General features: G+C 34.3%; 2 long non-coding RNA genes across 3 annotated transcripts; both read right to left on the reverse strand.

The window, feature by feature from the left end:
* Positions 1-9,222: 9,222 nt before the first annotated feature.
* On the reverse strand, positions 9,223-30,469 carry LOC116668112. The gene is made up of 3 exons (XR_004325183.1): positions 30,440-30,469; positions 25,835-25,840; positions 9,223-9,286 (listed from the first exon to the last, which is right to left on the reverse strand). It is a non-coding gene; the product is annotated as an uncharacterized LOC116668112 (long non-coding RNA).
* Positions 30,470-46,911: 16,442 nt separating this feature from the next.
* On the reverse strand, positions 46,912-58,587 carry LOC116668113. 2 transcript variants are annotated; one of them, XR_004325185.1, is made up of 3 exons: positions 58,453-58,587; positions 56,465-56,575; positions 46,912-46,968 (listed from the first exon to the last, which is right to left on the reverse strand). It is a non-coding gene; the product is annotated as an uncharacterized LOC116668113 (long non-coding RNA). The 2 variants fall into 2 exon arrangements; XR_004325184.1 differs by lacking the exon at positions 46,912-46,968 and adding an exon at positions 54,646-55,275.
* Between the last annotated feature and the right edge of the window lie 13,502 nt (positions 58,588-72,089).

Raw genomic sequence — 72,089 nt, forward strand, 5'->3', positions numbered from 1 at the left:
TATACTGTAGTCTGTATTATATCATGTCACATATTAAAAATTTCAGCTCTGAATCCCCTAGTTATTTCACCATTTTAAAGAAGACAAGGCATTTTATCTTGAATTTTGTATGTTTCCAGACTTTTGAAGTTAGCTCTCTTTCCATTCATTGTACAGTTGGTCAGCCTCTATTAAACAGCCATGTTGAGAGTATATGGTTCCTTGAGGATTAGTCACTGTATACTGCTACAGAACATTCATTCACAGTTTTCAGCAGAGACAGAGTAGGTGTATCGTAAATGCTCATTGATAATGACCAGTTTTCTGTTGAAACATTTCCCAGAACTACACCATCAGCATATTGACACAGAAGCAGAGACGTTTTGAGTACCTAAAACTCTTGAAATCTGTTGACAGTATGCAGACCTAAGTCTGTCTTCTATCAATATTGGTAGTGAGTGTTTCTGAGGATGTTCAACATTATATTAAGATTTTTGTTGTTTTGTTTGTTTGTTTCATATTTCGATATGGGAATCTGGTCCATCTGGCCTCCTCTGTGGAGAATTGGGGAAATGGCTGTGTTTCAGTAATAAGGAGAGGGTCTTGGGAGAGTTTAAAAGGTCAGAGCATCTTGATCCCTGACAAAGACTGATTAGTGAAAGTGAATTTTCAAACTCCACCACCTTGGGAACATTTAGGGCAAATAAATCCAGGGACTGAGGGAAAAAGATAACATGAAAATTAATACAGTATTTATCTTTCTAGCCCCCTATTTTCTTTCCTTTGTTTCTAATTTATAGTTTGGCATCATGCAGTTTCAGATATAGGTCTTTATTCTGGATCAGTGTAATCTCAAGTTTATAAGATATCCATAATCATACTTTCAGAAAATCCATTTTCCAGAATATTTGATCAATAAGACAATGTGTAAATATTCTTGGTGGAGAATTAGTGTGATTATTTAGACCATCTAAAGGGGGAAGAGGATGGAAAACTGTGGCAGGACTGTGGACTTAGAGGCCTCATTGTCCAATGTGGCTGTTTTGTTGTTCAAATTTTCCAGTTAAAGTCTAAAAATGACATTCTACTTTGAGTATGCAGGTACTACCAAACCACCACTTCAGTTTTGGGTTTTTTTTTTGTGAATGGAAAATAGTTTACTGAATTTCATTGCTACTTGTAGAAGTGTAAGACCAATGTTACTAAGAAATTGTCTACAATAAAATATTGAGGTCAAATTTACAGTTTCTAAACAGTTGACAATATTAAGAGGAATATTGATGAAAATGTCAAAAAGTACTGTAAATTCCTAAGCCAAATAATTTTATTGCAAATGATCTTCCAGTTTTGCCCATACAAATGTATATTTGACATTATTATAGTCATACAATATGTTATGTTTTATTCTTCACATTTTTAATTGTCTTAAAATGTGTTTCCATGATTTTTATTGTCTTATGGTGATTTTTAATGGTTTAAAACTTTCTAACCTACACATTTAAAAATGAGATGCTGAACATAAAGAACTAAAAACTGAAGCTGATTTTTTTGTAGTATGTTCATACATGAATACACCATCAAGTCTCTTACTTTATATATTTATAAACAATTATCAAATATTTGCTGATATTCATAATGATATCAAACTTTGGGAGCCAGTGAATGTGTGTGTGCATGTAGACATATTCTTGCATATCTCTGTTGCAGAGGGGTACAGAAAAAATATTTGTACAGCAATATAATTGAATTTCAAATTGAAAGCTATTAGTTCACATTAAACACATATACATATTCTATTTTGTTAGTGGACTAGGCTCAAGTGTCAATACTGAATTATACATTAGGTTATCTCTCTAAGCCTCACTTTTATAATCTGTAAAATGGGAATGAAAATACTAAACTCAATTTTTTAAAAAATACCAAACTCACATGATAATTCAAAATAACAATAGAATATAATATGCTCTGTATATATCAGTTGAAACTAAATGTTGATGGTTACTGATTGACAAAGTAGGTACTATATTACCTGCCTAATTGTTGCATAAAAAAATAAACTATAGTGTTGATTTACTTATTTAAAATATTTGTGAGCCTCTAGAAGAATTGATATAAAATTCCAAATCTCAGATTAAACTCAAGAATAAATGAAGAAACTGCAAATAATAGGGAGAATTTTGATATTTAAATTACATATTTATTCTAAAGAAAGCAAAATGGCAAAAGAAGCTGTTGAAGCTTGGGCGTTTATATCAGCTCAGATTCCCTCAATGGCAGGTAATAGGACATCAACTCAAATTGATTTAAGCTGTAAGGAATATTTATTATTTCACATAATGAGAAAAAAGAAGGTAAGAACATTCTTTGAGTGGTTATCTTAGTTGGTCAGAGACATTATCAGGGATCCAGATTCGTCCCACGTCTGCGATCTGATATCCTCAGCATGGACGCACAGTCCTCAGGATTGCTGTCTGTGATAAAAGGTGACTGTAGCACTTCTAATTATCATGTCCAAATACAACAACATCCAGTAAAGTCCAAGTCCATGTCTTCCTGTGTGTCTCAATTCATGAGAATATTTATATATATAGTATGTGTGTGTATATATACATAATGTGTGTGTGTGTATATATATATGTATATATATTTATATGGATCTAATTTGATCCTGGACTAATTTGTCACACTTTTGTCTTGTGCCTATTCCTTAATCAATATTAACAAAGGAAGTGAGATGACCATGACTGGCTTAGTAAAATTGAAGATCTGTTTAAAAGAAGTAGGAGGGTTATTTAGGTGTTGTATATGTAACCTAGACTGCTTTGTCCAACCTGGAACAATATTTTAAATTGATTTAATCATGTGTATAGCCAATTCCAAAGAGCAATAGAAAACAGAGTTGAATGGCTAAAACACTATGCCAAACCTAACTGTGCAAAAAATTAAAAAACAAACAAACAAACAAACACACCACTTTCATGTATTTTAAATGATGAAAGTATCATAATTAAATTGATTAATTAGAAGACCTGATTTATAGTATTTGCTGATTCCCTAGGTGTATATATTCCCACCAGGGTCCATTTCAAGCGATCAACATGTAGTCAGCTTCCCAGTGAGCTGGCTCCAGGACCCCACTACCTCCATTAATAGGTTGCCCAACCTCCACCATTGCCTGTCTGTCACTCACCTTCAAGACAGCTGCCAGAGAATTCCTTTTAAAGTTCATCAGATCATTTCAATCCTGAGTTCAACCTGTTCTGCTGGCTCTGTGCATCATCAGAGACTAGAATTCTTGGCAATGGCCTACAGAGTTCCATCTGATCCGTGTTATCTCTCTGAATCTCTCTCCCATTATTCTCCCCTTTGTTCTCTCCTTTCTAGCTATGTGACCTTGACCTCCTTGCTATTCCTTGAGTACTCCTGGTTGGCTCCTCACTTAAGGTTTCTATGTGATCTTAGCCTACATTATTGCCTTCTTAAGTCTTTGTTCAAATGATAACTTCACCACAAGGGTGGCTTAATTTGAGGTCCTATTTATAATTTATTTAAAATTATAACTTCCCCCCCTGTAACTTCATCTTTATCCTGCTCACTTCTCTCTTCTTATCCCCCCTGCAACTTATCACTCTACATACTACAAGATTTACTTATCATTTATGTTCTTTTTTTTTTTTTGTCTCCTTCTGCTATAATTTAAGCGTTAAGAGAACAAGGTGTATGTTTTTTTTGCTTCTCTGATATATCTCAAGGTCACAGAACACCATTTGGCACATGGTAGATATTTAATAAATACCTTTGCATTGAATAAACAATAATTAATTATTAAGAATGCAAATAATGTTTAAAGAATATTTGCCTTTGACTCTCTTGAAAGCTGCTGCTCTTCCCTGTGGTCTTTTCTGTGTAAGTGCAATGTATGTTATCCGTTGTGTATTCTAGGAACCATTCGGTTCTGATTCACATTTTCAAATGTTCCAACATACCAGTTTTTGATCTGAAATTAGACAAGTCAACAGTGTTATGATTGTCTCCTTAGAAACCTATGAAATAGTTGCTTTGATGCAAATAAGTGAACTTTTTATCCTTCTTCTATATAGCCAAACTCAATCTTCAGAATTTTCTGAGGGGATGTGGGGTTATCTTGGAGTGAAAATCAAAAATAAATTATGAAAGCTTCCTTCTCTCAACATATATTAAAAAATCATGGGAAATAAACACAATTTCATTCTTGAAGAAATTATTTTAACGTCAATTATTTTTCCTTTAGAATATATATTTTTACGACTTGGATAGCATCTTCAAAAAATAATCAGCAAAGTCTGTTGGTATCTTTGTTATTTAATTTTTTTGACACACAAGCTTATTGACTCTTGTATATTACATCTATGGTATCAATGACAGTTAGAAGAAAAGATTTTCTAGATTTAAAATTAATTTTCAAAGATGTTTTTCCTCTTGAATTCAGTTTTTAGAAATGAAAATCTAAGAATAACCAGTATCTCATATATCTGTATGTTGATGTTGTAATCTAGGAGGGCTGGAGAATTTGATGATATATTCACAGAGAAAGAATTGGTTATGAACAAAGGCATTGCTATAATTTGATGATATTTGTCCTAATTCTTAAGATTTCTTGTTAAATCCTTCAACTATTTATCCCTGTCTGAATATGTTGACTGACTTGAGAGACAAGTCAATTAATTATTTGGTTGAGGAGAAAGAAAATTGCATTATCCTCTAAATATGTTTCATGGTGGATCAGATACAGCTGTTTCTCTTTGAATCAGGCACAAAGTAGCTCAGAAAAATGTATTTCCCACTAACTTATCTACAAAACACTTCTAGACCTTTTTCTTTCTTTTTTCACCCCAAAAGAGTTAACACTTCAGATTTCTAGTTTTCAGCTCCACACATTAGGAGCTTGGAAGTTGCCAATCTATCCTTACAGTAAAAAGCTGAACACACAAAAAAAATCAACAACTCCTCTTGGACGCATAATATAGATGAGGACATAGGACAGACCACTGTGTTCAGGACGGAAGAGACAAACAGGCACATCCAGGAAGTCCCTGCTTCCCTGAGCGGGGAGTCACTGGAACAACCCCTGGAACCAATGCCAGATGTAGTGGGAAAGCCCAAACTGTACTGGACGATTGCTGGAAGCTCAGTGTGGGTAAATCTGAGAGGTAAAGACTGCAAGGAAACCTAGTCATAAAGGGGTCCCACAGTATTGTGAGATTTACCTCTAGGAGCCTAACCAAGTTCTCACAGTAAATATCCGAGATAAGTTCCCTGTATTTCCAGCAGGAAAGGGGAAAGGAACCATTTTGAAATATCCCAAAGTGCTCTGTTCTCAACAAAGACTGCCCCCAGGGGAAACTAGTTACCCAGAGCCTAACCTGCTAGGGTATTATCAGAGCCTAACTGATCTGGGGGAAGAGAAATAACCACTCCAGTCCAGCCTAGCCAAGCTGTCCCACCTAAATGGAGAGGAAATAACTAAGAAACAATTGTGAAATTCACATCCAGAGGCAAAGGCTCAATAAAAGACAGAGATCTAATCACACGGCTATGGAACGTTCCTCCATTCACCCCTTATTACCCCATTACTAAAGGCCTATTTACAGCAGTTTTTTTTTTTTTAACACAGCACATCATGTCCAGCTATCAAAAAAAAAATTACAATATATACCAAAAGGCAAAAAACACAATTTGAAGAGACAGAGCAAGCATCAGAACTGGACAGGGCAGGGATATTACAATTATCAGACAGGGCATTTAAAACAACTATAATTAATATACTAATGGCACTAATTGATAATTCTGAATTATTGCCAGAGGTCTTCCCAGTGGGGTTGGTTTAGGGTTATATATGTAATAAATTATGTGTGTGTATGTGCATGTGTGTGTGTATGATATAATATTATATATAGATATCTTTCAAATATCAGTGAAGTATTGCATTATGACATATATTTTTAGTTTATAGAATTTTATGCAATTGCCTCAGAACAATAAGTAATTGTTACAATTATTCATAGTAACCTTACTTTTATGAATAAATTAGTTTTGTTTAGTCTAAGAGTAATAGTAAATCAGTTCCTATACTAGGAGGAGAATAAACTATTATGCTGTCTAATATTTTTAGTGAATGATTGCATTCATCAACTTAATTTCCTTCAGCTTCTTAACTTATTGTTAAAATTGGTCTTCTACTAGAAAATGTTTATTTTTCAATTTATCAATCCTTCATTTTTTTCTCAATCTTCAGAGGTAATAGTTTGCTAAATATAAGGAAGATGTTTTAATAGGTAAAAAAAAAAAAAAAGATTGCTTTAATGCCATAGATTGACTTCTAATAGAAATTTTAAACAATACCAATCTTCAAACTCAATTGCTATTCGAATTTCACTCATTTCACAATGATAGTCTACACTGATGCTCTCAGAACAAAATATTCTATAGTGTGACGTTTCTAATTTTTATCCTGTTATAGCCACATTTAAGTTGACAGTCTTCTGACATTTAACCAATTGCTTTTTATTCAAATGGGAAGTTTTCAAATCAACAGTGCTGCTACCCTAAAGAGTCACATTGTAATGCACCTCTCATATCTGAGCTACCTTTGGGACCATTTGATCTGCCATTAGTGGATGAATTGCAATTAAGAAAGAAAATGTGGTGTGATTGGAAAGCTTGATTTTAGATTTTAATTCTGTCACTTTTTAGCTAGGTATATTGGTTATTCTGTTTGTTTATCATTACATTACTTACTTCTTGCTGCAGTTGTAAGTAAGAATGCCATAACCACAAAAGCAAAAAGATACAATGAAATTACTTAATAAAAAAATGTGATTCTCCAAAGTGGTTTAAAGAAAGAAGAAAACTGCAAAAATTTTATCCATAGTTACTAATCTTCTTTCATTAAAAAAAAAAAAAGCTCAGCTGATACTACCCCAAAGTAGTACTAAACATTTGAAAATAAAACATTTCCCATTTTTTCATGAAACTATTCGTGAATATATCAGAAAGGAAAAACTTTCCAGCTCATTTAATAAGGTGAGCATAATTTTTAAAAGCAAAACCTGAGAGTAAAAAATAAGGCTTATTCATCCAAAAACACACTTGTAGAATTCCATAAACAAACTGAGACCAGTCAAGTATGAAAGAACACTGTATTATATCAAAGTTGGGTTTATGCCAGGATTACAAGAATTTACATTTCTAGATATATATAAGAATGGAAAATAATACTCATGGCAGATCAGTAATCCTGCACAAAGCAACTCTCATGCCAGATGAAATACAGAAACTATGTGATTGAAAGCAGTGGAGAGGGGCTACAGCAAGAAGAACTAGAGGGGATAAACCTCTTGAAAGGGAAGAACTTTAAGAAGTGAGCTGACTCTTGTAGTTGCTATTACCTGGGGTCATTTAGTGATTCTGGTCATAGTCAGGAAGCTAATAATCTGAAGTTTACATCCTTAGAGGGTCATTGCTGAGGGAAGAAGAAAAAGTAAATATTTTTGAAAGAGACTTGGGAAGCTTTAAGCCATGGCCAATTTTAACCTAAGGACACTTGCAAAATTCTGGAGATGCATGAGGTAGGAGAATTAAAACCTAAGCAGAAAGCCTCAAAAATGTAGAGAAGATTTTTGTTCAGTCTAATGTGAAAAACACTACAATTTGGGGCCCACCAAGGGAAAGGACTCCAAAGAACACATTAAGATATCAGTTGAAAACTACTAAGACTAAGAACTAATCAGAGGTAGGCTGAACATTACTGAGACCGCAAGCAAACTTAACATAGGGCAGTCCTTAAAGATATTAGGTAATGAGTTATTAATTTTCCTTCCTAGAAGAGGTAGTGCAAACCATTTCTGGGTAACTTTTGTTTAATTTTTTTAACTTTTTAAAAAAATTGAGATATAGTTGATGAACAGTAAGTTGTAAGTGTTCAACATGGTGATTTATAATTTTTAAAGGTTGTACTCTATAGTAATTATAAAATATTGGCTATATTCCCTGTGTTGTACAATGTATTCTTGTAGCTTATTTATTTTATACATAGTAGTTTGTATCTCCTGATCCCATACCCCTATCTTGCCCCTACCCCCTTTCTTCTCCCCACTGGTAACCACTACTTTGTTCTCTGTATCTGTGAATCTGTTTCTTTTTTTATTATATTCACTATTTTATTTTATTTTTTAGATTCCACGTATAAGTGATACCACATTTGTCTTTCTCTGTCTGATTTATATCACTTAGCATAATACCTTCCAAGTCCATCCATGTTACAAATGACAAATTTTCATTCTTGTTTATTGCTGAGTAGTATTCCATTGCATATATATATATATATATATATATATATATATATATATCTTTTTTATCCATTCATCTACTGATTGACACTTAGGTTGCTTACATATCTTAGCAATTGTAAATAATGCTATTAATATTGGGGTTCATGTATCTTTTCAAAAGAGTGAGGTTTTGTTTTGTTTCCAGATACATACCTAGGAGTAGAATTGCTGGGTCATATGATAGTTCTATTTTTTTTTAGTTTTTTAAGGAACTATCATACTGTGTTCTACACTGACTACACCAATTTACATTCCCACCAAAAGTTCATGAGGGTTCCCTTTCTCCATATCCTTGCCAACGTATGTTATTTATGTTCTTTTTGATGATGTCCATTCTGACAGGTGTGAGGTGGTTTTTTTCATTTCCCTGATGATTAATCATGTTAAGGATCTTTACATGTGCTTGTTGGACATCTGTATTTCCTCTTTGGAAAAGTGTCTATTCAAGTTTTCTGCCCATTTAAAAAATCTGGTTTTTCTTTTGATGTTGAGTTGTATGAACTGTTTATGTATTTTGGATATTTACCCTTATCTGTTATATCATTTTAAAATATTTTCTCCCATTTAGTAGATTGCATTTTCATTTTGTCAGTGAATTCTTTGGCTGTGCAAAAGCTTTTAAGTTTAGTTAGGTCCTGCTTATTTATTTTTGCTTTTATTTCCTTTGCTTTAGGAGACAGACTAAAAAATATTGCAATTTATGTCAAAGAGTATTCTGCCTGTTTCCTCTAGGAGTTTTATAATTTCAGGTCTTACATTTAGATCTTTAATACCTTTTGAGTTTATTTTTATATATGATGTTAGAGAATGTTCCAATTTTATTCTTTTATGTGTCGTTGTCCAATTTCACAGCACCATTTATTGACGAGATTTTCTCTATTGTATATTCTGGCCTCCTTTGTCATAGATTATTTGACTATAAGTCTGTGGGTTTCTTTCTGCACTCTTTATTCTGTTCTGTTGGTCAGTGTCTGTTTTTGTGCTAGTACTATACTGTTTTTGATTACTGTAGCTTTGTAGTATAGTCTCAAGTCAGGAAGCATGACTCTTTTAACTCTGTTTTTCTTTCTCAAATTGTTTTGGCTTTTCAGGGTATTTTGTGTTTCCATACAAATTTAACAATTTTTTGTTCCAGTTCTGTGAAAAAAATGCCCTTGGTAACTTAATAGGGATTGCATTATTGCATTGAATATTTACATCATCTTACATAGTATGGCCATTTTACCAATATTAATTCTTCCATTCTAAGAACATGGTATATCTTTCTGTTTGTGTCATCTTCAGTTTCTTTCATCACTCTTGTAGTTTTCCAAGTGCAGGTCTTTTATCTCCATAGGTAGGTTTATTCTTAGGTATTTTATTATTTTTGATGCAATGGTAAATGGGATTGTTTTCTTAATTGCTCTTTCTGATAGTTTGTTGTTAGTGTATAGAAATGACAACAATTTCTGTATATTAATTTTGTACCCTACAACATTACCAAACTTATTGATGTGCTCTAGTAGTTTTCTGGTGGCATCTTTAGGATTTTCTATGTGTAGTATTTTGTCATCTGAAATGGTGGCAGTTTTACTTCTTCATTTCCACTTTAAATTTATTTTATTTATTTTTCTTGTCTGATTGCTGTGGTTAGGACTTCCAATACTGTGCTGAATTAAAGTAGTGAGAATAAGTAGTTAAGTAATACACAAAACAATAAGAATTAAAATATAATCTCAAAACAATAATCGGGAGAGAGGAGTAAAAATGAGGGTTGTTAAAATGCATTTGAATCTTAAGAGATCATCAACGTAAAATAATCATAGATAGATTGCTTTATATATACCTCTTGGTAACCAGAAACCAAAAGTCTGTAAGAAATCCACACCCCAAAAGAGGAGCATACCACTAAGGGTAGTCATCAGATCACAAGGGAAGAGAACAAAAGAAGAAACAAAAAGTAACTACAAAACAACCCCCAAACAATTTTTTAAATGGCAATAAGAACATAAATATCAATAATTACTTTAAATGTAAATAAAATGAATGCTCCAAGCAAAAGACATAGAGTGGCTGAGTGGATAAAATTAAGACCTATATATTTGCTACCTAAAAAAAAAGTCTCACGAGATCTAAAGACACAAATGGATAAAAGTATTCCATACAAATGGAAATCAGAAAAAGCTGGGTAGCAATACTTGTATCAGACAAAATAGACTTTAAAACAAAAACTGTAAGAAGAGACGAAGTAGAACATTACATTACAATCAAGGAATCAATCCAAAAAGGTATAACAATTGTAAATATATATGTACCCAACATAGTAGCACCTTACAAATATATAAAGCAAATTATTAACAGACATAAGGGAAGAAATTGACAGTAACATGATAAAAGTAAGGGATGTTAAACTTCCACTTACATAAGTGAACAGATCATACAGACAGAAAATAAGGAAACACAGGCCTTAAATGGCACCTTAGATCAGGTGAACTTAATAGGTGAGTGTGTGTTGTGTGTGTACGTGTACGTGTACACACACCATTCTATCTCCAAGCAGCAGAATACATACTCTCTTAAAGTTTACATGGAATGTTCTCCAGTACAGATGACGTGCTAGGCCACAAAGCAAATCTCAGTGAATTTAAGAAAATTGAAATCATATCAAGCAGTTCTTCTGACCACAGCACTATAAAACTAGAAATCAACTACAAGAAAAAAACTGAAAAAACCACACACGTGTGGAGGCTAGACAGCATGCTACTAAGCAATCGATGGCTCACTGAAGAAATCAAAACATGTGTGTCCCAGCAGCATCCTCCCTTTTGCATGCTCTAGGGGTGCCCCTTATGTGGGCTGTGTAGGTCTTTGTTGTGGCGGGATGACTAATGTATGCAGTCTGGTGGTGTGGCTGGCCCCTGACCCAGTTGATTGCCAGGCCTTGCCTTATGAGGAGGCTGCCGGCCACAGGTGAATGGGGCCAGTCTAGAGCAGCTGGCTCCAGAACCCAGGAGGTTCTGGGCTTTGTGCTGGTCAACTGATGGGTGAAACTGTTTTGTGGCTAGTGCCTGCCCTGTAGCAGGTGGAGCCAGGTCCTGTGGTCTCTGACAGCAGGGCCCAGGGGTCCCAGAGCTTAGGTAACCCATTGGTGGGAGGAGCTTGTACTTGACACAGTTAGATGCAGGTTTTTTGGTGTCCTGAAGCTTCTGTTGGCCTGCTCATTGGTGTTTCTGGATCCCTAGGAGCTAGCTGAGGGGCTAAAATTATCTCAGGGCTGGTTTGCCCTGCTAGTGAGTGGGATCAGAGCCTAGGGATTCATGCAGCTGGTGCCAGCCTGCTGGTAGATGCACTGGGTCCTGCCGTGGCAGGCTGTGGAGCTGCAGTAACCCGGAGACTCATGTCCACCCACTGGTGGTGGGGTCAAGGTGCAAGAGATAGCAGGGCTGGTTCCCACCAACTGGTAGGTAAAGCCAGATCCTGTAGCTAGTGTCAGCCCAGTGATAGGCAGAGCCATGTCCTGGGGTCTTGATTTCAGGATCCTGATGTTCCAGAGCAGGGATGGTTCCTGACACAGCTGGCTGTGTGGTCCAGCAAGTCCTAAAGCTTCTGTCTGACTACTGATGGGTGGTACTGGATTGTGAGTCAGCTGGCTGAGGGCCCAAGGTGTCTCAGAGCTGGTGTTGATCTGCTGGTGGTCTGGTGCTTGCCCCCTGGTAGACAGAACTCAGTCTTGGAATCTCTGGAAAGCCATGGGATCTCAGGACTAGAGCCTGTGTATCGGTGTGTGTGGTCAATCCTGGGCCCTCTGGTCGTCAGGAAGCTGTGGGCTCAGAAGGTATTAAGGCAGCCTGCCTGCTGGTGGATGGGACTGTATCTCTGCCCAGCTGGTTGCTTGGCTTGAAGTGTCTTGAGACCCGATGTTAATAAGGTAGAGGGAGGATTCCAGAATGGCACTTGCCAGCATCGGTGTCCATGTGATGAAATTAGCTCCAAAAGACTGCCAGTGTTGTCTGTGTTCCCAGGGTGAGCTCCAGGTGCCTACTGCCTCTCTGGGAGAATCTACAAGATTCTGGGTCTGACCCAGGATCTTTAAATTACTGCTTCTGCCTTCGGTCCTGGAGCAATTGCGATTTTGTGTGTTCTAGCTAAGACTGGAGTCTCTATTTCCCACAGCCTTCTGGGTCTTCCAAAAGTAAGCCCCGCTGGCCTTCAAAGTCTAACATTTTGTGGACGTATATCCCGTGTCCAGGACCCTCTGGGGTTAGGGAGCCTGATATGGTGCTCAGATACCTCACTCTTTGGGGAGAACCTCTGCAGTTGTAAATTATTCTCCCGTTTGTGATTTGCCCATACCTGGGACAAATAAAAAAAAAAACACAATGATCCAAAAATCTATGGGACAAAGCAAAAGCAATTTTAAGAGACATTTATAGCAATACAAGCCTACCTTAGGAAACAAGAAAAATCTCAAATTAACTATCTAATCTTACACCTAAAGGAACTAGAAAAAGAAGAACAAACAAAACCCCAAATTAGTAGAAGGAAAGAAATCATAAAGATCAGAGCAGAAATAAATGAAATTTATACTAAAAATACACTGCAAAAGATCAAGGAAACTAAGAGCTGGTTCAGTAAAAATATTTAAAAAGTTGATAAAGCTTTAGCAAGACTCATTACAAAAAAAGGAGAGGAGGTCCAAAAAAAAGCAATCAGTAATTAAAAAGGTAGATGGTGCAACTGACACCACAGAAATGCAAAGGATTTTAATAGATTACTACAAACAACTGTACTGCAATAAGATGGACAACCTAAAAGAAATGGACAAATTCCTAGAATTGTAGTCTCCTAGGACTGAATTAAGAAAAAAAGAAAATATGAACAGATCAGTTATTAATAATGAAAATGAATCAGTGGTTTTAAAAACTCCCAACAAATAGAAGTCCAGGACCAGATGTCTTCACTGATGAATTCTATCAAACATTTAGGGATGAGTTAACCCCAGTGTTCCCAAACTATTCCAAAAAACTGCAGAGAAAGGAATGCCTCCAAATTCATTGTATGAGGCTAGGCGTCACCCTGATACCAAAACCAGACAGAAGAATCACAAAAGGAATATTACAGGATAATATCACTAATTTACATAGTTGCAAATTCCTTAACAAAATATTAGTAAATTGAATTCCCAATACATTGATAGGCTCATACACCACGATTAAGTGAGATTTATGCAAGGAATGCAGCAATGGATCAATATCTGCAAATCAATCAATTTGATACCCCATATTAACAAATTAGAGAATAAAAATCATATGATCATCTCAACAGAGGCAGGACAAATTTTTGACAAAATTCTACATACATTTAGGATAAAAACTATCCACAAAGTAAGTATAGAGGAAACATACCTCAATATAATAAAAGCCATAGATGATAAGCCCACAGCTAACATTATACTCAGTGGTCAAATTCTGAAATCATTTTCTCTAAGGTCAAGAACAAGACAAGGGTGACCACTTTTTCTACTTTGATTTAACATAGTATTGGAAATCCTAGGCACTATTAAAGTTCATCAATAAATTTGGTAAAGTTGCAGGATACAAAATTAATATACAGAAATTATTGTATTTCTACACATGTTAAAAATGAATGAACTAGAATACTTGAACTAATAGTGAAATCTCACAAATATTTTGAGTGGAAAAGTGAATTGCATTAGACAGCTGAGTACAATGAGCTATATTCTGTTCAAATATAAAATTTTAAAGATCTGGTGTAGGGGACATTGTTAAGACAGTGGAATACAGTTATTACAATTAAATATCAATTGTGTATTAGATAATTAAGTGATACATAGCTAAACTGTTTGTTGTTACACAGAAGAATTCACTTTTTCTTTAGAGACAACAGTGTTGAGGTATGAAATTGTCAAGTTCATATTGTCCAAACTAAAGCTTCTTAAAGAGATAAGTAAATTTTATTAAAATGATTATCATAACAGAGCATTTGAACATGACTGTATCAAAAATAGATAATTACATAAGAGACTATATATTCTATAAGCAGAGAATACAGATGTATCAATCCATCCTTGGAATAGTTTATCAAAACTGGTCATTCATTTGGTCCAAAATCAAAGCACAATTTATTCCAAAAATATATCTTATAAGTGGAATTCTCTAAATATAATCCAATGAAGAATAACATCAGTAACAACAAAAACAAATAATTATTTAAAAATCAACTAACTAAATCAAATTTAAAGAGAGTCTTCTAATGAAACATTTTAAGTAAAGGAGCAAATGAATATAACTATTATTTCATAAATATATACATGTTTCTAAAGGAATATACACAACCCAAGAGGTAGAAGAATGGGGGTAAATAGTAACTATTTAAAAAGCGTGAAACGTATCTGTAAATCTTGTGAAAATGTGGAAGCCTACCTAGCCATTTGGGGAAAATAAATAAGGCTTTATGAAAATCTTACAACAAGGCAAAAAATATGAATGATGAAGAATTTCACATTTTTTATTTTACTTTCTTTTTGCTAGTCACATTCTTAAAAATTAAAATGTAGGATTTTGCATTTTAAAACTAGTATCACTAAACTGCCTGGCAAGGTAGAATTGACTGGAAGTTTAGAAAAATATTACCCAATTGTATTATAGTTTACAAATATAGAAAAATGATCTCTAGGTGTTACATACACCCTATAGTTTAATAAATTATTTTTCAATTTGAAAGATTAACTATGTAACAATTGATCAAAAATGTATCAAACTTGTAGAATGCTATTAAACTGATGTCATAATTTATTCATGAGTCCAAGAAACTGACATAGGTATAAATAGTCAGAAAAAAATACATAGAAATCTCTCATAAACTTAAAATTTAGAAGAACATGTACAAAATATGGAAGAAAATATATATATTGAAGGGCAAGCCAAAAACTAATAAAATTTTATAGGGAAAGGTCAAAGAAATATATATTGTAGTATAAGCTAACAACAGAGGAAGGAAAGTACTTTAGGAAACAAACAAAACTCATAGTTATGTTTGAGGTGAAAAGAAAAAAGAAAATGAGGAAAAGTTAGACATTATTTCTAAGTGAAATAATATAATATTAGCAGATGACAGGGAGAAAACAAAGCTGTTCCACTTCCTTCTCTATCAAAGGAGACAATTTTAAAATTGGTAAGAGTTGGACAAAAATTGTTTGAGTGGACTTTGAAAAACCTAAGATAACTATTCATACCTGTACCCTACGCATTTCCCGTGGTTTTCTTCCTTTTTATAGCAGTGATGAATTACCAATAGCCATCCATCTTCTCTCGTCTACTTCCCATTTTGACCAATGACACTTATTTTTGAGGTGGTTATCTAGAAAAGAATTTGTTTTATATGTGTGCAACACATTTATTGAAAAGTTTAAATTTGTTGCGGGAACAAGGAGGAAACGACTTTTCTGCAACCTCTGCCTTCAGGTATGCTTGATTTGCTCTCTGTCCTACGACGGCATCCCGAAAAAATCCCAGAGCTTTCAAGCAAGGTTCCAGTATTAAAACTGCTGGCCATGTCCACACTGAAGGTGCATTATGCATAATGTGCATCTGATAGTTCTTACTCCTCCACTCCTCCTCTTTTCTGTCCTAGCTAGTGTCTGAGTCATGGCTTAGGGATCTTCTGTAAATAAGAAACCTTGATCCATCTTCTTCTAGTTCTGGTTCTTTCAAGATAGAATCGAGTCATGAGAGGAAGCATACAGAGAAAGGGGCAAAAGACATTCTTGATCGGTATTCCATAGGAGCAATATAGAAATTTTACCTATCACAGGGTACAGCTGCAGTTCTTTTAGAAAACCCCAAGGAATGGTCATAGTTGATGATTCTATAATTAAGCTATGAATCCTTATTATTATTATTTTTTTTGAGAAACTACCAAACTGTTTTCCACAGCAGCTGCACCATTTTACATTCCCACCAACAGTACAAAAGGGTTCCAATTTCTTCATATCTTTATCAACAACTTATTTTATGTTTTTGTTTGTTTTTAAAATGTCTTTAATTAAAAATATTTTATCATGCTTTTTTGGGGGCAGGTAATTAGGTTTGTTTGTTTGTTTGTTTGTTTTTAATAGAGGTACTGGGAACTGACCCCAGGACCTTGTGCATGCCGAGCATGCACTCTACCACTGAGCTACACCCTCCCCCCACAAACCCTCATGACTCCTGCCTCCTGCAGCGCACACTCTACAGAAGCTTACTGCTAGAATTCCTAGGCCCAGTAGTAGATTTTCTTGGGTGCAGTACCATTCAAGATGGCTTTAATCACCTGTCTTCTTGAGTGGCTGTTTTGTACAAGCAGAGAAACCCGTGCATCCGTGTCATGTCAAAGGAAGTTCAGCTCGCTTCTCTACTGCCCTTCCTCATAACCTAAACTTGTGAGCTGTGGCTGCCAGCCTCCCAGCTCTTCCGAATTACTTAGTTGAGAGGCATGCACCAGTCTCTTCTCACATGTGCTCCAGACTCCAGGGACCACAGGACAGTTTTCTCTAGGAGTTTATGCAGCCCTCCACTCCGGTGCACTGCCATTAGCTCATCAGTTTCTGTAGTTTAGCAAACATCCATTGTGGGGTGGGTAACAAATCCCTTTCTATAGAAAACATTCCCAATGTTTATGAATGGGTCTCTGGAATCTGACTTAGCTGGGGGAGGCTGGCACTCTACCTTACAGAGAGAAGACCAAAAATTACAAAGCATTTTCTTGTAGGCCTACCACTCCACTATGTCAGTTACCCCTTCTGTTTTCCGGTATTGTCCTATATGTGCTTGTAGGGAGCAGTGAGTCTGAGAGGCACAGGACAGTGTTGTGATATGTTTTAAGGCATTCTGGACTAGAAAAAAAAAATGAGTCTGCAGTTAAGTGTCATCCTCAGAATTTTAGTGCACTTATTTTCTGTTGTCCTTAAAAAAACAAAGACAAATTGCATGCAACATTTCATTGCTGCCTGTGTATCTACATCTACATCTATTTACTTATATCTCTTTCAATATCAAGATGGGAATTGAATTTGTGGTACTAATTGAATGAATACAGAATTCAGTCCATTTGAACTACTCAATGATAAATTAAAATATGAAAAACTGTAGAGGGACTATAATTTCTTGGTCATTGGATGGCTCTACTTGCCTCTAAAATTAGCTTCTTTTTAATGTTAGGTCTCTAATTTACATGAATATACCAAAAGTTATAAACATTAGAGTTAAGCTAAGCTTTGTACATTCATAAAAATTCCTGGATTTCAATGACTCTTAACTTTGAGCAAAATCCTTTTGGCTATTTTTAAGCCAGAAGCAGGGAATAGGAGCAGTTTTCCAATTTTGTGTTCAATTTAAACTTAGTGTGCTTCAATAATTCAAAAACCAATGAACTTTAAAAACTGAAGATTTCCATGAGTTCCAATTCCTTTCCAGCTAAGATTAGTTCAGAAATTTAGGCAAGGTATTTTTAATTATTTGAAAGCAGTAAGTTATGAAAATATTGATTTGGGATTTGTTTAGTATAAAACTGGGTGATTATAGTTTAAATACAGAATATAATATTAAGTAAAGCTTAGGTATTTTGCAATACTGTATGAGAAGAAGGGGTTGGACATATATTCATGATATTAAGATATGGAAAAGTGAGGGTATTTATGTTGATTTAGTCAAAATCCTCTAAAAATTAGGTAAGTAATTAGCATAAAATTAGAGCATGCTGATAAATTGTTTTATTATATTATAAACAAATACTATACTGAGTTTATCTTATACATTATTTGTAAATATTTAGAGTTCTTAAAACATTTTGCATTGAATAAGGTATACATGTTTCATTTTGAAGACTGTAACTCTAGAACATCATGGTCCAATGAACTTTCATCGCAGGAATGTCTGATATCTTCACTGTTCAATACAGCAGGTCCTAGCCACAAATGACTGCTGAGAACTTAAATGAGACTAGTGCAATTGAATAACAGAATGTTTATTTTTATCTAATTTTAGTTAATTGAAAGATTAATTTATTTAGACACATGTGGCTAGTGGTATATTGGACAGCTAAGCTCTAGAAAGAAATTATTCTTAACATTCTCCTAATATGTGCTTTTGTATTCTTGAAAATTATATTAATTATAATACTTTATCATCTTTAAATGCACAATTAAAACTCAAAAATTACCTAACAGATATATATATGTATGTGTGTGTGTGTGTATGTATGTGTGTGTGTGTAGTAGTGTATATATATATATATATAGACACCATTCTATCCCCGAATAGCAGAATACACATTTTTTAAAGTATACATGGAAAGTATAAAAAAAGAACAAATAAGTAAATAAACCTAATTACCTCCCCCCAACAATTTTTTAAAAATTACTATTTCATTATTATCAAAGTGGAATTTTATGAAAGCAAATTAATACTGTTTATGAAAGGGCAGCATATATCATTCACATCTCTACTACCAATTATCACTATAAAATAACACTATCACTCCAAGCAATACAAGTTTTTCAGAATTCTTTAATTTTTAAATAAAAACATACAGGTCAGATGTTTATCATATGAACCAGTTATTTCAAACTGCAAAAATGCAGTCTTTCTCTGATATTTTCATTTCACCATTTTCATTTCCCCACCTCTTCATAAATTTCTTTGTGTGTTTTTATATGTCTATAGCTTATTAAATTAGGAAAATAGTAAGGCAGAAAAATTCTAAGATTTGGGAAAATGTTAACAGCTTGTTTCTTCCGTGACACATGTGTTCCCCACAGGGGAACTTTGTAGTGCTGACTTGCAAAAGATTCCATAACCAATCTATCTGGGTCTGTCTGTCCTATTTTTATTTTTAAAGGTGAATGTTTTCTGTAGTCTGCCAAACAGCACAAAGACTGGATTCATTCAAGGCCAAATTATTTAAAAGCATACTTTACATACTTCCTTTCAGGGGTAAGACTTTTGTATGTTTGTTTTTTTCTGTTTTCTTTTTTTGTTGTTGTGTTGTATTCTATAGTGATTTCTGGGATGAAAACTACAAAAACAAATATGAATAGCATTTTTGTTTGTTTTGTTTTGGGTGTGGGTTTTTTTTTTTTTTTGGTGGGGGGAGAAGGTAATTAGATTTATTTAGTTAGTTATTTTAAAGGAGGTGCTGGGGATTGAACCCATGACCTTGTTCATGCTAAGCATGTACTCTAACCACTTAGCTATACCATCCCCCCCAATAATAGCATTTTAAGTATTTTATTTAATAATATCTATTAGAAAAGTGTGAAACAAAATTCAATCCATTTATTTTTGTTAGAATTAATAATAGCAATATTGTCTTATAGTATTGTCAGTATTAAATAAACTCATAAATTAAGCATTAATAATAGTATATGGCACATACAGTTACTACCAGTTTTTCATTTAAGGTAAAATTCTTACATAGTCACTATTAAATTTTAATCTGAGGAAATTACTAGAAATGAATTAGGACCTTTCCCACAATGTTGTACAGATAATATTTCAAAGGAGAAGTAGTACTTTTCAGAAATGCATAATTTTGTTATAAAAAATCTAAATAACAAAAATTAGTATTCTGTCCGTCATGTGCTTAAATAATCTTAGGAAGCCTCCATCACAGGAGTCAGTTCTTTAAGCTATTTCTCTAATAAGGGAAATGGATTTGCCCTGGTCCACCCACACTCGCCTGCCCAGTCAATGTCATGGTTTTGAAACAGTGCTGACTAGCGTTACGAGAGCATACCCACCCCCAGTAATAATTAACTCCGGTGTCATGGTCAGTTGGCCTAAGTCATTTCAGTCCCCTTCTATCTTTCAGTCCAGGTAGGTTGAGAAATCATGACAGGTTTTTAAAATTCTGGTTATTTCTTTCGGTTGGCAAGCTATATATTGTTTTTCAACTCTTTCTCATGAAACTTTCTTAATTTTAGTAAAGAAATATGTTAAGAGAATAATATTTCTACCATATAAACTAAAAGAATTCTTGTAGTAATATTCTCATATGACCTACTATTCAAACAAAATTTAAGAGGAAACTGACTGAATGAGTACTTTACATTTTTAGAATGAATATGGAAGTGCTATTGTAGTAGTTTCTATTGTACCCAAAAGTAAGGTGTTAGTTTTTGAAAATAATATATTAATTAACAGTGAAGTAACATTTTCAGAAAGTCAACTGTTCTAGGACATCTTGGGGAAGTAAAATAATTTTTAAAATCTTTATTTCATTCAAGGAACTTAAAGTTACAGTGATACTCAAAAATACTCATAGAAAACACTAAATACAATGTTTTGTGCAATAAGCATCAGTTTCTTACTTCAGAGAGTCAGTACAAAAAGAGGTAGGACTTTATCTGGGTGGTAAAAGAATCTGAAAACGTGTGAAAGAGTGAAGTCAACAGAATTTTATAGCAACAAAATAGTAACAAAAATACCAGTATTTAGTATACATGCAAAGCAGGGATTGTCAGGAAAAAGCATATGTAAGGAAAGCAGACTGGTGTCTTATTATGGGAAGTCTTAAATATCAGTTCTAGGAATTATGGTAAGAAATGGGGAGATGCTGAAATTTAAAATTGGGATTATCATTAGAAAATCAATCTGATGGTTAAATGCAGGTTGTATTTGACTAGGGAGACACAAAGCAGGGAGACAAGTTAGAATTTGGCAGTGGCCGTGGTAGTCATAGTAGTGTGGTCGTAATAGTGTAATAGTGGTAATAGTAGTAGTAACCATTGTATTTCACTCTAAAGTTATTTGACAAAATTCCTTTACACACTATCTCGTGTGATTGAAGCAGGACTGATGAGTGTTCTTACTTAGAGTTGAAGTAACAGGCACATGAGAGAAGAGATAAGTAGAAGTTTAAAAAAATAGCAAAGACAAAGCATGGCAGCACTGCGATGTGGGAGTAAGCTAGGTACCAGAGATAGCTATGGTAAGAGAAACAGCAAAGGGAAGCAGGAGCTCGTTTGGCAACGACTCCTGTTCGGTTTTTTGAGAGTGTTGAGTTTGAAGTGACAGCAAAACATTAAGATACACATGCTTAGTAAGTAGTTAAAACCTAGCAATGTCTTATATAGTAGAAAGGTCAAGGCAAGAGTCGAAAGTGAGTAATTCTTTAAAAATATCTTGAGGAAACAGAGTATAGAGATTTATTTTCAGGACAGGACGAGTGAGAGAATTTGGAAAACCAGGAAAATTTAGTGTCATAGATATAATGAAACAAAAGCTTTAAACAAAGAGAACATGACTAATAACTTGGTCAAAATTTCAAAGATTCTAAATTTCCATCACTGAAAAAGGGCTTTGGGACTGGGGAGATCTTAATGCGTGGGTTTTCAGGTCCCAGTGTGCGGTAAAGATTAAGTGAAGGATGGTAAGAATATTGTGTTAGATGATATCAGAATAAAGACAAAAATAATAAAGAACTAATACACTGGCTTTATGGAGGTGAGAAGGTTTAAAGGCAAAGGGATGAGAGATGAAGATGAGATTCAACATGCTAGGAATAGGAAAACAGATACAAGGTCCTTAAGAGGGCAGAGAAACCAGTTCAAAATCAGAGGGAAGAAGTGCCTTTTTTTCTCACTCACACATTCTTGATATAACTTCCTAATTAAAGCTCATTGCAAGTACAGTACTAACCAAAACTTTTTTTAGGCAATCACTTCATACAATAATAATGAGTTTTAAAATCATTAACTTTATTGATAATATTTGAACAATAGGAAAAAAGGAAAAGGTTGAGCTTTAGTTCTCCTAGAAAAGACATGCTTTAGTAGTGATGAGTTGTATAGTCATTCCTATTTCCACATAGCATCATAGATCCCAAAAGGGAGTTCAAAGGTCAAGTATTCAAACCAGTGATAAGGAAAATCCAGTTCAAAGGATTCCCATATTAGTAAGGCTTTTTTTTTATGTTCACATCCGATTTTTACAGCTTATAAAATTGCCTTTTTCAGATAACACACATGAGTGGAATTTATGCTGTTTTGTTCTTAATACAAACCATGCTCTCTGCTTTTACTGGTTCTGTCCCACATTTGTGGCAGTAGTCACTTCGTTTCCTTCTTACCACATAAAGTGAAAAGTCCTTGTAAGGAAGAATGGAAAGGAATACTTAATACAAGTAGAACAAAAAGGTTCTGTGTATCTCAGAAAATAGAAGAATTAACGTCTTTCACCTGCAGTAGTTTTCTATCACAGTTAACTGCATAGTATTCATTTTCCAATATGTTCACACCAGTTTTGTTTCTAAGTAAAACAGCATTGGCAATATTAATAACCCGTTAAGATAGAAAAGTCTGTTTAGAAACAATGAGGTGAGCTTTTATAAGCCAGTAAAATCAAGTTCACTGTTCCAAAAGAAGGCTTAAATAATAGTCAAGGTTAAATTTACCATCTCAACTTCCCTAGTACCAAAGTCCTTGGAAGATCAATTTTTTAGTCTCTTAGACCAAATTGCCTGTAAGCTAGTCTTTCGTCTTATTCAGAGCTAGATTAGCTAGAGCTCTGGCATGAAAATACAGTTCTTAACTTGCCTTCAAGTCTTCAGGACAATGAGTGTTTACAGGAAAGTGATATTTGTTTTCTTTCCAACAAGGAGTAAAGCATATAATACTGACTTTAAAATGCTGTCTACCCTTACCCAACTAGGATCCACCCACTTATTTTCCCAAGAAACACGAGTCATTCTGTCAATTCATCATTATTAGAGACACATTTTTCCAGCAAGATTGCTATCACTGGTCATTTTTAGCTCTGGTCCCTAGAACTAAGTAAACGACAAACTTTTCTCAGATTTAACTACATTTAAATACTTTGTTTTGAATTAGTAGCATTGGCAAAACATTGGACCTATGTGCCAGCCCATTTTTCAGAGCTAAAAACAATTCTATGTATTTCACCTACAGTATGACTAATACAATAACTTTCAAGAATTACTTGGAAAATAAAGAGAAGCAGTTACATTTATGGGCCATTCTTAGTCATAAAATAATACTTTACTTTTCAGCTTGAAAGGCTTTTGTTTATACCACTATCCTGTGGCAAAATCTTAGTTTCAATTCAACTGAAGACCATTAATATTCCACAAAATGATTCAAAAGATGGACAGTGCTTGGCACATGGTAGGTGCTGACTTAGTTACTACATTTGAAAAAGAAACTTCAAAGTGATGTCACTTTTCTAGCCTAATCAAATAAAAAACTTTCATTCAATGTTAAGAGATACTGGTCTTAGAGAAAGAATAATTCCTAGTATCTACTAAAATTCTACAAAGCAGATATTTTAGATATAATTTTAAGATGGATAATTTTAGATAAAATATACCTTAGGAAAAATAGAATATAACTTCATTCACTGTTAATTTTGATGAGACATTTGGCTTTTGCTTGTCTTTTTAGTATGAAATTACTATAGTAAGGAAGCGAAGAATATAAGAATACACACTCTATGAAATGAACCTGAATAAAATATACTTGATTTCTGTTAAAAATCTGACCAATTACAACTGACTGAATAGTTAAGAAGCATCCTTATATATGGATTTTCTGTTGATGTAGTTTGTCATTGAAAACATTAAAATGTCAACTGAATATACCTGGGATCACATAATAGCCCATCTTTGTGCTGAGACTTACAGCCCAAGAAATAAAAATTAATAAATCTAATTAAAATTACACTTGCACTCACAGGGCATAGTGCTATATACTGTAGATCCTCTATTCTTATTTATTTCCATTTCAATATATTGGTGGCAGTTACTTGTTCCCAATATTTTAATTTTAATGTCATTTCTCCTCATTCTCAGCAGCCAATCCAAATCTTTGTGGAAGCTGAGCATTTCTCCTTCTCTTCCTGTCTTTTTCTCTTTCCTTTTGTGTCTGTTATTTCTCTTTTCCAAAGAGCTCATTTTGCTCTTGAAGCCCAGATCAACTGGTCCGACTTCTGTGCTCTCCTCCTCTCTTCTTTTCTCTTTCTCTCTTTTTCATTCCTCCTTCTCTTTATCCCTTTCATTCTCTGTCCTCATGAATCACTTCTCTTTATCGACCTCTTAGGAATGCATCTGGCAATGGCAGAATTCTTCATGGAGAGTAAGAGAGAAGAAGAATTTCTGCAGGTGAAGACAGATTTGCCTTTAGAGGGTGAAAAAGGGTGGGGTTGGCATGTCTGTGGATATTGTTAAATGTTTTTGTCTTTCGTTACATAAAAACATTGTCAGAGGTCTTACATGGACATGCCTAACTTTGGCCTCAAATTTCAATGCTAAATTTAGGCTAGAAAAAGAAGTAGTATTGAAATTGAAAATTTAACACCACACTTTACATCTCACAGGATTCCCCTATCCAAAATAAGTAAAGCCCATTAGACTTTATGAAATCAATAGCCTCTCTCTCTATGGATATTTTATTTAAAGACTGAAAGGGAACCATTAAAGTTATAACTATATCCATCTCCAGTTCTGGCCACCTAAGGACAATGTTTTCCATGAATAAAATTTATTTTGACTTCTAAAAGGGAGCATAAAAAAAGAATTCCAATTTTATCTACATTTGGTGCCAGAAAAGAGAAACTATGATTAGTAATACTTATAATACTTTAAACTGTGCTGTACTCTGCAGTTTCCAAAGCCTGTTCACTTACGGTGTCGCATCTGACCCACAGCACCCCGAGAGTTCGCTATTATTATTTCAATTTCATAGACATGGTAACTTGAGCTCAGAGAGGTTAAATAACTCGCCCAAGTTCAGATAGGAAGTGACAACAGGACCTGGAACCTATGACTTCTAAAATTGGCTCCAAAGATATCTATTCATTTTCACAGACAAAAACGGAGTCTAAAACTTATTATGTGGAAAATGGGTTATTCATTGCCTTTTGTGTTTTCTCACGAGGAGGAGACACCAGGACAGAGACACTTGACACGTCGGGAGTGATGGAGAGTGGAGATCAAGCAGGTTGGCTGGCTCTTTGGGCCCCGACATTTCCCTTGATGGCGCCTTATGAATACCACAGGCCGCCTGCTGCCAACAGCCCTTGCACCTTGAATTCTTTTAACAAATCATAAAAGGCAGGATGATTGGGTCTCTATAACCACAGCAAATCGAAGGCGAAAGCAAAACTCCCATTTATTTTTTTCTTTCCAATGTGCCGGGAGTCGTCCTGTGATCACACACGCAACGGGGATCGTGCTTGAGTCTGTCATTCAGGTTGCGGCCACACGGATGAGTGGCAGTAGGGCCAAAACCCGCGTGCTCGCATTAACAGTTACTCGCTACCGCTGTGTTCTGAGCACAGTAGCTGCCTAAGAAGCGGCTGCCTGACTGAAGCGGGAACCGGACAGAAGAAAGTAGCTTCTGAAGCCCAGTCTACCCTGGCCTCTGGGCCTATTGAAGTGAGTTCCTTGAGATATTTATTCCCTCACATGCACGCTGAGTACTTGCAAGTGCCGACCTAAGGCTCACTCTCATTAACCAAGTCACAACTCTGCATGACAAGGCTTTCCAGGGTCCCTTTCAGAGACCGCACTACAGTGATCAATAGCTGAGTGAGTTACAGGCTTGTCTCAGGTTCCACACGGGACTGCGGCCTATGTTCCTATCAGTTTTTACGGTTTCTCCTCTTATTTATGGAATTGTTACTTTGGAAACCATTTTTGTCTTTCTTTTCTTCCCCAAGAATTTTTCTTTTTCTTTTCTTATTTGAGTGTAGAAATACCTTATCTTGTGACTCCTCAACCCAAACATATGAAGAAAAGATTATGATAGGAAAAACATTTCCTTTCCATGTTTCTCTTGGGAGCAAAACTGCATTTGGTTCTAATGATTTGGCAGTGCAGTTGGTAAAATAATTGACTTTAAAGCTGTACCTTCCTTGTTCATCAGTTTCTTTTTCTCCTATAAATCTTTAAAGAATTTGCTTTGAGGCCTGTTGAACCATGTGGACTAGGATGCCACAAATTAATAAAGGAAGAATCCTTCCCTTTACAAAGGACTGTGATCAGCCAGCATACCACCCAGAATCTCTCTATGTAAACAAAAATAATTAAAAATATCATTGAGATATTTTATGTTTATGCCTTTTTCTGACTAGTTGAAATTTTATAATTCTGGATAAAAGCGGGAAACCAAACTGATGAATTCATTGTATGAGAGGCAAACCTTCATGGACTCATTTATGCAATGAGTTAAAAATGTACAGATTTTTGTAAACATAACAATGCAGAATACTTTAATTACTGTGTTAGCATGAGGTAAAATGAAAACATTTTGTGCTATGTTAGGGTAGCACAAATGTTGTCAAATATAAAGATGTTTGCCATTTTGTTTAAACAGATGTTTTGCATCCTGATGGCCCCTCATTACTTAAGGAAAGTAATATTTTTGTTACTCAACAACACTTCCATATTACTTAATTATCCCTTAAATAAGAGTTATAAATTTGGAACAGAAGCTATTTAGAAGAAAATCTGAGTTTTTAATATATATTATGCATAGAATTTTTGTTTAATTCAAATCACGATTTATAATGTGTAAACAATATATAACATATTGTATGTAATTATATGTGTCATTTTAACCATTCATGGTGGGAAAATATTTATAGATTCACACTGCCTTCTAAAGTAGAATAAAATCTGTATCTATATATATATAATCACACATCAAAAATCTATCCAGAAATTTATTTTTTATTGTGGCATGTTCTTTAATGATGCTTAAATGCTACCTGATTGTTTTCTATTAATCTAGTTATGTTTTGGGACTCAGTCTTGATTTTTAAAACTACTTTTATATTATCTTATAATTAAATATCTAGAAAACAATAAAATAAAGACTTCCAGATATTCATTTCTATGGTTGAAATTATAATGCTAATAGTGAAGTGTAATTATTAAAATAAAAATAGGCATATCCATATGACCTTGTAAAGTATTTCTTTGAATTGTGATGATTTAAATTTACATAAGACACTGAAGATTCTCAGCAATGCCTGTGTATGCCTCTGTTCTCCCTAAAACCTCCACCACTTTCCTCTAAATTCTAACTCCAACCTCTCTCTGCTTCCCTTTATCCTCTTCCCTTTCTCTCTCCCACCTCCTCTATCTCACACACACACACACACACACACACACATATATATTATATCATATATAAATCTCTCGAATAGAATCTCATATCTATAAATCTCTATGTATAGAATCTTTATTTATAAAAGCTCTCTCCCCTCAGCTGATGACTTTGTGTCATGCTCCGTAGAGAAACTATGCTTATTGGACATTAATTCCCTGTACACCTTATCTCATCATCTATATTTATCTCTATTCTTTTTTTTTTCTTTTTAAATAAAGGAAGCAGAGGAATTTACTCTCCTGTCTTGGGTTCCTATCTCAAGTTTGTTATTTTTTCTTTTTTTTTCCCCCTGAGTATTGTTTTATCCCATCACATCTCTTCAAGAAAAATCTTGGTATCAGTTAATTCTTTATTTCTCTATCTTCAATAATATCCCTCCTCTAATTGTTCTGTATGTCATAGAAAGTTGATGAAACATCTTTCATCCCAAAACAATAATCTTTCCCGAATACCCTTGTACTGCAGCTCTAGTCTATTTTATTTCTTTTTATCCATAATTGTTAGAGTCTTCATTTTGCCCTGTGTATTATTTCACCTTGCTATCTGTCAGATAGCACAGATAGATCCACAGTTACCACATCAAATATCATCTTATTAAAGTCACTATGATTGCTAAAAAAAAAGGGTCACTTTTAATTCCTAAATAACCTGAACTCTCTGCATGTGTCAAGTTACGACTACAATTTTCTTAATAATTTCTTCTTAGTTTCTATAGTTCTTTTGATTCTTGAACTATTAAGTTTCAGTTTTATTCCCTAAATGTTCTTTCTCATTCTGCTTTTTAAGCATTTTATATTTTAGAGTTCTACATATTGTTTTTTTCTGTTTTATTTCATAGTCAGTCCCTTTCACCTTAAGATTATATTAGCCAACATAGCTGTTCCTTTAACTGAGATCTCTCTCCTATCCAACCAGTATATCTGGTTGTATTGTTTCAAAGAACTTATTCAGTTGTCCAAAAACTAATCTATTTATTTTTTAATTACTTATAGCTAATAATGAGGTATTGATTTTTGAAAATGAATTACAAATGATTTTTTTTATTGAACCACAGTTGATTTACAATATTGTTTTAGTTTCAGGTGTAGCAGTGATCCAGTTATAAGTACGTATATAGATTCTTTTCCATTATAGGTTATTACCAGATACTGAATATAATTCCCTGTGCTATATAGCAAATTCTTACTGTTTATCTATTTTATACATAGTGGAGTGTATCCCATACTCCTAATTTATCCCTACCCCCTCCTCTTTCCCCATTGGTAACCATAAATTTGTTTTTATGTGAATCTGCTTCTGTTCTGTAAATAAGTTTGTTTGTATTATTTTTTTAGATTCCACATAAAATGATATCATATAACATTTGTCTTTGTCTGTCTTACTTCACTTAGTATTATGAAATAAAATTCATATTTTATGGCAAGATAAGAAAAATTTAAACAAAAAATTTCTTCTCTGCCCTTTGGCCTCCTGTCTCCCCATTGTGCATTGTGTATCTGCATTTTGCTTCTACCAAACCTCCCCCATTGGCAGGAATACCTGCTCAACCATGAAGAGCAACATTCTCCTAGCATCAACAAGACAGCTCCTTAAAAGATAACATTCCTTCTTGATCTTGTAAGGGGTCACATGACCTACCAGGATGACTCCTAGATCTGAATTATGTAAACTGTCAGTAATACGTCATTTGATGTATAGCCCTCTGTCTCAAAACTCTATAAACTGTGCCTGGATTTCTAACAGGCAGGATAGTTCTCAGAGCTTTCTGAAATGCTCTTTCCAGGTTATAATCCTCAAATTTGATTCAGATAAAATTTTCTTTCTTAGATGGACAGATTAATTTTTGTTAACAGTATGATAATCTCTAGGTCCATCTACGTGGCTGCAAATGACAATATTTCATTTTTCATGGCTGAGTAGTATTCCCCCCACCCCCGTGTGTGTGTGTGTGTGTGTGTGTGTGTGTGTGTGTGTGTGTGTGTGTGTGTATACATACCACATCTTCTTTACCATTCATGTGTCAATGGACATTTAGGTTGCTCCATGTCTTGGCTGTTGTAAATAGTGCTATGAACATTGTGATGTATCTTTTCAAATTAGAGTTTTTGTCTTTTCCTGATACAGGCCTAGCAATGGGATTGTTGGATCATATGGTAACTATTTTTAGATTTTTAAGGAACTTGCATACTGTTTTTGATAGTGGCTGCACCAGTTTACATGCCCACCAACAGTGTAGGAGTGTTTCCTTTTCTAGACACCCTCTCTAGTATTTAATTGTAGATGTTTTGATTATGGCCATTATGACTGATATGAAGTGATACTTCATTGTAGGTTTAATTTGCATTGCTCTAATAATATGAGCATCTTTTCATGTGTGTGTTGGCCATCTGAATGTCTTCTTTAGAGAAATGTCTATTTAGGTCTTCTGCTCATTTTTTGATTTTTTTTTTTTTGATATTGAGTTGTATGAACTGTCTGTGTATTTTGGAAATTAAGCCCTTGTTGGTTGTGTTGTTTGCACATATTTTCTCCCAGTCCATAGGTTATCTTTTCATTTTGTTTATGGTTTCCTTTGCTGTGCAAAAGCTTATAAGTTTAAGTCCCATTTGTTTATTTTTGCTTCTATTTCTTTTGTCTTGAGAGACTTATCTAAGAAAACATTGCTACAATTTATGTCAGAGAATGTTTTGCCTATGTTCTTTTCTAGGAGTTTTATGGTGTCATGTCTTCTTTTTAAGGCTTTAAGCCATTTTGAGTTTATTTTGGTGTATGGTGTGAAGGAGTATTTTAACTTCACTGATTTACATGAGGCCGTCCAGATTTCCTAACTCCATTTGCTAAAGAAACTTGTCTTTTCTCCATTGTATATTTTTGCCTCCTTTGTCGAAGAGTAATTGGCCTTAAGTGTGTGGGTTTATTACTGAACTCTCTATTCTGTTCCATTGGTCTATATATCTGTTTTTGTGCCAATACCATGCTCTTTTGATTATTATAACATTATAGTGTTGTCTGAAGTCTGGGAGGGTTATGCCTCCAGTTTTGTTCTTTTTTCTCAGGATTGCTTTGGCAATTCTGGGTCTTTTGTGATTCCATATAAATTTTAGGATTATTTGTTGTAGTTCTGTGAAATATGTCATGGGTAATTTGATAGGGACCAGATTAAATCTTTGATTGCTTACTTTGAGTAGTATGGTGATTTTAACAACACTAATTCTTCCAGTGCCAAAGCATGGGAATTCTTTAAATTTCTTTGAATCAGTTTCTGTTTCCTTTATCGGTGTTTCATAGTTTTCAATAAAAATGTCTCTCACTTCCTTGGTTACGTTTATTCCTAAGTGTTGGTTTTTTTTTTTTTTTTTGATGTGATATTAAACAGGATTTTGTTTTTTAACTTTCTCTTTCTGGTATGTCATTATGTCAAGGAATGTAAAGATTTTTGTATATTAATCTTGTGTCTTGCTACCTTGCTGAATACATTTATTCCAATCATTTTTGTGGACCTACAAGTGATTTAAGTCAGCCTGTTGATATGTATTGAATAATGAGTCCTTATACTCAATCTAGGCATTATTTAATACATTTATTAATTAATTATTGAGTATTATATATAATTTTAGATGATACTGAAATTAGTTTGATATTGATGCTGGTACAAAAATCCGTAAATAGTAAGATAACAGAAGTAAAACTTTGTGAACTCAAAATTACTCTCTATATATGGATATTTCTATTTCTAGAGAAAATGCAATTATAGTGGAGATGCACTAACTTATACTATAGGCATGCAGTTTTATGTGTCTAAATGATTAGATTGACACCTCTGAAAACAAAGATAGGTGGTTTATCGTGCCTGTTTAATATGGAAATTCAGACTAGGGCCCTTTGAAGAAATATCTGAAGATAATCTAAGCAATAAACCCAAGAATATTACTCGCTAATACTTGCTCATTTCATGGAGATTTTTTAGGTTAGATTCTATTATAATGACAAACATCATAAATCTGTATCCCAGGAAAAGTGGACAACCAAATTAAAAAAAAAAACAAAACAAAACAGAAAAACAACATTGTTCAGTGGTATACAGGGAATACTTATTGTTCACATGTGTAGAATTAGCAGGATGTCAGAAAGGTAGCTCTGCAGATTTTAGCTTGGCTCACTCACATTTCTGAGAGCTGGAGGCTGTTGTTAAATTAATTAAGCAACGAAGCCACTAGACTGAGGTGTCTCTAATGGCCTGGCCGCTTACCTAAGCAAACCAAAGTCTAAGCCTTTGAATGCCTCCAGGTTACAAAACCAAAACCTAAAGACAGTGATCACAAACAGCCAACCAGCCTTTAAATTACAATCAACCAATAATTTCTTTATTTTGCTTCTACCTTTTCTCTATAAAATTCTCTCCTAGAACTCCTGTTGCCTTTTATCATTGGTGCTCCTAACCATTGCTGCTTTATCACTGCCCTGTTCGAGTGAATAAATGCTCGAATAAACTTAAAACGTTTAAATATGCCTCAGTTTATCTTTTAACACTGTCAGGTCATCTAAAATGAGGACAATGGAATTATGGGGACAGTCTGGCTCTGCTCTGCATACCTCTTTTTCCTCCATAAGGTTAGTCTAGGTATGTCTGCATGGCAAAGGCAGAGGTGCAAGAGAACCAACACAGGTGCCTCTCGAAATCCCTTATTCAGTCACACTTGCCAGCCTCTGATTGGCTGAAGCAAGTCACATGGCCAGAGTCAGACTGTTTTAAGACATTATATTTTTTTAAGTAAAATTTTGGTATGTGCTTTTATGTACATTAGTTCATTTAAACTTAGCTGCAAATCTGAGATCAATGTTATTATTCCTATTAATAATTCCTAATATTTCTTATGTTTTATAAAGAAGAAATTAGTGTTGAAAGGTTTAAATTAGCCAGAAGTCACATAATTTGCAAATGGAAAACCTAGGTTGTGAACTCCATACTCTTTGTAACCACTATGTTATGGTGTCACACGTTTGTTTTTTAAAAGCCCTTGTGAGATTCTGTGTTCTGCTTATGCAGTGATTGTAAAATTGTAAATTTTTTTTGTTAATAGGTTTATTTATTTAAAAAAAAATTTTTTTAAATGGAGGTACTGGGGATTGAATCCAGGACCTCGTGCATGCTAAGCACATGCTCTACCACTGAGCTAAACCTTCCTGCTGCAAAATTGTTATTTACATGAAGGAAAAATATAAAAACATTAATATACTTACATAGTTATATATGTATTTCAGTTCTTTTTTATTAGTGAAATAATTACAGTATTTTTCACATTTTCTTTGTTTCAGGTTTTTTTAATTCAGTTCTGACACTATGAAGTTCCATAGAAATACTTGGGATTTCTAAACGAATCTCAATCATAAGTCTTATAATCTCACGTCTGATGTTAAATTCACCTGACAAACAGGAACTGCCACAGGCTTCAACTGTTAGTATAAAATACAAAGAAAAAAGGAAATTCATTAAATCCTCACTACAGGCTTTTCACGCTTTAAAGTTGAAAACTAGTTTAAGCCTGAATGCTTCCAGCATTTTATAATTTGGCTTGTAATCAGTTAGAAGAAAAGAAAAGTAATTACCAAAAACAGTTTACCATACTGGACTGGGCCAGCAAAAAAATTTGATTTCATGATAGCATCAAAACACAGGAATGTCTAACAAATACAGTAAAACATTCTTTGTAACTGAAAGCTTGTGCTGTGCATAATTATAACTTTAAAATTTATACTCATAAACTCGGACACATTATATAATGATGAGTTTTCATGTAGAAAATTTGATTTTGTTCCTCAAAAAGAACCAAAAGGAAAACAAACAAAAAACAGAAAAAAACTTTGCAATTACATCGCCATATTACATATTTTTTAAAATCTCTTAAAAAAAAGAGTACTAAACATGTAATTTACCAATTCCAAGAATTTACTGAAAACTAAAGAACGGCAGCCACAATTAACTAAGCAGTTTGAAGAACAGGACTAGAACATCCATTGCGGTCGTGTCTACTGTACTAATTGGGCCATGCTTCAGGAGGAAAATGTGTTAATGTCTTTTATAGCATTTGCATGTCTAACAACTCCTTTTAAAAATATCTGCTGTTTGGAAGAATTTTCCAAATGAACTCAGAAAATGATAACCTCTTTTCCTCACATCAGCTAGACTCCTTCCAGTTGAGAAGCAAACTCAAAGCTTGTTACCTTCTTTAAGATGTTTAATTGACTCTTCAAAGATCAAAAGCTAATAAATTGACTGCTGTTAAATCCTATACAATAGAATTGTTTCTACACCTTGAATTTATGCGGGTTAGCAGCATGATCTCCTTGATGTAAATTTAAGAAAATTCCTACCTTATTTTTTCCCCTATTTTGTCTCTGTACCAGCTGGTATATAAGTTTAAAGAATAAATGAAACTTAGCAGTTGGTTGTCACTTCTTCAAAATGAGTAGCAGTGGATAATGGCTTTTTTTTTTTTTCTGATCACCATTTAATTCCCCTGAAACAGAGAGCTTTCCAAGTGTAATTAGCCTTCCACTTTTTTTTCACATGTATTTTACCTTAAATATGAAAGCACAAAAGACCAGTGATACAGAGCATATCTTCACTTCCAATTGGTTCTAACACTGTTCTTTAAGATCACTCTTTTTAGGTGTTAGATCACTCAGAAACCCTGCATCTGAGTCTTGGTTTTCTAAATGATAGTTTTTAGTAATAATATTGTTAATACTCTGCTACGCTAAATGTTAAAGTAGTTATTATAATGACTTACAATTGTTTTTTCTTTAGCAACCCATGTAACTTACAAGTGACTTTACTAGAGAATGAGTTTTCCTGTTTTTGTACACCTAGAGCACTAGAGTAGTTTCTGTTAAATTAGTAAATTACTGTGCAGTAGGGTTTGCTGTCTAGGTGTTTCACAAGCCAGGAATCCTCTGAGGAAGCAAATTTAAAAATAGATTTTGAAGCTGGATCAATTTCTTGGCTATTAATGAGGACCTCATCATTTATAGTGGATAGGTGGTAGGTGAAGGAGTCAGCCCATGTCACGTTGTAGTAGAGCAACTGTTAACACTTACACTGGTTACAAACTGGAAAATGATCCTAGTGTAATAGAATACATTGTTATTTCACTCATTTGAAACGTACAGGAGAAATAGTAATGTTAGGGAGTATGATATTGGATGACTCTTACTGGGTGCTATTGATACATTGGGGGGAGAAAAAAATCAAGGCTGAGGAAGATCAATGTGGACCAACGAAAGCCAGAAGACTTCCTTATCAGCTTATAGAGACTCTCACCTTCAAAAGCCAGAGAGCAGGAAAAACTGAGGAACAAACCCAAGACTTTATGAAATGGTAGTAGAGTCCCAAGAGTTGAGTTCTCAACTCTGTCATGTATCTGTACTCCAAGAACAGGGCCCCAATTGGGGAAGTGTGGTACCCCGAAACTTCAAATGGAGATAATTGAGCCTTGAGAAGTTTGAAAGCAATATTCCCATGCATCGCCCTGTAGATCCACCCTCTTTTCCATGTTGATGAATTGTTCTCCTCCTTGCTTAAAGCAGAAGTTCTGCTTTTCCAGGCAGATGCACTTGCCCAGTTTTGAGGCTTGAGGTAGTTTTCAGACATGCTACCTACTGACTGAAGGAGAATTTGAGTCTTCTGGAAGTACCCTTCAAGGTGTCCTGAGAATTTGACCCACCGAAATGTTATTCCTCATAACACCACCTACCAAGAGGCACACTTTATAGCAAAGGAAGTATAACACTGGCTACTTTGTCATGGGGTCTGTGGTTCTTACCAGTATGTTAGAACAGAATCACTAGCATAATAAAGTGGTCGAACAGTTTCTTAAAGATGAAGCTGTGACAACTCAGACATATATTCTGTAAGGGTGGAGTATAATTCCCAAGGGTATATCCCAATTCAGTGAGTGTAATATGGTGCCATATCTCCACCAAGGAGGATGCCTGGCTGCTGAACCAAGGAATGGATGTTAAGTACTCCTATTTTACTCTCCATAACCATGTGAGGAATTTATGCCTCCAGTCTCCACAACTTTAGGCTTTGTGAGTGTAGAAAATCTGGTTCCCAAAGGGAACTTCCACCAGGGGATACATTATGATTTCCATTAAACTTTAATCTGTGGCCACCCTTTTATCATTTTAAGCTTCTCATGTCTTGGAAAAAGCAGTCAAGAAAAACAAATCAACATAGAATTACTCATGGAAATGTGAAACATTTCTTATGTCTTTGTTTTGATGAGATTAAGTGAAATAGTTTTCTAAAGATTTTTTAAAATATTAATATAAGGTGTTTTATTTAGCCTTTTTTAATCTCCTATTTTAGTTTCAGTTGCCTAGCAGGAATTACATGATCAAACTTAAATCAAATGTAATCATCAGTAAAAGTTTCTATTGCATCTTCTATATCTCATACTCTGATAAATCCAACTGCTTGTTTATTTTTAATTTTTATACTAGGACTAACATTGTTGGAGAAATACGAAAAAACTCTTCTGATTGGACCCACAAAAAGATATGACTTAAAAATTTATTTATTTAAGTTTTTGGGGGGGAGGTAATTAGGTTTATTTATTTATTTTTAGAGGAGGTGCTGGGGATTGAACCCAGGACCTCCTGCATGCTAAGCATGTGCTCTAGCACTTGAGCTATACCCTGCCCCCAAAAGATATGACTTCTTACTTTAACTGAAACATTAGTCTTTTCAAAAATATTTTGATTCACTCTTTTTAAATTAAAATATAAAATGTGCACAAGTGCACAAATTCTAAATGTAAATTTTATTGAATTTTACATACAAACACATCAATGCAATCATCACGTATAACAACATAAAGAATTCCAACACCAGAATTTTTTCAGGTGCCCCTTCCCAGTCACCTCCCCATCCAGAGGGGACTGTTATTATGATTTTTATCCCCATAAGTTAGTTTTGTCTACTCCTGAATTTCATGTAAATAGAGTCAAAAAGTACATACTCTTTTCCTTGGTTTCTTTACTCATCCCATATCTCTGAGACTTGTTCCATGTTGCTGAGTTTAAAAGTAGTTTATTCTTTCATATTACTGTGTTGTTGTGAAGTGTAGAGAGAATACATTTGTTTCTACAGAGTAGAAGCTTTCTGATTAAATTTTACTGGAAACTTGGGATCCTCAGCAGAGAAAAAGCCATGGGAATTAAATTTACAATTATATGTAAGAGAGAGAATTTCAGAGAGAATTAACTAACTCCATAGGTGTATGTTTATATTTCAAGAGAAAAAGAGCCCCAAGCCTTTGGAGACATATCTTAGTTGTAAAATTTGAAGACACCTGGGACTGCCTGGTCCCTGGAGAGATTTTGTTTATATTCCAAAAGGTTGGAGTGAGAACTCAGAATCCTTTTGATCCTTTCCTCAAGGAGCAAAGTTTTTCTCCGTTATTCTGGGAGAAGAGAGATAGTCATACCTCTCTTTCTCCTGGATATAAGCAGATGAAATCAATTTTTCTCCATCTCTCTTCTATAATAAAGACTCTAAAGTTTTTAGGCGTAGGACGTTTGACCTGGAGGAATACCTCAGGAGTAATAACTGGATTATGGGAAACCACAGAGTCATTATTTGCTTTTTAAGTGAAAAATGATATTCTGTTTATAGTCCGGTTCACCTCCTGTGGGCATTCAGGATAAAATTAGTAAATATCAATATTAAAACTCAATTAGTATTCCATTGTATGAAAAATAAAAAATAACATTTATCAATCCAACATTTGATGATATGTAACAACTATGAAATAAGCTGCTATGAACAGTCTTATACATGTATTTTGTGGTCATATGCCTCATTTTTGGAAGGATATACAATTAGGAATGAAATTGCTGGGTTACAGGAAGGTTCCATATTTCACTTTTGAATGTGTTTTCAAATAGCTTTCCAAAGTTATTTTACCAATATATGTCTTCTACTTGCTCCAAGTCTTTACCAACAGTTATTTATTCTACTTCTGATAGATACTAACTTTTCAGTGCTATCAAGATACTATTTCATTATCTTCTGGATTTCACAGTATTTGTTCAGAAGTTAGCAAATATACTACTATTGTCTCTTTGAAGGAAATAATTCTTACTTCTCTGGCTACCTTTAAAATGGTCTGTTTGTCTTTGTTTTTCAAAAGTTGAGTTAATGTGTGCTTAGATGTTTGTTTTGGTTTGTTTAATTACTTTTAAAGTAATTCTGCTTGTGGTTTTCTGATCTTTTAAAATCTGAGATATGGTGTCTTTGAACACTTTTGGAAAAGCCTCAGCTACTAACTCTAAATATTGCATTCGATCCAATTCACCTGCCCTTCTCTTCTGAGATTTCAATTTCCAATCATGGTAGACTGTAGAAATGGCTCCATATTTTTCCCCTCATTTAGGTAGGCACACATTTTTAAAAGAGGACTTTGTTGCTCCTCTCATCAAGAGGTCAAATATGTTTCTCCAGACTTTAAATATTGTCTTGACTGTTTGAATGGCTTTACATTGGGCAATCATGGTGCAAGTGAATGCTTGAAAAGCACTTGAGCATTGGTATGTGTCCTCTCTCATGTGCTTAGAACCCTGAAACCATCATGTGGATTAATTTGAGTTAAACTCCTAGAGAAGAAAATGCCAGGAAGAGAAGAACTGAGATGCCTCAGCCAAGAATTGGCCATCCTATAGCCTGCCAAATAATAGATATATAAAAATGTTTTAGATTATCTGGCTACTGAATGATCCACTAGATAACTCCAGATGTGTGAACTCCAGCCTAGAGAGATCACTCAAATCTGCCCAGACCCAAAGAAGCATTCAGTCAACCTACAGAATAGTGAAGAAATAATAACTGGCTATTGTTCAAAGCTTCTAAATTTTGTTGTAGTATGTTACCTAGCAAAATCTAAATTTCTATATGATTTATAGGTTTTTATAGGTCTTATCCCCCTTTCCATTTTTTATTCTATAATTCACTTTGAATGTTTTTATTGATCTGTCCTTGAGTTCATTAGTCTTTTTTGTTACATCAGTTGTTAAATTCATCAAATGAGTTATTAAATTTAGATCTTAAACACTTTAATTTTAGAATGTCTTTTTATTCTTTACAGATTTCAGTATATGTTGAAATTATTCATATATCTTATCCATTATTTCCATCTTTACTATATTAATGCTGATATTTACTTATTGCTGCTAACTCTGATCTCTGGACCATGTTAGGGTCTGCTTTAGTTGTATATTATTTTATTAGTAGTAGTAGTAATAGTAGTCACAATTTCTTGTATCTTGCATTCATAGTATTTTTTTTAAATTTTAGACTAGATTTCATTATAAAAGACCTGTGTAAGTATAGATAATATCTTCCACTCATAAAAACTTTCTCTTTTCCTCTCCTAGTGAAATACGATGAAGGTATGATCATCTCTTATTAAATTGGGAATTGATCAAGGATGGAACTGAGTTCCACTTTTAGTACAAATGTAGTGAAATTTATGTCCTTTAGCTTTCTGCTTCTTTAACCTCCCAACTTATGAGGGTCCAAAAACTGGCCAATGTCATGAAGGGAGATTCACAGTGTGTTTGACGAAGTCTGTTTCTCAGCCACCTAATCAGTGTGGCTTTCTCTTTTAGCTCCTAGCCTTTCCTACTACCCCAAATTTAAAGTAATCTCATAAGGAAAACCAGCCTTTGTTAGGGGATCTTTTGATTTCCAATCCATGTACCAGTTCCATGAGACATTAAAAGTGACCATTGTTTTAATGGACATTTGTTTTTAAGGAGGAAGAATGCTTCCCCGCTGTCAGGGTTAAACTGTCTATTTAAACAGAAATTAGTTTGTCTTCCCTATTGGCACATCAAGCACTTCCCTGTTGGACTAGATACATCATTGATTGATTGATAGATAATAGAGATAGTGTTTTCTTCACTATATCTTTATCTCATTTTCTTCCTCCTATTTTTTTAAATGTTTGATCTTAGAATTTCTCTCATCTCCTCTTTATTTCTTTTCCACTTTTATTGAATTGTCTATATATTATTCCTCAGAGAGCTTACACACTCCTCTAGGTTTAGCAATTATCTTTATACATACTTCTAAGTCTTTATCGTAACTTATCCTTTTTAGTTCCACTCTTGATGGCAAAACTATTTATTAAATGTCCCACATAGCTCTGCTGATGTTTTCTCAAATTTGAGCAACTAGGGAATGAGATATACTTGTTAAAAAGATGTCGCTGGACATACTTAGGTGTACACCATGCCGCCTACTCTATAATAAGAATAAATTTAGGGGCAGAAATCTGGCTTCAACTTCATTGCAGAGGAAAGCAAGCAAATGATCTTAAAACTCAATGTATATATCAAGCATCTCATTCATTCACTGAAAAATATTAGCACCTATTACCTTACAAATATCCTTATAAGCAATGGTGATACATCACTGAATAAAACAGACATAAATCTTTTTTCTTGTGAGGTTTACATTGAATTTGAGGAGACAGACAATAAACAATAAGTAAATAATAAATGAATATGCAACATCAACATTCTATATAAGAAGTTAAAATTTGAATGCCTTAAAGTAGATAAATGAGAAGTCTATTGGATACTTTTCTACCACAGAAATAGAACCAGTTGTGTGTGTGTGTATGTGTATATATTCAGTCCTTTTGTTCATGTGTGTGTGTGTGTGTATGTATATATACATTCATGGATATATGTGTATATTACTCATAGATGTGTGTTTGTGTTTATGATCCTCATTATTCATGGATTCCATATTTTCAAATTTATCTACTTCCTGAATTTAATTGTAACTCACAAACCGATACAAATCAGTAATCATGGCATTTTTGTGGTCATTCACAGACATGCACAGAGCAGTGAAAAATTTGAATCACCCAACACACACATGAAGTCAAACAGGGCAACACTAAGCCTTCTCATTTTAGCTGTCATACTATAAACAAGTCTGCTTTTCATGATCTGTTCAGTACTATTTTTTCTGTCACACTTCTGTGCTTTTTGTTGATGATTTCACTGTTTAAAATGGCCCCAAAGCATAGCATTAAAGAGCTATCTAGTTTTCTTTAGTATAAAAAGTGTTATGTGCTTTATTGAGAAAACACATGTGTTGGATAATCTTCAGTCAGGCATGAGTTCTAGGGCTGTTTGCTGTGAATTCAATGTCAACGAATCAACAGTGTACATTAAATAAGGGGTCTACATAGGAACACACATAACATAGGGTTACGTGCTCATCGGTTGATGAAAATGTTGTGACTAGAACTTTACCTTGTGTTTCGCCTAGGAACAGTGGCGTTCCTGGTGATTTTTTTCATCACTACTATGAATAACAAGAGCTGAATACTTATTTAGTTAGTTTTGAGGGGTTTTTAAATTTTTTTTCATGGTTTTTGTTTTTGCTATTCATGGTAGTGATGGTTTAGATTCATGGTAGTGATACTTTTTGTTTGTTTGTTTGTTTGTTTGTTTTTTGGTTTTTTTTGTTTGTTTGTTTGAGAGATTTATTTTAAGGAATTGGCTTACACACACTCAGTAAAGAGCTAATGCTGTAGTCCGCAGGCAGGATTTCTCTTTAGGAAAACCTTAGTTCAGCTCATAAGGCCTTTCAACTGATTTGATCAGTCACACTCAGATTATCAAGGATAATCTCCTTTACTTAAAGTCAACTGACTTTAGATGTTAAATACATCTACAAAGTACCATCACAGCAACACTTAGATTAGTGTTTGATTGAATAACTGGGTACAGTAGCCTAGCCAAGCTGACACATAAAACTGAACATCATAACAAGTAAATCTGGATCTACTGTGGAGAGGAGTGTCCCAGGTTGAGATGCATCCAGCGAGCCATTTTAAGGACTCTGGCCTTTACTCTGAGAGAAATAGGAATTTATTGCACAGTTTTTGAACAGAAAAGAATGAGTTTGATTTATATTTTAATAGGATCAGTCTGACTCTGGTGTAGATGGTAGACTGAAGGACAGATATTAAGGGCAGAGACAAGGAGCACAGTTAGGTAAGAGACTATAGACTTTGATCCGGGTGGTAGCAGTGATGGTGGTAACAAATGATCAGATTCTGGGTGTATTGTGAAGTTAGCATCACCATGAAGTTGCGTTTTACTAAGATGGGGAAGCTCTGAGTAAAGATGGATTGGGTTGGAGAAGGAATCAAAGAGGTGCAGCTTTGAAATGTCTAGTAAATAACTAAAATGGAGATTTTGAGAAGCAATTGGATAAGTGAGTCTAGAATTAAGAATCCTTAATTTGATCTAAATTTTAGAGTCTTTGATTTATATTTGGTGTTTTAGTCCATGAAATTGGATTACATCACAAAGAAGGAATAGGCAGAAAGAGAAGCCACCTGTTAACTAACCCCTGGAATACCTCACTGTTAAGAGGTTGGAGAAAATGCACACACAAAAACAAAATTATGAGAAAGAGTTGGCGTTGATGTTGATGAAAAATCAGAGATGCAGTGTTATTTGGAAACCACGTGAAGAAAGAGTTTAAATGCAGCTTATAGTGAATTTTGGATAAACGATTGCTTATTAAATTTAACAGTGTGGTTGACCTAGTGAAAAGACAGAGACTAATATGGAGTGGTTTTAAGATACAATGGGAAGAGAGGAAAGAAATACAAGGCGTGAAAACAACACTAGTACTTTTGCTGCATCATAAAGATAATACATTTATTTGGAAAGATAAGGAGAAGTTTGGATTATTGCTTGAGAGGGATAACCTCCTTCCCAGCCAGGCTCAAGTTACCATCACTAGATGCTGGTCTTTGAATGTGCTCTATAGTTCAGCCAGAATTATTTTACTCATACAGTTCTGGGTAACTAGAGTTACCTCCATTTTTCAGAGTATCCTTTCCTGACCAGTTCCATCTTGTTCAAGCCATCTTATTAGTTAATCTTCTCATAACTGTCCTTTTCAATAGGATACCCCTTAACCTTCATCTAAATTTTATATCATTTTATATGTTTATTTCTCTTAGCATTCAATCATATTTTAACCTGTACGGTAACTTACTGTTACTTATCTCTGCTAGACTGAAAGCTCTTTGAAGACAAGAAAATTTTCTCTCTCATCATTGTGTTCTTTTTAGCACCTAGCATGATGCATCGTATACAGTAGGTTTGAGTACTTGTTTACAGAGTGAATCAGTAAACATGATAGTTCCTATTTGTTGAATGAATAACCATTCCTAAAAAAAAAGGCAAAAATTTGGCATAAAAGTTTAGTATGCATTTTAACTAACTCTTATAGAGGTAATACTAAAACTATGAGTATGAAAAACAGCCACTGTTTTTGAGGTTTTCATTGTTCAATTAATTTGCTATATTTTACTTTCTATGAATATATTCAGTTTGGTTCTTTCTGCCTTTTTGAATTTATACAGTCATATTAACTCAGACTCTTCCTTCAGTTTGTCATTACAAGAAGTAGCTTTGTGGCATAATGAACAACCCCATTTCTTGTACTTTTTAAAATAAGTTAAACTATTAAACTAAAATCCACTGGTGTGGCTCATTAATAACCATGCTTTTAATATTTTATTACAGCATCTTTGCAGATGATATAAAATGAATGTCCAACAATTATAACCACCTTTTTTTTTCAAATTACATAAAATATATGATACATATGTGAAAAAAGCATGAAAGATCTGAAACCACTAGACATGGCAATATGGAATATTTTCATTATTTAAAAGCATAAAATTAGTCTACTGGGACACTGTCAAAACATGTTTTATCCTACGTTATTATGTGAATCAAGTTTCTTTTGGTTTCTAGTAATAGAAACAAACCATGGCTAGCTTAACCTAAAAGGGGCATTTATTAGAAGGGAACAGAGAAGCTGGAACTCTTGACAGAAAAGAAGTATGACCTTCATCATCTGTTGGAGGACTTTCTCGCTAGAATGCAATCAAATATGATTTACCTCTAACAACGCCCCAAATTTCAAAACCTTAGGAGAAAACATCTCATTAGCTTAGCTTGCAAGAGTTAGCTATAGCAAATTTTGACCATTTAAATTTTGCCTTTATGTGTCCGGAGTAGTTCACAGAAAAGCAGAAATCATTGCTAGCTAGGAAAGCTAATCTCAGGGAGTACAGTTAAAAATATTGTCCAGAGATGATTTTTTTATTATAAAAATGGATTTACTATCTATGGACTGATTTTATTTCCTTGTTAATATTTTAATGAGATTCTTCCTCATTTATCCATTTTTAAAAATTCATTCAATTGTACATCGAACTACTTATGCATGTAGCCTTTGCATCATGCATTTACCCACACTGAGGACAGAGGTCAGTGACAAAGTTCTTACTCCCAAGGTACTTTTAGTTGAGCAACTGTGAAAATATGTAACATAATTTTTGAGTAATATGCTAAAATTTGTGCAAGTGGATGGATAAACACAGGTGGAAATAAATTTATTTGAGAAGTACATTTAGGTACTCTTAACTGTCAAAAAACATAAAATTTCTTATTTGTCCAATCAATGCTGGACATTAAATAGTCTTAAGATAATAATAATTTTCAGCCATTTTCACGTATTTCATGACTTGGAAGAGTGATCTGAAGTGAAAAGTTTGAAATCCCATTGCCATTCTGTAAGCTTCTCAGTCTCTGAAAAAAAATTTTGTGATGGTACGTCTTCAGTTCTACAAAATGATAAATAGCAGAATATTACTGGAGTTTAAATATTTCTGAGAGAGCAATTCTTCACTCCCTGCTGTTTACAAGTAAAACACTGTCTACAAATAATACATTACATTAGCTGTCCTCTTTATCATAAAGCCATGTTGAATACTTGTAACATTTATAAAAAGACACCAACTGATTGCAAGATGAGCGTTACCCTTGAGCAAATTATGAACACATTTATTTCAGTCTTATGGGTTTGAAACTAATTTTCTGGTAATATCAAAAGTGTTCATAGAATTAATTTCCTGTCAGTTCAGCAGTATTCAAGTGAATATTTTATGATTTTGCATTAGCTGTATTTGTCTAGAGTTGTGACATGATCGAGTCATTCTCTGAGGGAAACACATTAATAATTAAACTCTGTCCAATGTGGAGTGCTAAAGATGACAGCATAATTGTACATTTCCAGAGACCGTTTCGCAAAGCAGAGGAGAATTGCCCTGCCACCATTTAAACGTCAATTCAGAATTTCTTTCTAAACTAAAACAGAGCCTCAATAAAAAAAGGGGGCGGGGGGAGTTGATGTCAGATTTGGAAAGTGTTCTCTTTACTTTCTCTTTATTTTAAAATGTGAGCTAAATACAAATAGCCTCCTTCATTCTTTCCTTCTCATGCTGAATAAACTGTCAGTTAGAAGTTCGTTCTTTTGGCAATATAACATTGTCAATGGTCTTTGAACCAGGACTGTTTAAATGATAAATACTGCTTGCATAGATTATCTCCCTAGGAAATAGTGCAGCTGACATGAGAAACTTTGATTGGTTTCAGCTCTTCTATTTGGTTCTTTTTTAACTTAGATAACTTCAGCAATAATTTAAGATTTTAATCTACTTCCCAGTCAAATAGTTGTGGATAGATCGCTTTATATGTCCTTATTTATGTTTCCTATTCTGATCCTTAAAATAAAGTTATTGGGTTTTTAGAAGTGATGATTTAAAAAAATTTCTGAGGCATATATATTATACACATTAAAACTCACATTTGTGTTTCCTTCCTAGACAAGTGACTAGAGAAAACTTAAAATTGAATTCAACAGAAACCGTGACTAGAGGCATGGAAATGCTCCCAAAATAATTTAAAATTTGCTGTTGAACAGAGAGCCTAGCAGCTAACCCCTCTTTGAACTTTATTCTATTTTAGAGACATTCCTTAGCAATAATAGATATTTTCTTGTTATCTAATATTGGCTGAACAATTATATTGTCTTTGGAAAATCCTACTTCCTGAAATTTATCTTAAAGAAATAATGCCAAGTGATTAACTACAGTGCAGTTCCTAGCAACACTGTTTATAAAAAGAAAATAAATGGAAATTAATTTAGCTTAATGGCTAAAAATAGGAGATTAAAAAGAAGCAAAAAATAAATTATGATGTATTTGTATCATTAAATATTCTAATGCCACAAATAAAAACCTTCAGTGGCTAGGAAACTGTTTATTCATCATTTTTTTTTCATTTTACAAATATTCATTTAGTTCTTATTAAGTGCCAGGCAGTGTTCTTGATGTTAAAGATAAAGAGGTGGAGAGAACAATGTTCCTAGAGTCACGGAGCTAGCATTCTAGAAGGGGAAGTCTGATAGTAACCACAGGAAGACAGAATATGCCACAATGTATTAGAAGCCTTGAAAAAGAATCAAGTGCATTAAGAAATGGATTGGAGGATGGCGCTATTCAGTTAGGTGGCCAGTGAGGACCTTTGAGAACAGGTGAGACTCAAGGCATTTGGAGGGAGAATCTCCTAGGATGAGTGACCAGGAAATTCAGTGCCTTAGCTCTTGAAGGCCAGTTTGCTGTGACTGAGAAACAGCAAGGAAGCCAGAATGACTACCGTGGGTGAACAGAGAGAGTCATAGAGCAGCCACCAGCATTTAGGGCTTGGATGCCAGGGGAAGGGATTGGGACTGTATTCTGATCAGATGGGAAATTCACTAGAGGTTCGGAGCAATAGTAGTTGCATGATATATTAAGTAGAAAGTAAGCAGCTAAAAAAGAAGTATGTACAACTAGTATAATGAAGTTGTGTTGATTTTTATTTTGTATCTGTTTTCCCCTTTGAATTCTAAGCTCCAAAGGGGCAGAAACATATGCCTATTTTCTCATCATTATGTAACCAATATTTAGTTTATTGCCTGGTTTATATCATGCATGTAGTAAAATTTGGTGGATGAATGAATGAATAAATGGAAAAACATTATAGAATATTTTTAAAGGTTACATGTAAATCACTTGTTTGTCTTTTATCATCTGTTTATAACATTAATGGTTCTTCTTGCTCTCTTGAACCGGTCAGTACTGGAGTTCCATAAGATTTGGTCCTGGGGAGTATCCAGGAAATATATTTAGTATTAATTCATCTTCAGTGTTTTTGAAAAATTCTTTAAAAAGTTAGTCTGTGAGGTCCATTGCAGAATGTGGTATGTGAATGAATTATATTCTACAGTTTCAAAACTTTCTCTAAAAGCTAGTGTTCTTACATTGACACAATAGGAATAAATCATAAAAAGTATTTTAATGATAACAGGTAATTTAATAAGCTTGAAATTATAAATTCACCTTAGCGCTGAAATATTTTTAAAAATTTCTCAAAATTCACTTACTTAGAATTCAGAAATTGGACTGATATTTCTTCTTTGCAGTAGACAGCATAAAGAGGCTTGAAAACAAAGGTGAACTATGGAAACAGAAACCCAAGGGACACATCTATGTATTTCTTTTTAACCAGTTCCAAGTACTGTAAAAACCACAATGAAACTTCAATCTCTCAGAAAACTCAATTGTGATTGCTATTTTTATTTTGCTTTTTCAGCACCAACTTCTAGAAGAGGCAAATGACAATACCCCTGGGCAATTTTTAGAATTTATTCAGAAAAATATCTTCCAGACTATATTATGCTGTCAAAACACTCTTAACTTTTCTCCAAAGTCTGTATCTTCATTTACACAACTTTGCAATGATCACCAATGTTTCAAAAAAAAAAACGAGTTCCTAGATTTCATTAAGATTATTGGATCTGACTAATTTAGAATGAAATGAGAAACTGAATTAGAGAGTCATCTTCTCAGTATGTGGACATTAAACTACATTTTCCAAAAGATTCAATTAATAAGTAGATACTCAATTTTGAAAGCTGCTGTTAAAATTTTTCTATGGTCTAGGAGTTTCCCATTCAATATAATATGCACTAGTCACGCAGTTAACTATCACACTTGAAGGACTAACTATCTGATCACTTAATAAAATGATTTGTCTGAAAAGTAACATATATGGCAGTAAGTTAACAATCCTCAGAGTACTCGTATAAAATAAAATCTATAACAATATACCAACCCCAAATATTTACCTGATTATTTATAAGACACCTTAGAAATTAGGCGGCTTATTTTGAAAATTTATCATGATAGAATCATATTGAAGGAAGCCGTAATAAAAGCAAACAGAACAGACACACGTAGCTACTAGAATGTCTAACAGGCAATATTTTATTAACCAGTTATCAGTTATTGCATGTTCTTGATATCATTGTAAAATTAGGCTTTCCTTGAATAGAATAATACATTATATATATATGTCACCCCAAGTCCAAATTAATGACGTTTTGCTCTGTGTGAACTCTGTTAGCTTTAGAGTAGTCTATATGAGATCATAGCGCTGAAAAGCAGATTCTTTTCGGAGAGTTATTGAAAAATAATGTATTTTATTGACTTTTAAATCCCTCAGGAGCTAGTTTTTTTACATTAAAACTATCTTCATAGGTCATAAAAGTATATAAATTTTTATTGTAATGCTAGTGGTGCATTATTAAAGTGTCACTTTTTTTTCTTTTTTTGCTTCTTCCTTTCTTCCTTTTCTTTTTGTTTCTTTTCTTTTGTGTTGCTTGCCACCTTTTTTTTAGGAACAGTATAAGAGCATGTTCTGGACTACAGAACTACCATAGCCATTGTGAGGGCCCAAATGCTGGTCAATTTAGAAAACTGCTATCAGTAATTTTCTGTCTTTTTTATTTCCAATGTATTACTTGAATATGTTTTATTTTAGGGCCATTCTAGATACTTTGCTGTTTCTTTGCACTCCCACCACAGTCTCATCTATGTGTGTGTGTGTGTATGTATATATATATACACATATATATACATACACACACACACACACGTATATTAATATTTAATTTTTTAAATGCTAACATGGTTTTAAAAAAATCATAGTTGTCTTAAAAATTAAATATTTCTCTCAACTTCCTATGCTGCCCAAATCCCAAGTGAACTCTCCAGAGCTAAACAATGTTACTAGTCTCTTAATAGACTGTTACAGAAATTTTCATATGTATACATATCTGTGGTAAATTAACATCTATACATCTCTTTTCTCTAGATTAATGGGAGTGTAATAAGTATTGCTCTGTACCTTTTTTTTTTTTCACTTACCACTAAAGCCTGGTTATCTTTTCACATAAGTGCATAGAAATCAACCTTAATTATTAACTAGTAGCATAGTATCCCATTGTATGGATGTACTGAGTTTACTCAACCATTTGTTTACTTATGGAATTGTAGGATATTTCCAGTCATTGCTATTGAAAGCATTGCTGTAAAAAACTTAGAATAAAAGGTTTTGTGTACATATCCAGCATTAAGTCTTCCTAGCTAAAAACAAAACGTATTCAAGCTTGCCTCTCCTGAATGTTTCTCAGGTAAGAGCTGAACTGTTCATACATACCTCCATACATGGAGTGCCCTATGGCCATTCTATCTAAAAGCTGATTTTTGCTACATAAACGGGTCCTGGAGTTTGACCACTTTGGTTTGTATCCAGTTCTACCAGTCAGTGTTAGAGAATGTTCTATGTGGTGTTAGACAACATTCTAATTTTAATCTTTCTACATGTATTTGTCCAGTTTTCCCTGCACCACTTACTGAAGAGACTGTCTTTTTCTCATTATGTGTTCTTACCTCCTTTGTCATAAATGAATTGACCATAAGCACAGGGGTTTATTTCTAGCTCTCTGTCCTCTTCCATTGAGCTATGTGTCCGTTTTTATGCTATCACCATACTGTTTTGATTACTGTAGCTTTTGTAGTATAGTTTCAAGTCAGGAAGCATGATTCCTCAAGCTCTGTTTTTCTTTCTCAAATTGTTTTGGCTTTTCAGGGTATTTTGTGTTTCCATACAAATTTACAAATTTTTTGTTCTAGTTCTGTGAAAAATGCCATTGGTCTTTTGACAGGAATTTCATTGAATCTGTAGATTGCCTTGGGTAGTATGGTCATTTTAATAATATTAATTCTTTCAAACAACAACATGGTATGTCTTTCCATCTCTGTGTCATCTTCAATTTCTTTCATTAGCATCTTACAGTTTTCAGAGCACAGGTCTTTTGCCTCCTTAGGTAGGTTTATATCTAGGTATTTTATTCTTTTTGATGTGGTAAATGGGATTGTTTCCTTAATTTCTCTTTCTGATAGTTTGTTGTCAGTGTATAGAAATGCAACAGATTTCTAAACATTAATTTTTGTATCCTGCAACTCTACCTGAATTCACTGATGAGCTGTAGTATTTTTCTGGTAGTGTCTTTAGGATTTTCTATGTATAGTAGCATGTCATCTGCAAACTGACAGTTTTACTTCTTCCTTTCCGATTTGAATTCATTTTATTATTTTTTTTAATGTTTCTGATTGCTGTGGTTAAGACTTCTAAAACTGTTTAATAGAAGTGGTGATAGTGGATATCATAGTCTTGTTCCTGATCTTCGAATACTTTCAGCTTTTCACTGTTAAGTATGATGTTAGCTCTGGGTTTGTCATATACGACTCTTATTATGTTAAAGTATGTTCCTTCTGTGCTCACTTTCTGGAGAGTTTTTATCATAAAAGGATGTTGAATTTTATCAAAAGCTTTTTCTGCATCTGTTGAGATGATCATATGGTTTTTATTCTTCAGTTTGTTTAAGTGGTATATAACATTGGTTGATTTGTAGATACTGAAAAATCCTTGCCTCTCAGGAATAAATTCCACTTGATCATGGTGTGTGATCCTTAGAATGTATTATTAGTGTTGTTTTGCTAGTATTTTGTTGAGGATTTTTGCATCTATGTTCTTCAGTAGTATTGGCCTGTAATTTTCTTTTCTTTTTTTTTTTTGTGATATTTTTATCTGGTTTTGACATCAGGGTGATAATGGCCTTATAGAATGAGGTTGGAAGTGTTTCTTCCTCTGCAATTTTTTGGAATAGTTTGAGAATAGATGTTAATTCTTCTCTAAATGTTTGGTAAACTTTCCTGTGAAGCCACTTAGTCCTGAACTTTTGTTTGTTGGGAGTTTTTAAATTACTAATTCAATTTCTGTGCTGGTAATTGGTCTGTTCATATTTTGTTTTTCTTCTCGGTTTACTGTTGGGAGATTGTACCTTTCTAAGAATTTGTCCATTTGTTTTAGGTTGTCCATTCTATTGCCGTATAGTTGCTTATAGTAGTCCTATGTGATCCTTTGCGTTACAGTGGTGTCATTTGTAACTTCTCCTTTTTCATTTCTGATTTTACTGATTTGGGCCCTCTCCCTTTTTCTCTCAATGATTCTGCTAAAGGTTTATCAATTCTTTTTATCGTCACAGAACTAGCTTTTACATTTATTGATCTATTCTATTGTTTTTTAGTCTCTATTTTATTTATTCTCTGATCTTTATGATTTCTTTCCTTTTACTAATCTTGGGTTTTGTTTATTCTTCTTTCTCCAGTCACTTTAGGTATGAGGTTAGATTGTTTATTTGAGATTTTTCTTGTTTCCCAAGGTAGGCTTTTATTGCTATAAACTTCCCTCTTAGAACTGCTTTTACTGTGTCCCATAGGTTTTGGATCATCATGATTTCATTTCCATTTGTCTCTAAGCATCTTTTTTTAATTTCCTTTTTGATTTCTTCAATAATCCATTGGTTGCTTAGTAGCATTTGACTTAGCCTCCACATGTTTGTGTTTTTTGCAGGTTTTTCTTGTAGTTGATTTCTAGTCTCATAGTGTTGTGGTTGGAAAAGATGACTGGTATGATTTCAATTTTCTTAAATTTACTGAGGCTTGTTTTGTGGTCTAACAATTGGTCTATCCTGGAGAATGTTACATATGCACTTGAAAAGAAGTGTATTCTGCTGCTTTCAGATAGAATGTTCTCTCTCTGTATACATATCAATTGAGCTAATTTGATCTGAGTTATTTAAGGCCTGTGTTTCCTAATAAGGAATTCCTGGTTTTCTGTCTGGATGGTCTGTCCATTGATGTGAGGTGTTAAAGTCCCCTGCTATTATTGTGTTACTATAAATTTCTCCTTTTATGTGTGTTAACATTTACTTTATAAATATTGAGATGCTCCTATATTGAGATTATATATGTGTATTTACCATTATTATATCTTCTTTTTGGGTTGACCCCTTGATCATTATGTAGTATCCTTGTCTCTTGTAACAGTCTTTATTTTAAAGTCTGTTTTGCCTGATACAAGTATTGCTTTTGCATTGAGTATCTTTTTCCATCCCTCCACTTTCAGTCTGTATGTGTCTCTAGATCTGAAGTGAGTCTCTCATAGGCAGCATATATACAGGTTTTGGTCTTGTATCCATTTCGCCATTCTGTGTCTTTTGCTTGGAGCATTTAGTTCATTTACATTTAAGGGAATTATCAATATGTATGTTCTTACTGCTATTTTGTTCATTGTTTTGGGATTGTTTTTGTAGGTCATTTTTTTCCCTTTCTGCTTTTCTCTTGTGACCTGATGATTACCTTTAGTGTTATACTTGGATTTCTTTTTCTTTTTATGTGTACATCTATTATAGAGTTTTGGTTTGCAGTTACCATGAGGTTTAGTATGGCAGTCTCTCTCTCTCTCTCTCTCTCTCTCTCTCTCTCTCTCTCTCTCTCTCTCTCTCTATATATATATATATATATATATATAATGTTTTAATTGCTGATCTTTTAATTTTAAATACATTTTAAAATCCCCGCATCTGTACTATCTTCCACTCACAATTCCTATTTTTGATATCATAGTTTACATTGAATTATTTTGTGTATCCCTTAACTGCTTACTGTGTATACAGGTGATTTTACTACTTTTATCTTTTAACCTCCATATTAGCTTTGTGTATGGATGATTTCTGACCTTTACTGTATGTTTGCTTTTACCAGTGAGCGTTTTTATTTCACACTTTTTCTTTTTTGCCTAGAGAAGTTCCTTTAACATTTGTTGTAAAGCTGGTTTGGTGGTACTGAGTTCTTTTAGCTTTTGCTTTTCTGTAAAACTTTTTTTGATGTCTCTTTCAAATCTGAATGAGAGCCTTACTGGATAGAGTATTCTTGGTTTTAGGTTTTTTTCCTTTCACCACTTTAAATATACCATGCCACTACCTCCTGGCCTGCAGAGTTTCTGCTGAAACATCAGCTGATGGCCTATGGGAGTTCCTTCGTATGTTATTTGTTGACTTTCCCTTGCTGCTTTTAATATTCTCTTTTTATCTTTAATTTTTAGTATGGTCCAGTCTTTTTCATTTGATTCTTATTCAGCAGAGAGTTATGATTTTGGTGTGCTCATGAGAGGAGAGGAGCTCAGAGTCTCTCTCTACTCTGCCATCTTGGCCGCTCACTGGATCACTTTTTTTCTTCCTTTTCCTTTATGCTTAGTCTAATTTCCGTGATTACTTTTCTTTATCTTCCTAGGACAGTATAAATATTCATAATTTAATTTGTTTGAAATTATTTTTATTTTTAAAATTACCTTATCAAGGTTTTTGCATTAATGTTATGCTTTCTTTACAGAAAGATGTGGATTTCTTTTTCTTTGTGTTCCAGAACACATTTAAAAGCATTAGATATACCTGTCTATGGACATTTTTAACATTCTCTGGAATCTTTTGGTACTTGTACTTTGTGGCTGGCATCTCTGTGATAAATTTTCTCAGTATTTTTTTTCATATCACTTGGGTCAGTTTAGATGTTCTGGTTTGGTAAACAATTATGAAAAGTTCATTTTCTTAGACAAATATTTGTTTCTTAGTTTATGAAGTAAATTTATTTACAGAGGATTGAATTAAATTGATATTCTTTTAATTCTCTTTTTCTGACTTTTTCCTTCTCTTTCTTATTAATTTTCTATGTTTATATGTTTCTTATTTCAGAGCACTTTCTCAACAAAATTTGCTGAGTTCTCTGCAATTTTTTTTTCTCTTTGAGGAGAGCCAAGATCTGCAAGGCTCTCAGTGAACTCCCCTCACCCTGCAACTAGAAGATATTTCTGTGCTGACTTATAATTGTGTGGCTCATGCCAAGGACACTGACGATTCAGACAAGGGATTTAGTCAGTCACCCCTTTTATGTCTCTAACTTCAGAATACAGCACTTGTTTAAGATTTGTAGAGTCTATTTCTGCTACCTGAGTCTGTCCTTGGTTTGCTCTTTTACAGTATTTGGCAGCTGTTTCTAATGGATAGAGCTTTAGGGTTATAACTAGCTCTTGATTTTGTTGGTGATAATGAATTTTTAAATATTTCCTTCTTGTTAACTATCTTAATATTTTATTTGGTGTTAAGGAAATGGAATAGAATGGCTATTGTGTCATATTCAGCTATCAGTCTTCCTTATTTTTTAGTTATTAAATTTTATGTTTATTCATTTCTTTGAGGAAACTTTCTAAAATATCACTAGATTAGGAAAGGTAACCTTTAAATTCTTATCATATTTCTCAATAACTTTCTTTTAAATCACTCATTGCTTATAGTTTTTTATTTGTTTTTTCCCCAAAGTTGCTAAACTTAGACATCAGGGACAATCATCATGATTATATCCCTAAAATGGAGCTAGCATGTAGTAGGTTCTTAGTATTTATTGAATGATTACTTTATCCCATGGTGGTTTTGTTATTTCTGTTGCTGTTTAGCAAATTAATTTTAGTATAATGAACAATACTTGATTTCACTCTTTGATAATGAAACATTTTCAGTTGTTGATCAATGAATGTTTCAGGTATTAGAGCACAGTCTATTCAGTATAGGAAACTGTCACAGGATTTTGGATGACCAAGGCAAACATCTCACTCCACTTACCAGTATTTCAAAATACCATCATGTATCATATCACTGCTACAGATATTCTTCCTCTGGATCACCAACACTTTCATCTTCAATAATCGCACACACACATCATGTGAACGAGTCCTTCTTTTGCAGTTACAATATTCTGAGTTCAGGTTGTAGAAGCTGATGGATCATTTTCGACACAACATTGCCACTAATTGGCTCTGTGAACTTAGGTAATTTATTTAACCTCCCTCAATCTTAGATTATTCATTTTTAATAGACATAGTAGTATTCCTACTTCTTGCAATTGTGTGAATTACATATAAAATGCTAAATGCAATGTCCAGCAGATTAAATACACATTTTCTAATAAAAAATTATTTTGTACTAATAAAGAATAGCAAATTGACAGAAAGCTCTTGAAAAGGGATTAGATCACAGATAAGCATCACTAGGTTTAGAGGAAAAAAGTGAAGGAACTTGTACACCTTCTTGATTTTGCCAAGGGCTGATCCTGTTAGAACAAAGTAAATAGGACAAAAGTAACGGCCTCCAGCAATCTTGAGTTCCCTTTCCTTTCTCACACTTCTAAAGTTCTAGTGTTTTTTAAACAATTGTAACCTTAACCTTCCTTAGTATTACATTAAAACCATTGACTATGCCATGATTTTTTAATGCAAACTTCAAAATGTGCAGAAGGGAAATACACAGCTATAGAAGGTTAAATCATAACAAGAGATGTTGCAGGACATCAAATGGTGTCAGCAGCAGCCAGGCAAATTCCTTTGTCACAGGCTTCTCAGAGCTATCCCTTACGCTAGTTTCAGCTTCACTCCTCTGACTTCCCTATGCTTTCATTCAAACAACTATCACTGAATCACTCTGTGGCTGACTGTCCAAAATTTTATCTTCCTTCTTCAGCCTGTAATCTGTTTAAAAAGTTGAACAGTTAGGTGATGTTCCTATTCAGAACAAAGGAGTATAAAAAACAAACTTTTAAATTGGTCTATATCATCATTTTACCACTGTAGATTGAAGCAAATGACAACAAAAAAACAGACTTGAAGTTAATTTATCCATTAATTTCATCACTGCCCAAATGATCGCACGTCGGGGTTTTGGCAGTATATTGTGCACTGAAAGCACAGTCCCCATAATCCTGTAGAAGTTGGAGAAGTTTTTTAAATATCTTTTTCTTAGAACCAAGTGAACAAGAAAACTTTTAATTTCAAAGTCTTACCTAAGAATCTAACAGGGCACAGATTGAAAGTGGTCCAGTTATCACATTGCTGAGTCTTTCTACTAAGCATGAATAGACAGAAAGAGTCCAGGATTGGACGGAAGGGAGAACTGAGAAGAAAGATAAGAGATTAGAGACACACAATGACAGGGATTGGCAGCTGAGGATGATACTGTCTAGTAAAGAATTTCTTTTGGTGGCGTGGCTGAAGAGCATTCAACATATGAGTGTTCAGTAGTCACTTCTAAGTTTGTTACATTGTTTCCATCTAAACCTTCATGCTTCCAAACTCAGCAAAGTCTGTTACACCACATGCCCAGTGAAAGTCCTCAACAGAGGTGCGGAGGTGGGTAGAAAGAACAAGACTAAGGGTTTGAATCCTTCTCTGGGTCAGTGGTGAACAAAAAGAGATAATAGTAACTGGAAATGAGGTACTGGTAAAAGCGAGAGTTCACTGAAGCAAAATTCTTAAAATAAGAAATTGGATTTAGAAAAATAAGTGAAGATGGAGATCACTGGATACCCCATAGAATATTGGCTAGGGAAATTCTTTAAAACTTGAAAAATAAGATATAAACCAGATATTTGATATAACATTTTTCTACTTCCTTCCTTTAAAATAAATTAACTATACCATGAGACAGTTTAAAAATAGTATTAATGAAAAGAGAACATTCTTCTTTCTTTTCCTCTCTCCTAATCTAATTTTTACATATTTTCCATGTACCAGAATCAACATTTAGAGCAAGTCCAATTGCAAACGCTCTTACAAGTGCATGAAAGCATCATGTAAATCTCTAGCAAGGATATAGTTAATGATTCATGAAAAGAATGGACTAAAGTAGGTTTAGGAAGTGAAGGTATGGAAAAGAGGTTACCTGTATAATTTTTGATATGCCGATATTTATCAAAGTATTTCTCTCCTCCCAACCCAAAAATCTGTCTACACAACTCATTCTCCTATAGTTCTGCTTGCCCAACGGATAAACCTGAAAAAGTACACATTGCAAAACAAACACATGACATTTAATTAGACACTATAAAACTGGAGACAATACAAAATCACATTAACGGTAGTGACAATTACTAGTAATTATTCTGTGCTACAATTTATTTATCCTTTTCCTTTGGATGAATATTGAATTTGCTTCCCATTTGGGTTTATGCATAATTCTTCTATAACCATTTGTGTACATATCATCTGATGAACATACACACTAATATCTTTTGGAAATATACCTAGGAGTATGGCTGGTGGGTCACAGAGTAGGCATATATTTAACTTCAGAAGATAATACCAAATAATTTTGTAAACCAATTTACCATCCCATCAATAGTGTGAGAGTTCCAGTTACCCCGCTTCCTCTGCAGTAGATGGCAGTGACAGTTTTTTTAGTCTAGCATGGTGAATATGTATGTGATGGTACGCCACATGGTTTTACATCACATTTCCTTGTTAAGTAATGATGTCAGGCCCTTTTCACATCACTGTAGGCTGAATATCATCTTTTGAGAAGTGTCTGCTCACGTACTCTGCCAGTTTTTTAATTGAGTCACTTGTCTTTTTCATTTTGATTATAATAATTCTTTATATATTGTAAGTTATTTTTTAGTTATAAGTATTGTGAAAATCTTTAGATTAGTGACTTGTTTATTTCTCAGTGATGTATATTTGCTAAACAGAGATCTTAATTTTAATTAAATCCATGTTCTTGTTTTTTTCTGTCCATTTAAAGAAATATTGCTTACTCTAAAGTAACAAAGACATTATCCTTCTAAACAGTTTATTTTTTCCCCTCACATTTAGTTCTATAATCAACATGCAAGCGAATAAAAATTGTGGATTACTTATAGAAAGGAACACTATATGGCAACATGGATAAATCTTACAGATTTCATGTTAATCAAAGGAACCTAGAAATGAAGAGTATGTGCTGTGTGGTTTTGTTTGTATGAAATTCAAGAGTGAGCAAAGCTAATCTATGATTAAAGAAGTCAAAATTGGGGCTATTGAGTAGGAAGAGGTACAAAGGAACCTTCTGTAATGATGGAAATGTTCCATATTTTCATCTGGGAGTAGTTGTCCACACAGGTATATATTTGTCAGGCTATGCACTTATGATTTGTATACTTTATATGTGAATTAACTTCAATTAAGTAAATGAGTTCCTCAATTAAAATATGCAGGTGCTTTCTTAGATCATACCATTTACTTCTCAGAATCTTCAAATTAAGCATTTTTATGTTAATTTTTGGACAACACTGTTCAAAACATTTTGCAAGGAAGAGACCATAAAGAAGGAATTGAAGCCTTTCTATTTCTAAGTATATCTTTAGGTAAAGCTTTTGATAAATCATAATTGATTATTTTCAGGATAAATTTTTTACATGTTAAATATCATCCATTTAATTTGTTTTGTAATTAGAGACGGCATTTTAATTAGTGATTATTTTTCAAGTTGTGACATACTAGCAAGACCTCCTCACAAGAGTAGAGAAACCTGGCAAAAGACTATCGTTGTGAGTATCTTCAGCTTTATGTTCTTCAATTAAAAATAAAATTACAGGCTAGAGACATGATGTATTAATTTGCAAGGGTTGGGGTAACAAGGTGTTACAAATTGAGTGACTTCATGCAATAGAAATTTGTCTAGCAGCTCAGGAGGTGAGAAGTAACCAAGACCAAGCTGTTTCAGGGTTGGTTCCTTCTGAAGACTGTGAGAGAAAGATAGGTTCTAAGTCTCTTTCCTTGGCTTGCAGATAGCAATCTTTATGTTCACCCTGTGTCCAAACTTCTATTTTTGAGAAGGGCGTTAGTCATGTTGGATTAGGTGCCTACGCTTAATCCAGTATGCCTTCATTTTACCTTATCCAGTTATATCTTCAACAATCCTATTTTCAAAGAAGATCCCATCCTCAGGCTTTGGGTGTTAAGACTTCAACATCTGAATTTTGGGAGAGGCAAAATTCAACCCCACATGGCCAGTGTCATGAAGTCCATCCAGTTCAGAGAAACCATGGTGCATTTCGAGAGAGATTTTATATTAATGTAATATTAACCTAAATATTTCATGAAGAAGAAATTGCTTAGATATATTTTCAAACTTTTCCAAAGATGCATCTTAAAATATGCAAAAGAATAATTTATCAGACTTCTAATTATGAATCATAATCTGTATAGTTCAAATGTTCTTGCATTTTACAAATAGCTACACTGAATTGAGTTTATTCTGACCTTTGATTAAAATGATATATGGAAAGTATTAAAAATGCAAATAACTCACATATGAAATTAAGCAGAGATATTTGATTTAACCAGCCAATGAAAGAGCTCTTATATTTCTAATGATTTAATTCCATGAATAAATACCTAATAATATCCTAAAATTTGATTTTGGCATAGGAGTACATAAAACTTATACCTTTATATATCCCTTCCTGTATTTTTTTTTTTACAATAAAAGTTCTTGCTCAATACTTTTAGTGCTTACTTTGAATTAGATCTAAAGACTTTAAACTTGTCCATAATCATAGGCACAGTAGTGTTTTATACAATAAGAATTACTTTCTTCAGCAGAATAAATTTCTCACTGTATAGTTTATTTACTGAAGGACAAAAATACTACCGTCCATAGTACTACAGTGGTCATGTTATTATCCACTTGTATAAAAATCACAAATTCGTAACTAGAAATAATTCAATTCACTAATGAATGCAATCAGAAAGGCTGTATTTGGCCAAAGCAATGTTTAAAAAAACTCTCTAAAACTTATTTAACTATGATCCCACAAAATATAGCCTTTGCATTATTTTCTCAAGTTCTCACATTCATGTGTGTCAAACAACTAAGATGTGTCCACAGCTAAATGTTCAACATTTATCAAAAATCCATATTTCCTTATTGTAAAACTGTGAATTGGTCTGCTAGAATTTCTTTTAGGGTCATTTTCCATCTTCTGCTTTATATATTTATACACACACACATATACACACACCTAACTTCTTTTTTTTCCTGTGAGGTACATATCAAGGATTGCACTTACCTCGATTATCTCAGAGTGACAGGAACCAACAGGATAAAACCATGTAATAGCCAAACAGAAATACAGGCTAGTAATCAGCAACTGGATGAATGTGGAGACGTGGAGGTCCTAGAACAGGCTGCCTATGCTGATTGACCCAACGGCCCTCCCTTGGAGTATACCTCTCCCCCAAGACACAGTCACTCACTTTCTATTTTTCATTGTCTAGGAGATTCGCCCCAATGATACTGACCTAGGATGTTGTAGAAAGCCATTTGTTATGGCCTGAATTGTTACTTCCCCAAATTCATATATTGAGGTCCTAAACTTCAGTATCTTAGAATATAACTGTATTGGGAAATAGGATCTTCAAAGGGATAATTAATTTAAAATACAGTCATACGTGTGGGGCCCTATTCCAGTATAACTAGTGTTCTTATAAGAGGAGATAAGGACAGAGAGAAGGTAGCCATCTTCAAGCCAAGAAAAGAGGCTTTGGAAGAAACCAGACTTACTGAGATCTTGAACTTCTAGCCTCCCAAACTGTGAGAAAATTAATTTCATTGTTTAAGCCACACAGTGTGTGGTATTTTGTTTCGGCAGCTGAAAGAAACTAATACATAGATTCTTTTTTCTTTTTTCATGGATTCTTGTTATTTTTCATGGCTGGAAAAGACATTAGTAAAACCTCCTCTGTTCTTCTGAAAGCACATGCTTACTGGTAAATTATAATTGAACTTTAACTGCACTGTCCCTTACGATTCTCCAGACAGTAATTAGATGTATGTAGCGCCTTCCTTCCTGTAGACTTAGAGCTCCTTCAAGGGAATGTACAGCATTTTACTCAAAGGGAAAAAGAGAAGCTAGATAATTTCTCTGGTCACAGAACATGTGACACACACATATATGATTAAGACAAAAAATTAATCCTATTCAGAATTGCTCCTTAATGACACTAGCTTTTTTAAAAAAATTATTATTCTTGTAAATTATGTAATCTCTCTAATCCTCAATTTCCAAGAGTGAGATAATATGTAAGGATCCTAAACTAGGTCTAAAGATTCTGAAGCCAGTTTGCTATATTCTGCTCTGATTCACCCTGACTCATGCTCACACAGGACCATTTGTGTTTTCAGGTCATTACCAGCCCCACCGCAGAAGCCAGTGTAATTTCTCCTTCTTAAGTCTTCAGGAGAAATCCTCAGTAAATACGTGTTGATGCTTTGGGGACTCTCTGTGCTATTCTGTTTACTTACTTCTCAGTTCTAAACATCGAACAAAGATACCAACACAAGGTAAAACTATATTAAAACAAATATCTGAAAACAGTCCACAGCAAGCCTTCCTAACAAAGGGATAGCAACGTATCTAGAAGAGTAACAAAATGCTGGAAGAATTCTAAGATTCCAATTTACAACAAACACACACATAAGAGATTAGCACATGTAAATAAGAGCAAAATGTGTTGCTTTTTTATTTCAGGGACATCACTGATATAAAAAATAAAATCTCAAGATGGATATTACTCATTTGAGGTCATTAAAAGCCAGTGCCAGACCATTTTAAATTGCCTACGTCATTCAGAATTCGAAGAAACAAAAGTTCTTGGGTTAAGTGAGGATTTTCTGATGCGTGACTACAAAGTACCTTGGAATATATTGTGTTAAACAAAGGCCAAACAAAAATTAAAACATCTGCTTTGTAAGAGTTCACCCTCTTAGAGGTAGAACTACTTTATAGATCTGATTGCTTCCTCTCTTAATATGTCTGGATTGGAATGCTGGTTTATTTATTGGTTCTGTACTATTTAATGGTATTTCAGTTGAGCTAGTACTTTATAAAAATGGTACAATATTTATCCAAGCATCCAATCTATGTTTAAATCTATGAAATAAAAGGGCTTCTTGTAAATCCTCAGTTTGATTTATGGAGCACTTCATCAAGTACAACTCTTGTTATAAATATGGGGCGATGGTGGGGATAACTTGGGTGGGTGGCAACAATGGAATGAGAACCTCATGCCTGATCTTTGTTTTTCTACTCATCTAATTTAGTGTAGGCTTTCACAGCTGGACTCCCCACTCTATAAAATAAAGTGGAGGGGAGTAAAGTCATCTAGCTATAAACTAGGGAGGAAGGAGAATACTTTCCCATGACCCAATATGAGCAGAGCCTGTAATAGTAGCAATACAGAAATAATTACTAACAGTTCTATAGGATTTTATCATTTAAAAATTTACTTCAAAACATTACTAATTTCACTTCCACAAATATAGTATGCATATAATTAATCTCACATTGCAGGTAAAAAGATGTGATTTATCTAAAATATGTTACCTTACCTGGTTATGTATGTCGCTTACCTGGAAAGTGGCAGAGCCTCAGATGGAATTTACCAGACTGGTCATACGCAATAAGCATGGACAGGATGAGGGTCTGTTCATAATATGGCATCAAACCTTTTTCTGGCTGCCATACTGGTTACTAGCCCCTAGGCAACAACTTAAGAGAACACCCTTTCTCCTTGACAAAGTTGGATGAAATGGAAATAAGGAGAGAAAACCAGAACATCCTTCCCTTGCAAACAGAAAGCCACACTTCTCATTTCCTTTTCTTACCATTATTTGGTTTCTCAGTACTTAAACTGTAGAATGGTTAGAGTAAAAATATAAAGGAATATTGACGCTAGTATCATCTAAAATCTCTCTTATCATAAGGAGCAATTAACATATACAAATACTCTAATATTTTGCATAACTAAAAAGGGAAGAGGGAAGCGGGGTTTGATCATGGCATAAATGTAGATTTGTAGGGACAACAGAATTTGTCCTGTTTTCTTTCGCAGATTCTTTGGTTATGCTGAATTAGTTAATGGTTACCCCAGTTCTCTTTTCTCTAGAGACTGCTCAGAAGCATGTGTGATATGTGAGACAGATGATCAACTTTAATAACCTCACAACTGGAACCACCAGGATTCTTAATATGACTATGGTGAGTCTGCACTCACTTTGCTAGACATTTATATTGACTCAAACTTCATGGTGATACAACCACACTCTGAAATTCTAACAACATATTTCCATCTTGAATACTTGAATCAATTGTTTATGTACTAAAAAGAAAAGAAATGAAATCCAATGAGAAGTTGGCTTCTTTGGAAATTCTCATTTGTATGCCATATGCTTTCAAAGAGTAAAATATTTATTATTTAATAAAATATTCCCAAACTGAAACTCATCCATTGCAGATGGAGTTGTTTCTTTATTTAGAATGGTTTACTGAATTTTCGTTGAGGGGGAGAGAATTCAGGAAGAAGCCAAGCTTCTCCCAGTAAGACCACTTTTCTCCTGCATGTTTAAGGTAATTTTATAGCACTCCATTAATGGAAAGATCTAAGCAAGATTAAGAGGCCTCTCCAGGTCCCTCCCACAGCCCAGCATGCGCTGAAGTACATTAAAGGAACTGTTTGCATTGGAATTCTCCCATGTATTAGCACTTAAATCTTTAAAATATCTTTGACGCCCATCTGCTGCAGAGCTTCATTCTTAATGAAAATGAAAGGGGCAGTCATAACTGTCTCTGATACAGTATGTCTTTTTCTATCATTCTAATCTGTTGTACCTCAGGAGATTTTTGGATCAGAATTATTTTCATTTATAAGAAAGTGAACCTATTGTAACCAGCTTGTAATAAAAATCATAGGACATGGAACTATATCATCCCATAAACACGCCCTTTCCATCACTTTAGAGTTGTATATTCCACAATCCAGAATATAGTGCTAGTTTGTTGCTCACTGAGAAATTAATATAGACATCTTTACATATAGGGTCCAATGATATTTTCATACTCAAATGTGCTAAGTTGTATTTTGAAAGAGACTATTAATTAGGTAAAACATAAACAAGAATAAAACATTTGTGAATCATTTCCCAATATAGATTTCTAGATATAAAGATAAAAATTTTAGATTTAATTACTGCAATTTTCCACCAAAAATTTATCTCTTTCGTTCTCCTGAGCTGGCGTGTTTTAGTTTTCTCAAACAAGAAGAGAATGGCTTCTCGCTTTTGAGGCAGTAGGACAAAGGATAACATTTGGGCTTTAAAGGCAAACCGTTCATCCTACTATTCTGTGAGGCTTGGCTAAGTTACTGCCTTCCCTGAGGCTTAGTTTTAACCTTAGTAAAATAAGAATAAAAAAGGGATCTAGGCCATAGTGTTGCTGGGAGCTTTAAACATGTTAATACGTGTAGAGAGCTTGGCACATAAATAATCCTTGATACGTGTTATGTACAATCCATGTTCTGTACAATATAATTGTGGTAGTCTGCTTTCCACAATTGTTTCCCCATGGCTGGTTGGCTACAACTCCAGTACACTTACCTGGATAGAGATTACAGAGAGTGGCACCACAGAGTTGGTCCATGGGGCAAGTAGGTGCAGACTTCTTAGAGTCCCAGCTCTCTGATTGCAGGCTTCTAAAAGTGCTCTACCTTTCCTTCACTTTCATGAGCATCAGAAAAGAGAACATAGAAGGGAGAAACACAGGGTTCCCCTTCATAAAAAATTGAGATGATTTCAGAATCTGCTTCTTAAAGATGATGTAGATTGGGGGATAATTTCAATTTACTTGTTAAAAATGGAAAAGATCATCTAAACTTTTATAATTTATTGTGAGGAATAAATAAAATGGTATATGATTCAGTAGACATTGAACAAATACTTCTTTTACATACGTATTATATATAAAGAAAACAGTTTCAAGAACTTCTACGTACAGAAAGGTTAAAGGAGCTAGTGGCAGACAGACATTCCAACTGAAGAAATGAAAAAATAAGCCAGAGGGAATGCAGAAAGCATTGCTGCTGAAAACAGCAAGGACTACTGGGCCAGGATCCTAAGGAGACAAGAACTGAAAGGATCGAGCTAAGTTTCTGTAGCTGCATTTTCCTCTGGGGAGTTGCCAAACCTGAGTGCAAGGAATAAATCTGCCGATGTGAAAGTTTGCCTGGACAAATGGCCACTGCTAGGGGACAGACAAAACAGCAGTTTATGGTGATCTTTTGAGGCTGAAAGTACAAAATTGGCCAAGTTGCCAGAGAGAATGATGGGCAGAATACAGCTTGACATACAGGCAGCTTTTTCCCAAGACACCTGCCAAGTCCAAAACTTGAGCTACAACAGTCCAAGAAGCTAATCAGAAAAACCTCTTTCCTTTCTAAGATGATTCAGATTAGACTTTAGGAACAGGCAGATGATGAGCTCCAGCAAATATGCAAGGTTCTCAGCTGAATGCTTTAAATGACTATGACCTGGGAGTGCACGTTAACCAGAGCTAGAAGGAGCCTTACTGAAACCAAAACCATAGACCAGCCTCACCTCAACTTAGTCTCTGAAGGGATTCCAGTGATCAGCCTAATAGTAGAAAGGGTAGCTATTCTCTGGAGGACAAGAACATCGTCTGGATCCTCTGTAATTTTTATATATAATACCCAATATTTAACTTGAAAAATTATTACAAAAGCCAGGAGACAGGGCCATAGAAATATGATGTGTTTATGTGAAATTAGAGAAAAAATAATGAACATTTAATGAGATAACTGTATCCAGAAAAAAATAAAATGGGAATTCTAGAAATAAGAAGGATGATCAACTAATAACTCAAAATAATTTTAACGGCAAACTGGGCATAGCAGAACACAAGATTAGTATACTGGAAGATACATCAATATGAAATATATAAACTGAAGTAAAGAGGATAAAAATTAACTTTAAAAGAGAAAAAATTTTAAATGATAACAGCATAAGTGACAAGTGAGATAGTTCCCAAAAGTCTAACCAACGGACAATTAGAATCCATTTGTTAATCAGGCTGGAATACTATACGAAGAAATAATGGCCAAAAACCAACACAAGACAATGAATTTAATTTGTAGAAGTTCTATCAACCCCCAAAATATAAATACAAAAAAAAACAACATCTACACATATAATAACAAAATTGCTTAAAGTGAGGAGGAGGAGCAGTGGGGAGAAGGGGACAGAGGAGGCAGGGGAGGAGATTAAGAGTAGCCAAAGGAAGGAAAAATCACACATTACCTTCAAAGGAGCAACAATATGACTAGCAGACTTCTAAACAAAAACAAAGTCAGAAGATAATGCAATGGGTTCTGCAAATGTTTAAAGAAAATAATTGGAAAATAATTGCCAACTGAGACAGCTATCCCCAACAAAAACACTCTTTAAGACAAAGGCAAAATAAAAACCTTCAGATCAACAAACATGGAGGAAATGTGCCACCAACTGAGCTGCAACAAAAGAAAAATGAAAAATCATTCTTCAAGTAGAAGGAAAATAATGTCTGTGAAATTCAAGGTGTAGTCAGAATTTCACCTTGATTTCTATTCTGCCTGATAGTAATAATTCTTTGCTTCTATTATGGTTTGTCTGCTAAATACTTTCCCCATCTCTTTAAATACAATATTTTGTATGTCTTTAAGTGTCTCTTGTAAGCAGCATATATCTAGCTTTGAGCTCTGTGTTTGCTGTCGATTATCCCTGCTCCCTGCAACGTGTATTTCAGGAGTCCCAGTCATTTCAAGAGTGTTTTCCTCCTCACGTTTTTTGGGCATTCATCATATAATTCAGTAGGATTTTTTCCTTCTAGTTTTCTTAGTATATATTTGTTTACATTTTATTTCAGGGATTTTTGAAATATGTGTGTGTTGTGTATATGTATGACATTTCATATAATTTCTTCAAATGATCATCCTTTAATACGTAATACACTTATTTAAGAATATTTTATCACTGTTTAGAGTTTTTCATGACACTAGATATATACATCTTGGAAACAGCTTCCAATTCTTTTTTCTCTTGTTCCAATACTTCCATGTTGATATTATGTGATATTTTAGTTTCATGTTCTTTCAGGGTTTTAGTATCATGTGCCAACAAGTGTTGGATTTAACTGTAAGTTTTGTTGGCCTCTGTACACTAATCCTCATCTTATGTGTTCATTATTTCAGATTCATTTTTTCCATTTTCTTGTGTTATAATCTGCACCATTTCTTTTGGTCGGTTATGACTAAATGCTGCCTTTCCATGTTCCTGTTCGAATGTGTCTGGGATGCTAGCTTTGCTTCTATTTTTACTTTCAGACCTGGGCAAGGGTTCAAGTTATGTGCAAATGATTAGCAATTTATCTTGCTCTAGAATTGAGATAATATGTAGGTATTCCCAAAGCATAAAAGAGAAAATCAAATCAAATCAATATTGGAACAGTATGCTACTTTATGGTATGGCATAAAAAAATAGTACTAGCAGGCCACAAAATTACATTGACAGTTTTCTAATTGACAGAAAATGTAATTTTAGAGTCAGTAAAATGGTGCTATGGACCTTATTATGGTCCATATAAGTGATCCTCTTCTCTGATCTTCCATAGTGCTTGCTGTCCATTAGGAAGTTTAATTCATGTGTATTTTTTGCATATATATTTTTACTCTTTGAAAATTTCAAATAATTTATAGGAGAGCGTATTACTCCACTGTCTGGTAAATATTGGTTTAAATGAATTTACTATCTAAAGATATTTTCACACAAACAGGTCATTTTTTTTCCTTTTTTAGGCTGGTCAGCATGATTGGTTTCTTAGAACCTATTTTTAGTTGCCAGCCATAAAGCATCACTATTTTTTTCTTCTCACTACACTGTTTTCTCTGTCCATTCCAAATGTTATATTCCCTAACTCTCTGATTAGGACCTCTGTGGCTTCCCCACACCCTCCTTTCACTTGGCATACCTCCTCTGAGACACATCCAGCTGCAGTGCTCAGGATAAACCTACGTCTGTTTCTGTCCGTCCATCCATCCTTCGGTATTTGTAAGAGCTTCATGCTGAATCTGTAGATGTCTGTGAGCTGCATGATCCAGACTAAGTGGCAGAGAGACAAACGATAATCCAGCCAAATAATACTCTTAGGCTAAAGTAAAATAAACTAAACCTTTCCAGAATTGGGTGACCCTGTTTTAGGTTTAACTCAATGTCGGTCCACATTTCCTAAGATGTACCTATGGAAGGGTTGATAGAATAAGCCAGATGGATGGGAAATTTGAGTGGTCACAGGTAAGAAGAAATTCAAAACAGGCAATAAAGAAACTAACATGTGATCAAGGCCCAGGGAGATAATATGGCAGAGGAAAGACCCTCTTTATGCATAGCAGTTGTTTAGGATGTAATATAATAGTAGTTTGCTGAAGATGATAAAGGTCTGTAGCTTTGAGGCCTCGATCTGAGTTAAAAATCCCCAATCCAGAATGTAAAGCTCTATCTTTGAAAGCTTCTGTCTTCTCATCTGCAATGTGAGGGTAGTAATAAAATCTGGTTTAGAGAGTTACTCTAAGGATTAAATGTGATAATGCAGTTAAATAATGTTACTTCTTCTTAGCTATTACCATTATAAGCCATCTAAGCCAGACAAGGTAAGAATAAAATGTGAACGACTAGGCTTAGACAGTAACAGATAGTTGGTTCTAACTGGGAATAAAAACAAGAGAGTAAATAAACTCATACAGTTGGAGCCCAAACTACTGTATTTCAGACCCCTAGGGAAACTGCGTCAAGTCGGAGTTAACGTGAAAGGCACCTAATGGGTTAATACAGTGAACACTTTATATAGTTGCACCTAGTGGCCCTGGTACAAGATGCTAATATGAATCTGTCATTAATCTAGATAATTAGAAACAAAGGCACTTACACAAAACATACAATTTGGTCATCCATTTGCATGTTCAGTATGAACTGAGACTAAAAATTCCTTCTAATCCAAAATCGGTGGAAAACTCACTATTTCATAATGAGAAGTATGGTTTTTGGAAATTTACCATGAGTTGAGAACAACTGTAAATACCCCAAGAGAAGAAAGACGCTCTTAAATGTGAGAGGGAGTACCTTCTCAGAGTGGCGTCTGTCAGCCCCTGGGATGGCTCCTGTAGGACTCTTAATGGGATGAACACCGTTGGGAAACCTAGCCCTCAGAATTAATGGTATGGAAACAGTACAGACTCAATTCTTGCTCTCAGGACTTACCTACCTATAGCTCTAAATTCTCTTCTTTAAAATAATGCTTCTCCTTATGTCTTTCACCAACTCACCACTTGAAGTTCAGCCCTCTTAAGCATCCACCCGGTAGCAAGCTTGGACTTCTGTGATGTTTGACACTTGGCACAAGACTGACTGGAAGTTTGGCTGTTTAGTTCAACTTGCAAATATAAGGGGACGCTTGCTACGTAAGGCAGCTTTATTCTTTCTACCATCCTTAATATAGGTGGAAGGAAACAGGGTCTCTCAGGCAACCATGATGAATGTTTGCCATAAATTAGCTAAAAGCCCAATATGTAATTTATTCCTGGTTGGAATTTTCTCCAAGTTATGCTATATACTGCACAGACATACATACAAGGAGAAAAAAAAGTCAAGAGTTATAATTACATTCACATGTTGGCTAATTGGGCCCTTTGGGGCCTTCTCCCTAATTATAAGAGGGCATACAAAGAAGAAATATCACTAAAAGCGAGTACGTATAGAATGAATATGAGTTTAAATGGGTTGTGCTGGCCATATAAAAGCTGTAAAACTTGATAGGAAAGGAATGCTATTACTTGCCAAACATCTCCTACACATTAAAAAAAAAAATCAGGCTCACAGCAGTGTCACTCACAGAATATAAGATGAGAAAAAAATTATGCTATGTTAGCTTTAAAGAGGACACACTGAAAAAAGGAAGGCTCCTAATCTTTATTCTAGATATATTATTTTATATCTGTTTTAGAAATGCAAGGAGATTATGGACTTTAGATACCACTTGAAATAAGAAGTAATATATTTTTGTGGCAAATTGAGTATATGTAAGATTTTTGTAAGGCTTCTGAAAAGAAAATTATAGATGTATTACATAAATATAAGCTTGAAAATCTTCAGAGAATTTATTCATTTGTAACAGGTAACCTTTGATGATATTATTTCATAATAAAAGCAAAGGTAGATTTTAATCCCTGACATTGGAAAGCTATACCTTATTGCTCTGATAACTCTTAAAGTAAAATTTCCAGTTGTTTCTCTTCAGTTTCTCCTGGGTATTTAAGGTGGCAGAAAGGGTGGACTCACGTTAGAGTGAATCATGGAACTTTTTACAAGGTTGTAATTCATTTTATTTTACATCAAGTGGTACCATTTTGACATGTCTATAAAAGTCTGAATGTTTATAGTAGATGTGTATATAATATTACATTACACCTCATAACTGAGATAAAGTGGCAAGAACCCTAGCGCTCAATAGGAACAAGATTGCCTTTATCTCTTAAAAACGTCTTTTTAATTTTCCACACTAGACAACGCTATGGAGGCAGGATGACTTAAGATCCTGGTGGCAGTTAGACCACAATCTTGTAATGTTTTGAATTTAGTACCTAATCAAATTGCTTTGCTTTTAGTATTCTTATCTTGATTTATGTGAATCGGTGTTTGGTACCCTCCTTCGTATACCCAAAGGAACAGTGTATTGTTACAGCATTCTAAATGCAAATCCCACTCCCAGATTTACACCATGGACAGTGCAACTGCACGATTTAAAAATAATTTAAAATGAAACCCAGGAAAATTGAAACGACAATTTTTGAGTCAAACCCGTCTTGCGCGAGTGGCCCCGAAGCTCCGTGTGCTGCCCTAACTGAGGCAGAGTGCTCAAGCAGGGCACAGTCCACAGCCTGCAATTTCAAAGTTACTTTCTGTGGCGCTGGAATTAAATGCCCAGTTAATACAAAGGAAAATTTCCCTCGTGCAAAATCTAATCAAATGTAATATGTCTACATTATAACTACCATTTCTATGACTATTATAATTCAAGTTCCTAATTATGAGTTCAGTTCATAAAAAGAAAATTGGCTTTCATCTGAGTAGCATTTTCAGTCAGAAATGGGAAATACACATTTAAGTACACAGGTTTTCAATTCATTATTCTTTTTATTTCAATACCCATTATGGGCCCAATTCTACCCTCAAATACTGATGTTCAACTCCCTACGCAGTCAGGTTTAGACACAAATTTGGGCTCAGCATAAGCTGGAAAAGCACAAACAATTCCAGGGGAAGAGGGGGAAATGAAACTATTCAGATGGTAAATTAAGAAGAAGAAGAAGTAAAAAAAGGCTTCTCTGAAGCAAGATGACATATACCTGGTTCAATAGTCTCAAACTAGGTGTGTTTCACAAAGTGATCAACTCCTTAGTTCCCACTGCTTTCCATCCAATGTTCCAGTATCTCCATAGATACATCTGTGTCGTAGCTAGATCTCCATTTATCTCAGTGTTAGCATAGTTTGAGATCGTTTCACTTGGGACCATAGACTATACAAACAGGCCCACCACTTAACTCTGTCAAACTCACAGAATTATTATTTTAGGCAAACTTACAATATCCAATTTAAAAATCAGTCAAATCCAAAATGTTTCACATGTAGTTTTTTTGGGGGTGTGTTTGTTTTTTAAAATCTCAAATCACACTTCCACAGAAGACTAAAGGCAAAAATGTTTTCATTCTGAAGCCAGGATATAAAATCTGATTTAACTTTTCACATCTGAAATATGTCAGAGCGAGCCTGCACTCCAGGGACTCCAAGTGGTCTGCACATGAGCCACGAGTCCCAAGTATCTAGGGACCCAGATTCTTTCTGGTTCTAAACCAGGGCACTGATTTTAACTAAAAGTTAAGTGGAATTGTCCACTTGGTTGAAGACAAGGTGAAAAGCTCACCTTGCAGCTTGCAAAACACTAAGCGGTGTTGCTCCAGCAGGACAGGAAACAGGGACAGAGAGTGGCTATGAGTGAGTGTCTTTGGCTCCCAAAAGAACATTAGAATAAGAAATTCATGAAAACTCGATCAGGAGATCGGAAGGCACACCATCCGTAGTGCTAAGCAATATGCGTAACAAGGGAAGATGAGGAAAGATCATTAAAACATAAAAAGCCGTCTTTGCGTTTGTGAAATATAAAGTTGTAGACGTTCAGCTGTCAAAAAGGAAGTGTTTTCTGCAAAGGCCACACATGCCTGTGTGATAGAGTTTGGCAACATCCAGAAAAGGAAGGATCTCTGTGACTGAATTCAGTGACTGAACACACACAAAAAAGGCCCACTTGGATATTCTTATTAAAGTCAAACAAGGTTCACTCGAGTTTCCAGTTTGTGAGAAATGTAATCCTGATCTAAAAGGAAACCTTTCCCCTGATTCATTTATTTCTGTTTTTGTAGTGTGTTTTCCATCGAAATGGAACATATGAAGACATGAACTGTGTCTAACTTTGCTAGCCATCGTGCTCACAATCTCCAGAACGTAATAGCCTTCAATAAATATTTGTTAAGTGAATTTACCCATGAGATGGTATCAGTCTTGAACTTTTATTTTCTTTGATCAAGCATGTTA

This window comes from Camelus ferus, chromosome 13 (genome assembly GCF_009834535.1).
Source record: "Camelus ferus isolate YT-003-E chromosome 13, BCGSAC_Cfer_1.0, whole genome shotgun sequence".
NCBI lineage: Eukaryota > Metazoa > Chordata > Mammalia > Artiodactyla > Camelidae > Camelus > Camelus ferus.